The 72,089-nt window shown below is 36.3% G+C and overlaps 1 protein-coding gene across 1 annotated transcript; it reads left to right on the top strand.

Annotated features, from left to right (window-relative positions):
* The first annotated feature begins 25,994 nt into the window (after positions 1-25,994).
* Positions 25,995-60,503, top strand: LOC107560735 (semaphorin-3aa-like). The gene is made up of 17 exons (XM_016244991.1): positions 25,995-26,518; positions 40,768-40,928; positions 42,038-42,100; positions 47,391-47,510; positions 48,096-48,189; positions 48,282-48,401; positions 50,422-50,564; positions 50,705-50,819; positions 51,174-51,243; positions 53,006-53,150; positions 53,445-53,664; positions 54,224-54,315; positions 54,516-54,557; positions 54,644-54,801; positions 56,403-56,470; positions 56,869-57,014; positions 58,115-60,503. Exons 1-17 carry the CDS (start codon positions 26,407-26,409, stop codon positions 58,844-58,846), a joined length of 2,601 nt encoding a protein of 866 aa, XP_016100477.1. The 5' UTR covers positions 25,995-26,406; the 3' UTR covers positions 58,847-60,503.
* Positions 60,504-72,089: the final 11,586 nt, after the last annotated feature.

Genomic DNA, 72,089 nt, shown 5'->3' with positions numbered 1-72,089 from the left:
ATTCACAAATAAGTCGTGTGGCACCTAATTTTTACCGCCACCACCCATGTAGCGTCTGTAGGTGTCATATACATTCCTTGTTTTAAAAGCAGAGGGGAAGTGGAGCTGTCAGCGATGAACTCTATGACCCTAATAACAGAGCTATCAGCTGCCTCTCTGGTCTTTTCTGCAGCTCTGGCTTTAATTGCCCTGGCTGCATTGCTGCTGCTGCAAAGCTGCTTTGTTGTGTGTTTCTCTGTTTTGCTGCAGCGTTCTATAATCAGCCACTGCATTGCTGCATCAGCCTGTTTGCTGCATTAGCAGCATCTCTGTATGTTTGTGTGTGCGGTTTCCTCTGCCTCATATCGTGCACCACATTTATTTGTGCATTCTGAGCTGCAGAGTCTGTCTTTATGATTACATATTCAGCCCTGGATAGTTTTAATGGTGCATTGCAACTTTTTTCTTTGTAGACAGCTTTGTTGATTTAGTTTTAATGCTTCACACAATACTGCACGTGTGATGATGTAAGGACAGTGTAACTGTAAGTTGTCGGATAAGTGTTGCAAAGATGTGCAGTTCTGCATATATTGGCTATTTTTCAATAGTTTGCAAATGCAGTGATTTTTAACATATTACTGTTTTGAGGGTTTTTTTCCACTTTGGGAACACTTTACAATAAGGTGCACTAATATTGTTCAATACATTACATATCATGAACTAGCAATGAGCAGTTATATTTGAATAAAATAAAAAGCATTCATTAAGTATACATTTTAATTAGGTTAGGGTTAGATATATACTACATGTACTGATACATTTTCAATTAATAAATTAATGTTAATATACTATGGACACACTTGAAATAACAATGAACAGTAGTATATCTAAAAAAATAACATAAACTTTGATTAATGTTGTAAAAACAAAAAATATTGTTCATAGTTAGACTGATATCTAAGCCATTCGCTAATGTTAATTATTTTATTGTAACTTATACTTTATTGTTAAGTTTTAAAGTACAACCTTTGCTTATAAAACGCTGGTTTTGTATTGATGCTAAAAGTCTTATATACTTATTATTAAAAATATTTAGTTCCATGTCTGTTAAATTCATAAAATAAAATAAAATAAAAATAGTAAATTATAAGTATTTTATAGTATATAGTATAGTATATAAGTAATATTAGTTAAATAAATAATTATAAAATAAATATTTATATAAAAATTGGGGGTTGAAATAATACTAAATTGTGATAAAAATGAAATAAAATTAAATTGTAATTAAGTGAAAGGGGTACATAAATTCTAGCGAAATAGGCATTAATTAAAAATTATTTGTTTATTAGTTAAATCATTTTTAAAATAAAATAAATATTTATAATATTGTTAAATTCAAAGTAACAATACTAAATTGTGATAAAATAAAATAGAAATAATATAGAAATAATATGTATTTATTAAAAAAAATATTGATTTATTAGTTAAATAAATACTTACAAAAATTAGGGGTTGAGATCAAAGTAACTATACTAAATTGTGATTAAACATTTTAAAAAATGGTGAAGTGAAAGGGGAAAAATTTTATTTATTCTTGTAAAATAGGCACTAATTAAAAGTATTTAATTTATTAGTTAAATAATTAATGATAAAAAATAAATAATTATAAAACATTTGGGGGTTAAATTTAAATTATACTATAAATTACTCATTCCGTTTGAAATTTTGGTCACACCGCCACCCGATATGACAGCATACTTCAGATGGACGTTGCTTACAGTATGTCATAGCGTGCATGTGAAATACAGTTAAACATTTGTTGTTTTTCCCATTGCTTCCCCTTGCTCTGTAATTATTTGGAAACCACAGCCAGGACATAATACAGTTTTATTGAGTCTAAGCCCACACATGCTGGCCTGACTGCAGGTGTGTGAGTGAGTGATGGCAGCAGTTCATTAAGGGGACGGCCAGAAGTGGAGAAAGACCCTCAGGAGACACATACCGAATCTTATGATGGATGGTTGTATCAGTCACAACGGACCACTCACTTTTACTGTCAGAGGCTCCTGTTTTAATAGACCCACTGCAGCATATGATAGGGAGACAGAAAGGCAGAACGGTGTAGGGCGAATTATTCATAGAGAAAAACTCTCAAACCGAACGGCCCCCCAAACCTTGTAGAGGTGTTCAAAAGTCTGAACCGATCATAATGACTCATAAAAGGTGGAGAGAGAATCGAGACAAATGAAGAGGAGGAGAGACAAGGGATTGCAAAGGCCACATAAGAGTTGAGAGCCAGTCAAGCATTGTTGTCGACACAAGATGACATTTCTTAATGAGCTGGTGGGACTGGAGTGCTAAAATCACAGCCTCTTTGCACACATTGAGTTTGTATATAGTGACATTTCATCCCTAACAGACCCTTGAGAAGTCAGTGGAGCAGCACAAATGAGTGTTGTACTGAAGAAAAAGAGAGAAGAGATGCCATGAGTGGAGATTTTTAGATGGTACTGATAAAGGAAACTAGATTTCTATATTTTCAGAAAATAGTGTGAGTTGTGTTTGCCAGTGCCATGCTGCTAGGGTGTTTTTTTTTTTTCAAAGATCTTTTAGCTAATGAAAAATGTAATGCAAATTTTTGGTGACCGTTACTTTGAATTAGTGCTCTGCATTTAACCCATCCAAAGTGCACACACACAGCAGTGAACACACACACACACACACTGTGAACACACACCCGGAGCAGTGGGCAGCCATTTATTCTGCGGCGCCCGGGGAGCAGTTGGGGGTTCGGTGCCTTGCTTAAGGGCAAGGAAAAGAAAAAGAAAAAGAAATCTTTTGTAACATTATAAATGTCTTTACTGTCACTTTTGATCAATTTTATTATTATTGGCTGAATGAAAGAATTAATTTCTTTTAAAGGCACAACTGCAATTTTAGTTGGCATGTATCACTACAGATCAAATTTAAGGTCTGCGAACATCCTGTGACTCAGGCCCCTCTTGGGATATACAGTGGGTACGGAAAGTATTCAGACCCCCTTAAATTTTTCACTCTGTGTTATATTGAGTAGGGACGATGGATAGTGTATCTTTCCATCTCCGTCTGGTTCTCTCTCGCACACACACACACACACCTGCGGTGAGAACCAGCGGAGGATCACATGTCTATCTGACTGTGTGGCAGTAAATTAAAATGAGGAGCAATTTCCTGAGCTCCAATTAGCAGAAAATTGGTCCTGTCTGTTTTCAGCTTCTCCCGCGAGCCCGGTCCAGGGAACAGTGTGTGTGTAACTGTGCCAGAGGAGTGTGAAGACATGGTGAGAGAGAGAGAAGCAAAAACAGCGGGGAAATTGTGGCCAAAATAGATAGCAGAAACAGTGTAGATGCTGCACTGAAAAGAAAGAGATGTGGACTAACCAGCACAATGCTGCACTATAATTAAACTTAATATAATAAAACTTAATTATATAGAAAAAAAGACTGTTCCTTATCACAGCTGTGGCTGGATAGAACAAAACTGCTGAATTTCATGGAACAGTCCTCTTTTATTGCTTTTTGTATCTGGATATGGCACAGTATGAGCAAGTTTAACAATGACAATTCATAAGCAAATGATATTGTAAAATTCATGTATTTCTTTAGTTATTTTTTTTATCATTTGTTTATTTTTTTACATTTAGATTTATATATTATTTAGATAAGGCACAGTATGAGCAAGTCTAACCATGAGAATTCCCAAATGTTATTGTAAAATTATTACTATTATTTTTTTATATATTGTTAGAAATAAACAAATATTTATTATATATTTAAGTTAATTTTGTTATATATCTGTGTATGGAATATATATTGGTACTTTATAGTATATTAGTCTGTATGTAATTCTAATATTTATTTAATGTACTAATTTAGTATCCTAAAATAATATTTAATAATGTTCAATTGTAATGTGTATATATTTGTGTATATATTTACAAAGATGTTAAATTAATTAACATAATTGTTAATAAAATGGTTAATTCTTAAAATATTAATAAAAAATGCAATACATCAAAATTTTTAGAATTGCAGTATTTAATGTGCTATTTTAATATACTAAAATAGTATGTATAATTAATATAGTATTCAATTTTTATATATGTATATATATATATATTTATTTATATTTATAGATATATTGAATTTATTAATACATTTTTATATATTATATAAATCTTAGTTTTACATTTATTATATTTATATTTTATTATATATATTAATTTAATGTAATGTGTGTGTGTGTGTGTGTGTGTGTGTGTGTATATATATATATATATATATATATATATATACATAAATAATATGTATTATATATTATATATATATATTTGTACTTGCACAGATAAAAAAGAACTGCTTGAAAAAAAATCACATTTTAAGTCAATTTTACTGCTACTGCTCTGTACAATATACATATTGTCGAGTAAAATCTTACCTAATTTAAGTAAATTTAACAAAAAATAATTAAATATAATAAGTAACTTCAGCTTGACCAGTAAAAGTTTGAGTAATTTTTACTTAGTCAAAGCTTACTTGGCAATACTTTGATTTAACTCAATATAGCACAGAGACTTCAATACTTGGCACACAATACACAATGACGGTAACATTCTGTGGATCGTTTTTGAGTATGAACGGGTCATTTTGAGTAGAAAATGAACACCAGATGTGACAAAATCGCAAGTTACTAAACCTAACAACAAAAGCAAAGGTAAAACAGTGTAAATACACCTGGAAAATAGCAACAACAACAAAAAAACCTATTAACTATTCATGCCCCAGTGCATGATGGGAACACCAGTATCAGAAAAGTTAAGTAGGTTTTACTTAATTGAATTTATTTATTGTATTATTTATTGTAACGTTGTTATTTACGCTTACATTTTTACAAGCTTGAATAGAGTACTAGTATAGAACTTAGGTTTTGTTTTGTTTTAAACAAATTATTGTCTGAACTAACTTTTTCATGTGGAAATTACATTTGTTTTTCTGTAGTATTTCACCACAGAATAGTTTTTATCAGTGTGGTTCAGTCAGAATTGCAGACACTGAGATAGAAGACAAATTGAATGCTAAGAGAATGATGGAGGGAAAAAAAGCTATTGGGGAAATTGGAAAGCTGTAGTTTTGGCCACTGCAGCATTATGGGTAATGAGCTGCACATGCAGTTTTGTCCCGTATCAATTCGAACCGGAATGAATGGCTCATCAATGACATTGACGTGCCGGCTAATACAGGCTTCAGGGTTTAGGTCATTTTCGGGCTGGTTCTTATCGACGCGTGATCCTAGGTTTTAATGGAACCTGTGAAGCATTAAAGTTCAGTCATGCAAAGGTCGAATGCACAGAGTGACGGAGATTAAACGGACAATTTTCTTCACAGTCAGCACTAAAACAAAGTTGTTATAAGGCTGTAATGGCATGTAAAATGCTAAAATAGTTCACATTATTTTAATCAAAGCTACAAGAAAGCCACTCGGGTCTTTTTTTGTATAGTCTACTCATCGGGCCCTTGAATTTAAGCTCTGACCCTGACTGTTCTCAGCAATCCCGTGCCAGTATTGATCGGATTCAAAGGCATAGTTGTCAACAACACACATTAGTTTGTGTTGTAGGTTAGTCTGGCATGTGAATGGGGGGTTAATGTTATCGGACAGCCTGACTCTGTCAATAAAGCATCAGTGCTGTGACTGACAGCATGCTGTGATTGATTGAACTGGATACCAGTCACGATTGTCATCGCTCTATTATCTTCGCCATCACATGCACTGATAAGCAGCAACCTGTCCTCATGATGCTCCTGTTTGTCTTCATCCTCCCCTCTCTTCCTGGCTCGGTTTCAGAAACGTACCTGTATTCTTTTTTTTGTCTTTGTCTCTTCTCCCCCTTCCTCCATCACAATCTGTCCCTCTTATATGTAGATAAGCTTCGGCTTGTCCAAACGTTGGCTCTTTCAACTCTGTCTTGGGCTGCCATTGGCCCTGTGTGTTGTGATATGCCCCAGGCACAGCAAACATGACACTTTGACCCTCGCTCTCTTGCCCGCGTCCATTAAGGGACTTTGTGTTAAACTGGTGACCCCTGTTCAAACACTGCTGAAGGGCTTGAGGGAAAATGTACTTTCAATATGGCTGCTCTTTTTTGGCTAAAATGGGGAGTATTTGGCTGCTGGGAGCACACACACCTAGACCACTTAGACATGGGTGGGTGTACACAGCAAACTAAGGAAAAAACAAAACTACTTCTGAATAAATAAATTAAGCTTATTCATGTGTAGGCGTTAAACAGAATCTGTGAGTGTCTAGATGGGTCAATGACAAAAAAATCTTTAAAAAAGTCTTAATTAAAACACTGGTTCAAGTTAATTTTAAAAATGTTGGTTTCATATGGTTTTAAATACTTTTATAGCATTTTCAAGAAAGGTTTAAAAATAATAACTAAAATGTCATGGGGTAACATGATGTAAACACAATTTTCCTTACATCACGAATATTTTATATTTTAAGCATAATTTAAGTATATTTTATGTTTTTAAGTATACTTTTTAATATATATATATTTAAATATCATGAATTGCAGTCTCTAATTACTAAACAATTACATAATGTTTTTGAGGATTCGTGCATGATATTTTACAACCTGAATTAATCTTGCTTTGTAAAAAAAAATAATAATAATAATTACTCAAATTAACTGATATTTTATGAGACTTACTGACTTTGTCACAAAGAACTGTCTGTAAGCATTCTCTCTGTGATTATAAATATATGTTTTAAGATATTTTCTGCTTCTACATGTTTTTTGCACAACATGTATTTTATTTTTCAGACAGTATTTTTCAAATATTAATAAGCATTGAAAGTGTTTTATATTAGCCTTTATAAGCAGTTTTATTTTTACATAAAAACAGTAATAAAACATTTCAGGATTTTTAGTTCCTGTACAGTATAAGGACATTTGTATCAGCTTGACATAAAATCAAATGAAAAAAAAAAAAAAATCCAGTCCAGTAAAAAAAAAAGAAATCTAAATTCAAAATGTTTGATTCAGAAATTAAAAAAATGTTTATCATGGAAGACATGTATTGCATTAATTGCATTTTTAATGTATTTTAGAATAAATTTATTGGACATAAAAATGAGCATCTCGTCACTGACCCAAAACATTTTCGTACTGGCCTTGGATGCTATTGTATGTCTTGGCATTTGGTACTATGGAATATCACCTATATGGGTCAGTTAGTACATGACTATACAAATGGTGTCCATTTTTCTTTGGCGGCTATGGGAAGGTCAATTGATCATCCAGTAGACTCCATTCACACAGCCATCCATTGTTAACCTTGGGCTTGAGCCCTTGGGAAAGATGTTTTTGGGGGACACACAGGCTGTATTAGGCCGAACGGGTGGTGAGTTGTTGAGGGTGTATGGACAAGCTGGAGCCGTGGCCCCCAGGACCCCTCTGTATGTCTGAGTGTGATGTATGACTCGCCGTCTACAAGGCTACAGAGAAACTTCAAAGAACAATAGAGTGTTTATGTGAGCGCAGCCTGATTTGGGATTTATTAATGTCAGGCTCTCTGTTTTACTCCACCACACGGGTTTCATCCACTCACACACTCAAGAACACACTTGCATGCTTCATGTGTGCAGCACTCAGAGTCTTTGGTTTGTTACCAAGGTGGATTGCACTGGACGTCAGGCCAGACCACATTCCTAAAGTCATTTCCAATGGAAGAAGGTTAATTGATTAAATTACTCCCTACTGACTCCTTAAGAATTTAATTTGATACTAAACAGAGCAGCATTATTGGTTAATAAGGAAATAGGTGCCAAGGGATTTAGACGTGCTGCTCGGAATTACTGTGAATTTAAAGGATTAGTTCATCCAAAAATAAAAAATCCATTATCATTTACTCTGCCTCATGTGATCTCCAGTGTTGTTATTGTTAAATAAAACCAGAACTGTTAAAAACACTTTCAATAATCGAAATAAAATAAAGTATAAATATTTTATGAAAAATATAAATGAAATTAGAAAAGTTGCCTGAAATAAAATAAGATGAACTGAAATAAAATAAGCATAAGTTGTATTATTAGTAAAATAGAAATAAAAAATTGAAAAAAACACTCATACAGAGCACATATCAAAAATATTAAACCTATACTAAAAATACTTAAACTAAAATTAAAATGAAACCTGAAAATATAAAAATAAAAGCTCATTAAAAACGTTATTAAATACTGTAATAGTACAGAATTAATAGTATAGAAATAACACATTTTGGTGATCCTGAACCCATATGACTCTTTCTTCTGTGGGACAATTTAATTAACTGAAATTCAAATATTTGATTTGCCTGAAATAAAATAAGCTGAACTGAAATAAAATAAGCGCAAGTTGAAGTTCTAAAGTATTAGTAAAACTAAAACTGAATTGAAATGAAATAGAAATATAAAAAAATACACACACACATACAAAGCACATAACAAAATGACTGAACCTATACTAAAAATACTTAAGCTAAATAAAAACTTAAATTTTTAAAAATGTATAAATATAAAAATAAAAAAGAATTATTAAATACTGTAATAGTATAGAAATAATACTAAAATATCACATTTTGGTGATCCTGAACCCATATGACTCTTTCTTCCATGGGACATAAAAGACAACGTTTAAAAGTATGTTCATGCTGCTCTTCTTTCGTGCAGTGAAAGTGGATGGGAACTAAAAGCTGTCAAGTTCATATAAGGAGAAAAAACCATAAAAGCATAAAAAATAACAAAATAATCTGAAACCATAAAATAGAATTGTGTGAGGGACTGAAATTTTACTTATGATTTATAAATATTGCACTAAAAATCTAGCTCGACAGATTTTGTCACCATTCACTTTCATTGTGTGGGAAAGAGCAGCTTGGAATTTCTTTAAATATCTCTTTTTTTGTTCCAGAGAAGTCATACAGGTTTGCTAAGAAATCAGGGTTTGTTAGTGATTGATGACAGAATTTTCATTTTGTCTGATTTATGCCTTTAAAGCCATCTTTTATGTTCATAAAGCCGGTAAAGTCTCAGCTGAGATAACATCAGAATCTCTGGAAAAGTTCATGTTTAGTCTTCTGTGCAAAAATCATTTGGGGGAAAAAAATGCCACTAAGTGTGTAAAATCTCGGATAGCAGTTTGAGATTCCAATAAGCATGTTAACAAGTTGGATACAGTGTAAGGAGCACAAAAAAGCTTTAAGATGTGAGGCGTTTGTAGAGTTGGGGCTACCTCTCCGTGGGTGATCTCTCCACAGCCAGGGTCCACACCTCTGAGGTTAACAGCTACACATCATTAGCTCTACCGCACTGGAACACTGCTATTACTGCCGCGGCGCAGTCTGCTTTTCTTCTGCAACCTCTGGCTCTCAGAACAGTAGCACACAGAGAGAGAGTCAGCAGGAAAGAGACAGTTTGTTGACGGAAAATTAGAAGATTTAGGGGGGAAGAATGTGGGCAAAAGGGACAGAATAACAAAAAGTTCAAGAGGCAATGCAATGTGTATTGTAGACGAAGAAAAAAGGACTCAAGTGGGTTGAGCGAGGGGAAAAAAGTGAGAGTTGACTGGGGGAAAAAGCATCAAGTGGCTTAGCCTGAAAAAGCGGAAGGTGCCAGGAAAGAAAGAATGAGATTTAAGGGAGCAGAGAAGTGGAAAATCTGATGAAACACCTGGAAGCTCTCAGACAGTCATTCAGCTGGAGGTCACAGAGACGGATTACACATTACACTGACTCAGATTACATAGTACACTGATTTCAAATGCTCAATCCAGTGCGCTTTGGGTTTCATTTGAACACGAACAGGTCCTGGTGCTCCGTATGCACTGACACGGTCAGGAAAACCCGGTCAGGCACATTTTGTAAAGTAGGCCGGGACTGGAATAATCCAACACATTACCTTGATAGAGTGTTGCTTGAGTGTATGACAGTTTTACACACATTATGGCCAGAGGGAAGAGGGTTAGCGCAGTCAAACACATTACAGTGATTGAAAGGAAGGGGGTGCGAGTGACATTTCTAAACGCATTATAGCGGAAAGGAGATGGTGTGCCTAAACACTCAACAGTGATGGAGAGGAGGGAGAGAAGAAGGTCAAGTGAGCCTCTGTTTTAACTCAGACAAGTTAGCGCCGCGCCTAGCGACTCTTCTGAGTTTTGACACAGCCTCATCTTGTGCAAACAAACAAGTTATGCGTAGTTGATCGCCGTCTCCTTTAACTCTGAAGTGTCTCTTGTTCTTCCTGTTGGGGGATGTGTGATAGTGCCGAGTCTTTGTGCGAATTTGGAAATGGCAGATAAAAGTGTGCTTGCTAGATTTCACTGGTATTTACACTTTTTGCAGGTATACTGGTAAAAAAAAAAATGCAGCTATGCTTTCTATTCCTGCTATGCAGTACTTCACCATAAATTTCCTAATATCTTGGATAAAATATTATGTTACTACTGGATAAAATATAAAATATTATGTTACTGTATAATACTACACATTTTAAACATGTGGTTCATATTTGAATACTGCATATTTAAAATGTACTTTTTATGTTTTTATATTGGTTTAAACAGATGTTGCCATGTTTCAGGCATTTAAAATGAAAAATATTTAAATGAAACTTTAAAATCAAAATTCTTTTAAGAAATTCTAAGAAAATTAAATTAAGTTAATTAAGTTTAAATTAGTTAAGAAATATTCATGGTGGTTCTTCATTTTTTTACATTCTCCACTTTAAACAAAGAATGTAAAATGCTTTAAACAGCATGTTCCATATTGTTTGTCAGTTTATAGCTTTTTAAAATGTCCTCAATGTCATTTTGTCATCCTGTTTTTTTTAAATATAACTCTTTGAAATATTGAATATAAAATTCTTTGAAACCTTGAAATATGTTCTTTATGTATTGTATATAATTCTAAAGTCTGTAGAAATGGTAATGATAATGTCTGTCGGATTGTCTCATTCACGTATTTTTCAACAACAACAACAACAAAAATATATTATTATTATTATTATTTAATATATGCCATATTTGATCAGATTTTTTATATTATTATTTCAGATTATTTATTTATTTATTTTTGTCTTTTAGGTATGCTGTTAATCCTGTTTCTTTTCATTGTGTAAATTGAAGTTATAATTACTTATAATTGATAAAACTGACATTTACCACAGAACATTTCTGAAAGTTCCTCTAAATGCTTAAACGACTAAATGACTAAATAAATAGATTCACTTTTTAGTTTCATTCATTTAGTTTCAGTTTAATTTCATGTGTTGTTCCGTAACAGGAAAAACCCAAGGCATGCAAAAAATATCCAAGATGGTTTAGCAGAGTGCCCGCCATTCATAATAAAAGCAAGAAGAGTAGGAATTGACCCCCTCTTCTTTTGTGGTAGCATTTGAGTGGTTCTTTTCTTGCCTGTTAGTCAGGTTGACTTTAGATGGTTAATTAAGTCCTCAGCTTGACAGGTTGCCAGACTCGTCCAAGCCTCTTATTGCGGGCTTAGCGCCACAGGACTGCAGTGACGCAAACCCAGACGGATTGGGTCCAGCTGGGACTGGATTAGCCAACGGGTCGGGGGCCTGGAGCTAGTCTTTTCTGGAGGGCCCTGGAGTGTTTTGCCTGCGCAGCTTGAGTTAATCTCCCACCCTCTGAGCAACCTCCCAACAAGACCCCCCTGACTCACCCCAACATGTGGCCAAAGTCTGAATATCGCGGATTATTGCGTGTGTACGTTTATTTGCTTCTGTGACTCATCAAGCATGCAAAAACTCTGATTGTTATTAATGCAATGTGTTGCTACATGCATCAATTCAATCTCTTTAACCACAAGTTTGTTGATACAGTACATATTCTCCTTCAAATGAGTCATATCCCATAATCTCATGTATGTCAGGTTGTCAGGAAGAGATATTGACTTAGGGTGGTCTCCCTAAACAGTGAATTAGACAGACAGGTGTGAATGCGCTTTCTGGAAGAGCATCACATGAGCTATAAATGTATTTTTGACTCGATTGGCTTTATTTGTGATCGCACGCTGACAGAAATGTATAGATGGAGGGCAAGTCTGCTCGTTGCACTACTGTCTGGACAACATATTTCCCTGACAAATGTTGTTTTAGAGTAAATCTTGCATGTATGTCGCAAAGCTGCGATAATCATAAAGGCATTAGCTGAAAAGGTAAAACCTGTCTTCTGCACATGCAACGTTTACAAAAACGTTTTCTTTGGGCAGCTAAACCCTATTTAAGGGATTACATTTGCAAGCCAACAAACGCAAAGGTCTGTCTGCGTTTTTCCAAATCTGACTATTCAAGTTGTAACTTGAGAAACACATCAGGCTTTTTAAGTATGAGGGGAAAATGTTGCGTCATGCAGTTACTTACATTTATTTGTTATAAGAGTACAATTCCTACTATACTCTTAAAATGCTGTCTTGTACCCTGAGGCTTCATACATGTGATTTAATATCATTATAAAGGGTTTACATAAAATTTTACAATAAATGTAAGCTCTAGATGACGTAACCACAATAGCTGGGAATCAAATGCCAGGTTCCCATAACTCTAAAGTGTCTCCTCGGCCAAAACTAACAATGCTAATAGGGATTCTCTGATCTGGGTATGACAGAGGAACCGGGCTCATTCAAAAGCTACCGAAACAACAGTGAATCAGGGGTGAATCTCGCCAAAAACACCACTGGGCCAACAGATAACCACACAAAAACATCAGAGGCAGAGCATGATGGGAGTGCAAACTCATAAAGACACATACAGAGCTTTTATATTGACAGATGTCGCTCCAGATGCTTGTTTGGTTTCGTTGCCCAAGGGCGCTGCTCAGTCTCTGCTCATTCTGTTGAGAGGAAAGGTGTGTTTTATGGCACATTGGGAACCTTGTCGAGTACAATGACAGGTAATGGATGAAAAGCTGGCCCGGATGAGGCATTGTTAGTGACTGAGATGACTTGATGAATGCTGTGTGCTCTTTGAAAGAGGGTGGTGTGATATTTAGACTAAGTGGACAGGTGACTTGAGGTGTGCATTCCTCCAGGTACGGTGAAGGTTGTTAGTCATGGTTCTAACCGCACAGGTTATTGATGTGGCTTTTCCACCATCAGCCCCCATGTCTAACTTTACAATCAGCACAGGAGTCACATCAAAGTCAAGCTTCTTGCTAAAAGCCACATTTTATCCAGTGGTATCATCTTTTGTTATGGTTGCTAAGTCTAGGATTATTATTGTTAACTAATACTAAAACTATAAGAAATATTTTCATTACTTAAAATAAACTTTTCCTGAAATAAAATTAAATTGTATTTCATTTTAATAAAATCAGCTAGTTGTCAAGGCAGCATTTCTCATTTTCATTTAGTTTTAAGTACTAGTAAGTAAAACCAAATAAACTAAAACTAAGAACTAGAACTTAATCTAAGCTATACAGACATATAAGCAAATAAAAACAATAAAAAACACAATAAAATAGTCAAAACTAAAAAATTACAAGGATAACAAAAAATATAAAAATAAAATTTAACTCAATGTTAAAGACTAGTGTATCTAAAGATGTATATCAATGATACTAAAATAACTATTGATACTAAACTCCACTAAAATAACTAAACTATGTTTTCTAAACTGTTTTGGTGATTATTTATTTAATTAATAATCAGTATTATTCCTTGCATACACCAATATATATTGAATGATTCAATATATCATTCAATATATATTATAATATACAATCATTCAATATATATTACCTACCTATACACACACACACATATATATGGTACATATACACACACCTGATACATATACAGTATAACATAAATGGAAAACTTCATGCAATGACAAACAGGTTGTCGGAGTTTTGAACTGATTAATTTAAATGGACAGCTTGTCCTTTTGAGTAACAGAGTAAACAGTAAATGAATCAAATTTACCAATTCTATTGGCATTTTTGCGACTTAAGTCGTTTTAATTCAACAAATCACATAGCCCTATAGTAGTAGCTGCTATGTTCACACACAGCTGTTATCAGTGACTTTATGTCCTGCATGAGTATAGGCAGTGTGTGTGTGTGTGTGTATGTGGATCTGATGAGGTATAATTCACAGTCATTAGCTGATCCTTTAGCTCTGTTCCCACCAGCAGGACAAGGGGTTGTTTTCAAAGTGGAGCACGTCAGTTCTCTGAAGTGTCTCGCTGATGGGAGTGAGAGGATGATATTGTCTGGAAAGGAATGAATTAGACTGATCTTCTGCCAGGGAATTTCTGCTGCGGATACATCCAGAAGAGCCTTGGCCAGCCCATAACTGTTCCGTTAAACAGCGCATATCTGATAATAATGCGAACCATCTTCAATACAGAAGCGTTTATGAGATTAAGGCCGTTTTTGGTCATGATTCTATGACTATGATCATTATATTTGTGTATTTTATTAACTGTCCATCATTATGACAGTAGTGTACTTGTTATATCAGCATGTACATTAATATCTCAATGAAATGCCTTGGCTTGTTCCCAGCCAAGTCTTTATTGCATGAGCCAAAAGTTATTGTCATGAGCGCCAATGCCAACAGTTGAATAGCCATTAGCGTTTCCCTAAAGCAACCACAGAATGCACACTAGACGTCTCTGATGGATGGCATGTCAAAATGGAATGAGGACTGAAAGAAGGCTTATTTATGTACAAAGCCTGCAGACCCAGTAAAATGCATTCCATCTCATTTCAATTACAAATCTCGGTTAACTGAAGAATTCCCACTGAGTAAATCAATGCTGTCTTCATTCTAATCACTTGACCCCTTCTTCTGTGGGGAAATGCCCTAAACATGCTTATTATTATACAATAAAAGATAATGGAGTGTTTCAATTGTGGTAATAAATTACAATATAAAATGTTGGTTAGAGAGCATATCATATAATTTTAACAACATGGATTTTTTTTCTGTTGCATGGATGGTTTTCTTGTGTGAATTAGGGTTTTGAAGCATTAAGACTGAATTGAGAAATCCTTTTGAATTCCAATTTAATAATGGAATTTGAATTGAGGTAGCAAATAGGCTGCTAAATTGCCACTTGATTTTGAATGTAAGTGCAGTGTAAATTAATTTAAAATTTAAAGAACTATTTTAACAATGAAAACAAAAATGTTTGAGTGTTTTGCTTAACAAATCGTTGGTTGGTTGTTTGGATGGATGGATGGATGGATGAATAGATTAGTTTGTATATGAAGAGTTCAGATGCAAAAGCCTCTAAGTGCCATCTGAAATGTTCTTCTAAAATGAGCATTTTTATAAGGCTTCTATATTTATGTTCAGTTATTTCACTTGTATAGAAAAGGACCTAAACATTGCTATTGGAGTAAAATTACTGAACATAAACATAGGAGCCTGATAAAAATGCTTATTTTAGATGAAACTTTCAGATGGCACTTAAAGGCTTTTGTATCTGAACTCTTCATATTTAATTTTTTTTATTTACAATAGCTTTTGTGGATCCGGTTGGAAGAACATGTCAAAATCATTTGGAGCCAGTTCAGTTCAAATTCCCTCTTCTTTAATTTACTTTTGCTTGACCCTGATATGAACACACTCAAGTGAGTTTTCCACACGCTCCCAATGCTGTTTCTACTTAATTTCAAATCAAATCTTGCAAGTTACTGATTTACTGGCTGGAGAAATTTATTTTTCTGAAAGATGAAGTTGTTTGAAATCAGATATGCTGCTGGAATACATTTTCTATCTCTGGCTGTCCCATAAAACGAGCCCGTCTTTGGAAGTTATTGGCTACACAGAATTAAATGAAAGTTTTTTTTGTTTGTTTTTTATTGAGGAGATCTGCATTGTATCTCGTACGCCTGTCAGTTGTGTTCGATGTATGATGAGGTTGAACGACCCTATAAGTGAAGCCTGTTTTTTTGAAAGCTTGATAGTTTCACCGCAGGGGGTTGATGAATGAGAGCAGGACAGTGGCGGTGTGGACAAGCGTGTGCCAGCATTTCATTTGCATGCAGAAACATCCCTTCATTATCCTAAATGGCAAGCGAACAATTTGTCTTTCCCTCCATTATTTCCTGAATAGCTCTTGACTTGCCTTATTCAGTGATGTGTACGTAACCCAATTGCGGCCAGCATTTAACAAAAGCATGTGTGTTCTCCAAAAGCGTGTCCTGCATTATATATGAAGATTTCCTCTGGGTAACATGGAAATGTGTCCATTAGTCTGTTCCAACACAGGTGAAAACTATCACGGACTGTCAATCCTTGAAGAACGTTTTGAAATGGTGCCTCACACAAAAATTCTGTTATGATTTACTCACCGTCATGTCGTTCCAAACCTGTATGACTTCATTTTATGGCTTGGAATTGACACAAACTTCACAAATTGATTCAGTTTGATTTATATGTATTTGAATATATCAGGTACAGTATGTCTTTTTTTTCCTTGTGGAAAAAAAACTCTCTTAACTAATGTAAACTATACACCGAACCCTGTCAGTTGAATGTTACTGTAATACTGAATGTTAAAATTAACCTTCAATGATTTTTTAAAAGATTTTTTTTATAATAATAGCATTTTAATGATATAATAATATTTCTACTCCAATTAGTTTTTGAAATTTAAACATTTAAATGGTGGCTGTCATTAAAAAAAGTTTTCATGATGGATGTATTCAAAAATACATTAAATATTGAAGAACAGGTTAAGTAAAAATATAATGAATATTTAATATAGTGCATATATTTAGCAAAATACTTACCTAACTATCGAACTTTTTTTTTGCAGTTGTAACTGATTGAGCGATTACATGATATGTGAAATATATTTCAGTAAGTTATATTGTATCTTTTAACATTTTCTAACGTTCATTCATGTTTATTTTGTGCTATAACTAGTAGTACAGAGAAAGAGATGATCAGTTTGCATGCTGCTTGAATTCTGAGGGCCCTATTTTAACGATCTAAGTGCATGGTCTGAAGCGCATGGTGCAGGTGCACTTAGGGCATGTCCGAATCCACTTTTGCTAGTTTAACGATGTAAAAAACAGTCAGCGTGCCAGACGCATGGTCCAAAATGTTTGTACCTATTCTCTTAATGAGTCATGGGTGTGTTTTGGGAATAACGTGCAATAAATCAATCAGAGTCTCATCTCCCATTCACTATAAAGACACTGCCTATTTATATGGCAGAATTTGCAAGAGCAAAGACTGAACGCTTCTCCAGAGAGGAAACGGATCTGCTCGTGCACAGACCATCTAAGGGACATGCCAGTTTTCACCAAACCCCCCCTTTTAAAGCCCCATTGACTTTAGACCAGGTTTTAGTTGTTCACTGGCACAATCGTTTTCAGTTGCCTCAAAATACTGTAGCAATGCGCCAACAATGTGCCTGAACACTCCTCGTTTTCAGACCTGCACGCCCATGGGCGAACAGATGGGCGCAAGTGCATTTGCTATTTAAACAACATGGCACTGGACGTGAAAATGATAACTGCATCTGGCTGAAACTAGCAAAAAAATCGCACCTGGCGTCACATTGCACCGGGTGTATGATAGGGCCCTGAGACTGCTACAGTAATGTCATGCCACATTAAAAAAAAAGTGATTAAAGTGCATCAAAACTGAATTTATTGATTGAGTTTCATAATACATTTGGCATAATTTGAAAGCTGAGTCTTCATTTCATATAAAAATTTAGAAAATACAAAACGATTTAATATTGAGATTTATTAGATGGGAGGTGCACTACAAATAATATTTAGTTAAGTTTTGTTCAGACATGAGATGAATCAATAAAAATCAATAGAAGAATCAATATCAGTTCAGAATTGAGAAATCAATGTTGTCAACCCAGCCATACTTCTGTGGAACACAAAAGGAGATATTTTGAGGAATGTTTAAACTGTTTTTGTGCATACAATGAAAGTCAATGGGGTCCAAAACACCCCCATTGGACTCCATTGACTTTCATTATATGGACACTTAAAAACTGACATCAGGTGAGAGACAAGGGAGGCTGTTAACATCTGAAAATGTCCCTGAAGTCATGTTGTGTGTCATTGTCTTGAAAAAACATGTTTCTCACTTTATGAATGCAGCCGCTCGTGCCCACTGCTGGGTCTCTTCACTAGCGGCAAACATCCGGTGACTCATCACAACGGCACATTGCATTAACGCCGCTTTCACAGGAAACATTCAGTGTCTGAGAGAAGCACCTACGTTGAAGAGCATCCGGTTATTTGTGCAATCATCCACCTGCATGCTTCTGTCACAAAGGCCTGTTTTTCCCGGTGGCACTGTCATGTTAATTTGTGGTGTAAGCGTTTCAAGTTCATAGACAATCACATAAGGTTACCGAGGCACAGACTGACTTATTATATTTTTCTTAAACACCAAAACGGTGTATAATAAAGCAAATCGAATTAAGCGCTACATGAAAACACCCCATATAAATGGATTTAACCACAGATCGTCAGGTTTCATTCGAAAGAGGATTACAGTTGCTGTTCTTTCTCTCTTTCTTTTACCCTGATATTTTTTGGCAGCACTTCAGTTCCATATTAAATATGACTCCTCAGCTTGGCTGTAACGTGAGTGCCGGTGGTTAGTTTTTATTCGTTTCACAAGCGTGTAAATGTTTAATAGAGATGCAGGCTGGACTGCAATGTCACTATGACAGTTTTCCCAAGCTGAAGAGCTCTGTGCCTGACAACAAGAGCAGAGATACATGACGCACAGGTCAGATTTATATAATCCTGCAGTGCAATTAGTTTTTTACAAAATTTGATATATAGGGCTGGGTCTGAATTCCACAATATGATTTACCTTTGGCACAAACTAAGTTGGAGAATGAGCAACAGTGTCTGGCAACATCAGCAATATTTTTGAGATGAGGCTTGAAGGCTTGATTTAACAATTTGGTGTCTGTCCAAAGGAAAGGTGCACTCAGTCATTTTTTTCCTTATTAAAAAAGTTGCATCTCTTACTAAATGAATGGGACTTTTTAAATGGGACTTTAAAACAATATTTGAAAGGATATTTATTTGCATGAGAGAAACACAATTTTTATTTTATATTATTTTATTTTAGATATTGTTTATTATATAAATGTGTTTATTTTATTTATAGTAAAATTGTATGGTTTACTATACACACTCATTTTAAAATCATTTTAACGGAGTGTCTATTTACACTAAGTACACTAACTCCGCCCACCAACGTGTGGTTGGGCTGGACAGCATTACAAAAGATGGCTGATCTTTTTTTGTAGTGATATTGTGATTTAGTATATACTCATTTTTAATTATTTGAAATTATCTAATTCGACAATTGGTAAGTAGTATACATAAATTTATTTAAAATCTATGTTTAATTTTATTAGAAATTTATTTCAAACCTGCTGTACCAAAAAAATAATAAATAAATAAATAAATAAAATTTTATATATATATATATATATATATATATATATATATATATATAATTAAATGTACATGGATACATGGTGCAAGGCATTGAAAATAGTAATGAGATGCAACACATTGGCCAAAGATGTCCATCCCTAACTTTCTGAAGAGTTTGCTTACACCTACCTACAGCAGTAATTCGTATGTCTTTGGTTGATTTTTAAACTTTTGTTTTGGTTATGGACAGCCTTTGCATGTAGAGTATATGGCAAACTTCTGTCACCTACTTTTCTTTGAAGAACTCTTAACTTTTGCTTAATGGTAGACTTAGTGAAGCCTACTTAACATTTCAAAACAAGCCTTGTGTATTGGTCCCAATACAGTAATTGACCCCTGTAGCTGAAACTCTCCATTTGATTTGGTTACATTTTAATTTCAGCAGCCATGCAAAGAAGCTAATGCTCTTTCTCTGTCCTTCTTAACCCCAATTCACCTTGACTGGGGGCTGCAGGGGGGGATTTTCTGCCAGCTTAAGCCTTCTGATTGGGTTACACAGATGGAATAATGAGCGCTTTTCTGTTGTCTCAGCCGATCTGGAGTTAAGCTCTGCGGACCAGGCCATTCACTGACGCCACACAACATTTACATGACATTTAAAAAGATCTTTTGCCTCTTGGATTAGTTCAGCTTCCTCACAACCTCGACTAGGCCTTTCCACATCACTAGTGCTTTTTAGGAGCACTCCATCAGACAATGAACTCCTGTGATCCGGAGCGGAGACCTGCACATCCATTCAAAGCCAATTCAGTATCTATCCTGAAACTAGTGTTGCTTGTTCTGACCGGAATACTTCAGCAACAGCTAATGTTGCTGTTTTTAGGAACAAAAGTCTATTAAAGCAAGTAATCAGGCTGTAAATTCATCTTTTCCAACAAAAAAGTACCAAAATGTTCCCATGTGTTTTGGTAGTACTATTTAATGTGTGTGTTCAGTAAGTGACTTACTGAAGTATTTGTCAGACTAATTATAACCAGTAACAACCATTTGCTTTTTGATTCACTAAAAAAACTGGGTCATAAGAATAATTAGTTCAAGTATCAGACTACATTGGTTGTTCTTTTGGTTTTTGATTCATTAAAAAGAACCAGTTGATAAGAGTCATTTGTTCTGGAATCAGACTACACTGGTTGGACAGTATGGTTTTGATTCACTAAGAGTAATTCATTCAGGAATCAGGCTGCGGTGTTTTTGATTCGCTAAAAAGAACTGAAGTAACTTGTTCGGGAATCAGACTATACTGGTTGAAATGTATGGTTTGGATTCACTAAAAATAACTGGTTCATAAGAGTCATTTGTTTGAGAATTGTTTTTGGACTGTATGGTTTTGATTCACTAAGAGTAATTTGTTCAAGAACCAGAGTACACTGGCTGTGTGGTGTGTTTTTGATTCACTAAAAATAACCGGAGTAACTTGTTTGGGAATCAGACTACATTGGTTGCACTGTATGGTTTTGGTTTACTAAAAATGGTTGATAAGAGTCATTTGTTAGAGAATTAGACTACACTACTTTATGGCACTTTAAGGTACTTTTTTTGGATTTAACATATTCTTTTCTCTTTTTTAGCATTAGTATTTTACTTGGTTAACTGACAACCCCAAAAATCCACAATGAATGAGATCCAGGTGTGCAGAGCCTTTCCATTTGCACTTATTTTAACTTGAGATTCTCCCACGCCAAACTACACGCCGATATATCTCAACCTCATCCTGCTGCCTGCCACTCACATTACATCACCTGTAAGACAAGTCCAGGCACTGTCAGACTTTATGAATCAGATGAAAGTTTTTTTCTTCTTCTCTTTCTTCCTCTGTTCTGCTCTGTAAATCACTCCTGAAATCCGAAGACCCCGCTGACGCACCGCTGGAACGGATGCATCTGTGGCAAAGACGCTGCGGGATGCTTCCTCCACGGTGATAGATGGGAAGAAATTACTGATATAAAATATTCTGCATAGTTTCTCAACCCTGACACTCTTTCATTTATGTTTTTATGAGGGTGCCATTTTACCCATACATCATGGTTCATCACTGTTTGTTTACATTCTGTTTACAAACTTTGTCAAAAAGATTTAATATCAAAAGCTTTTATGAGGGGGAGGGTGTCAAGGTGGGGGCAAGTGGAGGGTGGGACGGTGGATTATGAAACTTCCGTTGCCCACTTGGCAAGGACTGTGACCTCTTTTGTGAAATGAAGGCTGACCTCTGACCTCTGCACCTCCGATGAAAGAGGAACCACGCCTTTTCAGAAATGGAAGTGGACAGGAAGTACTAAATGTGCCAAACACACCCTCATGTTCTTAGGAAAATGGACAAATTCAGTGCAGCCTCTGTGTGCTTCGTTATGAAGTTCACAATGATGGAATGAAACCAGCAGAAAAAGTTTTTATTGTCTTACAAGTATATAAAAATCCTTTGCATTTTTGCATCTATTATAGAAATGTCAAAAAGTTTCAAGCATTGAATTCTGAAGCGTAAAATTTAAGCATTGCACGATATCTTTACCTTGGCCCTCTACATCATCAGCGTTCACTCTCTCCCATCACCTCCTGTCTCCTCTGCTGGTGAAACACCTTTCTATTACATCAAGTAATGGAGGACGTGTTTCAAGGGACTTTGCTGTTCCAGCATGAATCTCTGATAAAGTGATTATGCTCTGAGCTCTGTCTCTCTTTATGAAGTGTGATGAAGCCCTCGGGTTGCTTGCTTACTCTCTTGCGAGAGAGGCACTTGTTTTTGGCGCTGTCTGCTGTGGTATTTCCACTTTATAGCTGTCACTACCATGCAAATTCTGTGTCATCCTGTGAAACACTGAGTGATCCAAGAAAGAGTTCTTTTTTGCTGTAATGTTTATATTTACATTTCACCTTATGCGGTTTTATAGAGGAAAAAATAAATGAGTGGGATGTACAGTTTTTATTTTATTTGATCTCTTTTTGAATTATTGTTTATAGGGACCAATTCTCACTATGAACTAGTTGCTTATTAGCATGCCTATTATTAATAACATATTGACTGTTTATTAGTACTTATAAAGCACATATTCTGCATGACCATATTCTACATCCCATCCTACCCAATACCTAAACTTAAAAATTACCTTGCTAACTAGGAATAAACAGCAAATTATGAGTTTATTGAGGCAAAAGTCATAGTTAATGGTTTGTTAAGACTGAGAATTAACTAAACTAAAGTGTGACCGAATTATTTTATTCTATGAATATTGTTTTATTACTCCAATCTATCTATCTGTCTTTCTTTATAACAGCACTCAAATGTTTCACTGTTAGATGCACAGAATTCAAAACTAAAATGGATTAGTATATGCAGTTCATTTTATTTTATTATAATTTATTATATTATTTCATTTCATGTCTGTAATTATTTTTTAAATTTTTTAAACTATTATGTGTTCTTAGAGATAAAATTGATTATGTGCTTATTTTATTTTATTTATTATTTTATTATAATTAATTTCATTTCATGTCTGTAATTATTTTTGGAATTTTTAAAACTATTATGTGATCTTAGAGATAAAATGGATTAGTATGTGCTAATTTTTTTATTTTATTTATTATTTTATTATATTTTATTGTATCTATCTATCTATCTATCTATCTATCTATCTATCTATCTATCTATCTATCTATCTATCTATCTATCTATCTATCTATCTATCTATCTATCTATCTGTCTGTCTGTCTGTCTGTCTGTCTGTCTGCCCTTATAAGAACACTAAAACAGCATTACTTGTGATGTTTGATACACAGAATTCCAGTCTATCAATCTTCAGGCTTGTTGTTCATGAGCAGATGTGATTTGTGTTTTTTACTGCTCTCTCTCTCTCTATTTCTTTCTCTCTTTCACTGGGCCATGTGTTGATTGAGCAGACCAACGCGTCTGAGCTGTCATCACAGCGAGTGGAGGATGTGGGTAGAGTGGAGACTGACTTCTTATGCCACGCAAACATTACACCTCTCCTCTCTCTTTTTCCATCTATCCTTCCTCTCCTCCACTCCCATCATTCTCCTTTCACCTAAACCAAAACTCTTTCAGGAGTCACAGGGGAAGTGCATGTGGTTTACTGATATCTGCTGACTTACTGTACATGATTCGGAGAGACGTCACTGCTGTGTGTTACTCAGGCAGGAAATGTGACCTCTTTAACAGGAAGTTCCTTCTGGTGGAGTGGAACCTTGAACGTGGCTGCCAGTTATCATAATACTCATGATAATGACCTCTAAAGAACACAGTACAGGAAGGAAAAGGCTAGTTGAATGAGAGAGTGAAGGTTTAATTCACGTAAAGAGGTGTTCACATAATTAAAGCAAAAGAAATGGTTTAAAGGCTATATAATTTAAACAATTTTACTAATTGTTTTACAATTATTTTACAGTTTATTTTACTTTTTAGTTTGCGTGTGTGTGTATATATACTGTATATATTGATAAATACATTAAAAACATTTTGTGGTATTTTGATGATCCTAGTTGATCCCGTTTGCATTTCTAAAGTAAATTATCCTTGTTTTAAGGATTTTTAGATATTTTAACTGAAAAATTAGACAAAAATACTAATTCGTTTTTGCATCACCAACCGTCGCTTATATCACCTTCAGTCATTCCTTGGAACAAAGGATGAATACAAGAAGTCACCTAAGTCATTGATTTGTACATGCACATGTGTGCTTCTGCATGTATATACATGCCAGCAATGTGAGCACTTGCCTATATGCCTAGTCGTAAGTGACAGACAGGTAATTATTTACATTTGTTATTTGTACAGTAGATTGCACAAATCATTCCACACCAACAGGTGTCAAAGACCCATTGCATTTGCACTAAAGATTACACAAACACTTAGCAAGCCAACATCCTCAACACAAATGCCGTATTTATCAAAGCCACTCTGACTGACAGGATCCATTCGCTGTGTTTCGAGGAGGCCGCTCCTCTGTGGATCTCATGTTTCAGAGGCTATATTTGCCACTTTGCTACTGACAGGCTTCTGGAAACTAGTTGTCAATGAGCTATCTCGTTTTAGCGCACGGCGAGTCGCAATTCATTAAGACATCATTAGTCAAAGCACCCTGACAAATCCCCTCCACATAGTTGCGGTACAGAAGAGCGACGACCAGAGGAAAACCTCGGCATGCCAGCGGATCTGCTGTGAGTGGATAGAGACCAGGCTGCAGGTGGATGTTTTTAGCCTCCTGATGTCTAAGGAGGAGGAGGTGTAGTGTCTGTCCATCATCTCTGCAGGTCTATGTGGTGTAAACACCTAAAGAGCATGTTTGGTTGTAAAGGTGATGAGACATTGGCACAGACCCTCTCATGAAAGCAGGAAACACTTATATACAGACATGCCAAAGGCATTGAGAGATCTGTCGATTTTTTTTTTCTTTTTTGCGCATTTGCGAGGTTGTGAAATACCTTCACACACTCAGCTGGTGTTTGTGAGGCACTTTTGTCTTTAGCACTCAGGGGTGAAAAATCACACATTAACACCTCTGTCTATCAGAGGCTTTGTTACAACAAGCAGAGAGTGAGTGAGGGGTAAGAAGGCAGGATAGTCTAGCTCGATGTATTACTTTTTAATTTATGTTTTAAGTATTACTAGTAAATCTCATTTGCTTGCCACATATTTTAATAGAAAGGCTGAAGTTGGTTTATGGACACCAAAGAGGAACATTTCTCACAATGACAAAAAGAGAAATACTTTAAAGTAGCAGAGAATTTGTTCTACAGTTTATTTATTTATTTATTATTGCATAAATCATAGATAGATAGATAGATTTTTTTTTTTCTATTTTTATTTTATTTTAGAGAATTTATTAACCTCAATTCCTGAATTTAGATATTTATTTATTTCTCTTTTTTTACTTCTTCCTTTATTTATTTTTTAAAATAATTTTATGGTTAATTTATTATATTAATCATTTTTATTATAGATAGATAGATAGAATTTCTTGTATTTTTATTTTGTTTTATTAATTTTTTAAAATAATAAAAAATAAAGATGTTTTAATATAATATTTTAATATTATTTTTGTTTTAATATTTGTAATGTTATTTAAATATGTAAGTATGCTATTTTAATCAACCCTTTTATACAATTTTCATTATCACTATTTTAATTGTACTCAAACACATAAATCCAGGCTAATGCACAGACAAACACAAATATTCTAGAGGCTCAGAATGTGATGAAATATGGTGGTCTGTCAGAAAGCCAAAAAGGAGAGGAGGGAAGACAATGCACTGTAGGTGCAGCCTATAAGCAATGCAAAAACGAAGGACACAGAGCAGCCAAACCTTTGCAGAAGAGTCTTTCGCATACCTCTCCTTTCAGCTCAGCTCCCTCGTCCTCCCCCTTCAGCTGCTTACCCTCCCTCTCCTCTTCTCCCCTCCCCTCCTGTGCTCCGGTGGATGGTGTACTGCTCTCTCTCTCTCCCTCTCATTCAGGCTGAGCCGTGGACACAAGCAGCAGTCTGTGAGAGTGTGTGTGAGAGCGTGTGTGCGCGAAGCCGTAGCGGAGAGAGAGGGTCTGCCGGATCCCTTACTGAAACTCTACCTCTCCCATAAACACACAATCCCACTCACTGGTCCTCCCCACCAGGGTCCGAGAACGCATCCCTGAGGAGTACACCTTTACCCCCACGACCGGTGAAACGCCCCCCACATGGAGCCATGTGAACCCCCATCTCCTGCTTCACTTGGGATCTGATTTCGGATTGCCTCCTTGGGGAGAAGCTCCAGGCGCTGGATCTTTTGAAGTAAGGAGGGACTCCGAAGATCTCCGCTATCCCAGAGGGAAGCACTTTGCTCTGGGCACTGTGGGCTGCAAGCCCCCCTGGGCTGGAGGCCAGCGCTCCAGCACCATGGATTACCTAGTTGGGATTTTTCTGCTGTTGTGTGGGGTGGCGTTACCTGGAAGAGTTGCACCCCAGCACACCAAAGAGAGCATGCCCAGACTCAAGCTCTCCTACAAGGGTAAGTTTTGCAACCAGTCCCATCACCAACACATACAAGCCTTTTTATCTTTTTTAATTCTCATTACCTGTCTTACACCTATTTACATTCGCAAATTTGACTTTTTTGCCATTATATATATATATTTGGATTCCTTCACTGTCACTCTGCTGTTTCATTTTGACAGTCTCTCTCACTCTCTTGCATGTGATTTAGTCTTGTTTTGCCCTAACAGATTGTTTCCATGTGTCCAAAGTGCATGTATTGGCTCTTCTATATAATTTTTCCAGTTGCACTGTCCTGTAGTTCTAAACTCTGCACTGGTACCCTTTCATACGGCTTGTGAACTCTGAATGAGGTATCGTGGGTAATGACTCTGCATTTGCAGCCAGAAGTCTAATTTCTCATGCCTCCAAATAGATTTTACAGCAATCCTTTAAGGGAATATTGCTGGTTCAATGCATGTTAAGCTCAGTTGACAGTATGCTGATTAGCACGCATATAATTTTGGCTCCTCTGTCATTTTCTTTAAAAAAAAAAGAAAGGAGATTAAAAAAAATGTGCTACAGTGAAGCACTAACGTGAATGGGGCCAATTTTGAAAGTGAACATTTTAAAGTGAAATGTGAAGCGTCTAATTCGATAAGAGCACTAACATTGATTCTCCTGTTAAAACATGTGCTGTAAATCTATTTTTACAGTCATTTTAGGGGTTATGGTGTTCTATTGTCATGGCAACAAAGTTGTCGAAATTAGAAGTAACTACACAGAAAAGGTTAGAAAGTGTTTTTTTTCCACACTGAAATCATGTTAACGTATGTATATGGTTTATGTTTTGTTTCTATACTATTGAAACAGTGAGTGTTTTAACATTTTACAGATGTTTCTCTTTTACTTCCATTGTAAGTGCCTCATTTAACCTAGAATTTTGCCTTTTTAGATGGAAGGGAGGGATAGGTGGGACATTTTAGAGCTAAAAAACTGCTGTCAATTCAACTTGTACTGAAGCCGAAATACCTTTGAGTTTACTAGCTTTGTCACAATAAATGGCATGTGTACACATTCTAGCAAGTATGCATACTTATGCTCGCACACATTGTGTATTAGCATTATTCTCTCATACAGTACTCAACACATTGTATTTGAATGCTTTGATGATGCTGGCCGCTATGCGTGAATGGTGGTAACGAAAACATGTTATTCTCTGGGCTGTGCTATTTTAAAGGAGACAGCGGAGAGATCCAGACTATAGCAGTCTCTTTGTAACCCAGCGCTTTCATCTCTCACGGAAATAAGCGGCAGCATTTTTGGCATATTTTGGGCCGTTTCGCTTTTTAATGTAAGCTTAGCGGGCTTGCTGTGGTTCTTTGTTCAGGAACATGACCAAAAGTATACGCATGTATGTGTGGCGGGGATCTCTCTCTCCCTCATTTGGTAAATATAGCCTTCTGTTCTGTCAGTGAATCTGCGCTTCTGGTGTGTTGATTGTAAGATCTGTGTGTGGCATGGGTTTACCCCACCAGGGTCCATTTACCACCCTCTCATTTCTTTTATAGAGACAGAGAATGGAGGAGGAGTGAAAAAGACAATTAATTTTTGTCTGAGAATGTGTAGTTAGGAAAGAGAGAGCCAGAGAACAGAGAGGATTTAAGAAACCAATTTAATGACTCTGCATTTGCAGCCAGAAGTCTAATTTCTCATGCCTCCAAATAGATTTTACAGCAATCCTTTAAGGGAATATTGCTGGTTCAATGCATGTTAAGCTCAGTTGACAGTATGCTGATTAGCACGCATATAATTTTGGCTCCTCTGTCATTTTCTTTAAAAAAAAAAGAAAGGAGATTAAAAAAAATGTGCTACAGTGAAGCACTAACGTGAATGGGGCCAATTTTGAAAGTGAACATTTTAAAGTGAAACGTGAAGCGTCTAATTCGATAAGAGCACTAACATTGATTCTCCTGTTAAAACATGTGCTGTAAATCTATTTTTACAGTCATTTTAGGGGTTATGGTGTTCTATTGTCATGGCAACAAAGTTGTCGAAATTAGAAGTAACTACACAGAAAAGGTTAGAAAGTGTTTTTTTTCCACACTGAAATCATGTTAACGTATGTATATGGTTTATGTTTTGTTTCTATACTATTGAAACAGTGAGTGTTTTAACATTTTACAGATGTTTCTCTTTTACTTCCATTGTAAGTGCCTCATTTAACCTAGAATTTTGCCTTTTTAGATGGAAGGGAGGGATAGGTGGGACATTTTAGAGCTAAAAAACTGCTGTCAATTCAACTTGTACTGAAGCCGAAATACCTTTGAGTTTACTAGCTTTGTCACAATAAATGGCATGTGTACACATTCTAGCAAGTATGCATACTTATGCTCGCACACATTGTGTATTAGCATTATTCTCTCATACAGTACTCAACACATTGTATTTGAATGCTTTGATGATGCTGGCCGCTATGCGTGAATGGTGGTAACGAAAACATGTTATTCTCTGGGCTGTGCTATTTTAAAGGAGACAGCGGAGAGATCCAGACTATAGCAGTCTCTTTGTAACCCAGCGCTTTCATCTCTCACGGAAATAAGCGGCAGCATTTTTGGCATATTTTGGGCCGTTTCGCTTTTTAATGTAAGCTTAGCGGGCTTGCTGTGGTTCTTTGTTCAGGAACATGACCAAAAGTATACGCATGTATGTGTGGCGGGGATCTCTCTCTCCCTCATTTGGTAAATATAGCCTTCTGTTCTGTCAGTGAATCTGCGCTTCTGGTGTGTTGATTGTAAGATCTGTGTGTGGCATGGGTTTACCCCACCAGGGTCCATTTACCACCCTCTCATTTCTTTTATAGAGACAGAGAATGGAGGAGGAGTGAAAAAGACAATTAATTTTTGTCTGAGAATGTGTAGTTAGGAAAGAGAGAGCCAGAGAACAGAGAGGATTTAAGAAACCAATTGTTGCTCCGAGCATCAGCATCTGTTGTTTAACTTTAAGAGGAAAGGCTGGAGACTTTAATATATAAAAGATGCAGGTCCACCTGTGATCAATCACATGCTTCTCTGAGTTAATGCTGTTGTGCTTGGATGGCCCAAAGCATTGTGGGAAAACAGTCTCACATTGCGTCATCAAAATGCTTTCCAAACTTGTGCCACCTGTGCACTTTATGGATATGTTTTTCTGAGTTTTTTTGTATGTCGTAATGGATTTGGATTAAGTTTGATTGACAAATGTAGTCAGATAAAAACACACACAAGCGGTACTGCTATGCAAAAAATCCGTTGGGGATGTCAAAATGGCTCACATTCTGTACAATAAGATGTTTTCGCATTGGATAAGAACAATTTTTTTTTACTGAATTCTGAATCCTCTTAAACTGAGAACAAACTAGATGTTTCCAACGATTGCGAAAATGCTGTGTGACGTAACACAACCACCGCCAATCAAATGATAATTGGTGTTTGTGTAACACTTGTGTGGAATAGGAATTCGGACAAATGGGATCTCTAGAGCAGGGCAGCTTTCCAGTGCGATGCCACAGATATACATAACTAAGCATGTGATAAAATGCCAAATGTCCTGTCACTCGTTGTTAGATATGAACAAAAAGATTTAATCGCTTGTTACTTTAACGCTTTATGCCTGGTTAGAAAACAGTCTATTGTAGCATTTTATTCAGGTGTGTTAAGACTAATTTGATCACCAGATAATGTCTAAAGAGCAAATAGCACACAGAAATACAAGACTAGTAGCATGCAAATAGTAACGTATAATTTAGAAGTCAGCATTCTACCTCCACAATCTATTGACAGCCTTGTAAAGGAAAAGTTTCCCTTTTTAGTAATTGTTGAGTGAATTTTGAACAAATATTACTAGAAATAATTATTTTTGATGCAGAATTTGTTCGTTAATCTCATTTTCTGTCATAAAATTGTACTGTGTATTTATATAATATTGATATAATATCAAAATATAAACATTTTTGAAATCATGCATTTTTGATGTCATGAAATATTATTTATGTATTATTAATATATATGAAAATATACTGTGTGTAATGTATACATATATATATATATGTGTGTGTGTGTGTGTATGTATATGTATGTATGTTATTAATGTATGTGTGTGTATAATAGTAAAAAAATATATATATTTATTTATTTATGAATATATAGTAAATATATATTTTATATTATGCATGTTATATATATGTGTGTGTGTATGTGTATATATTGTGTATATATATATATATAGAGAGAGAGAGAGAGAGAGAGAGATCATATTTGAAAAATGTTTTGAGAAAAATTTTTGAGAGAAAAATAATCTATATTTAATTATTTATTATAAATATAAAGCTCAGTATCAAGAAAACTTCTTATCAGGCCCCACATACAGTAACTTGTCCTGTACAATAACTTGTTTTCCTATTGGATAATTGTGAGTGAGACATTATATGTGTGTGTGAGACAGAAAATGTGTCTGATGTGTTTTTGGCCAGCAAGATGTGTGAGAATGGAGGCAGGCTTAGATAATTAGACACCTGGCCATGGTGATAGAGCTGTTTGTGTGTGTGTGTGTGTGTGTGTGTAATGGAGAGGCATAGTCCACAGGTGCTTGATGGCTCTTTTGATGCTCTGCAGTATGACAGATCACTGTTCACACCCACACAGTGTCTGAGTGTTAAAACGAGAGAGAGGAAGAGAGGAAAGGATGGAGGAAGAGTGGCAAAGAGGGAGCGGGAGAGGAAGAGAGCGGCTGTTTTAATGAAGGTGGTGGGCAGACAGTAGTTGGCCAGGAGAGGATAGTCGTTAAGTGAAGTGTCATTCATTCTCACTCCCCCTGTGAATGCAGCATAGTAATTAAGCCAAATAAACGCGCAGACATGCTCTCCAGAGACGCACACTCCAACAGGCGCCGAGAAGGGGGACGGCTATCTCTCACACACACACAGATTTATCATGAGTTGCACATAGAGTTTGCAATTCAGTTGTGCCGCCTCCGGGGAGCCCAGTCGGACGATCACAGACAGAGAGATCCATCTTAGTTGTTAAACGATGGCCGAGTGATAGATTTTCATCTTTGTTTCCCCTCCCTGTAATTATACCAGCGCTATGTCTTCTCTTTACTCCCCTCATACGCTTTAAACTACCATCTGTGAAAATTGCTCTTGTCAGAGCTATCGGCGGCCCGTTCATCTGTCAGTACGTTGTGGGATAGGCCTTCACATGCTTGTCAGATTGCCTTTCGGATCTCAAACTTGTGGTTACGAGGTTGTGAATTCACACTGTAGGATTAGCAGCGGGTTACAGGGTCCATGTGTGCCCAAAACCCCACGTAAATACCATCTGAGATGCCAGATTAGGGTGGAGGTGGTCGGTGCATATGAAGACACTGCCCCCTGCAGGTGGCAAAATGCGGACACACGCCCCTGATAGGGAGGTCCCTTTGTGAAAAAGGCCATCCCGCTGTCACACGCTGGTAAAATGGTGCATCGGGGACTTTAAAGTGCTTGTGAAACAACCTGATAATTACTCACTACAGCGTAATTACCAGGCTTCCCATTTCATTACCCTGCCCCATGGCCTCCTGGGATTGATTGGGATGGGCGACACTGGGACGACGAGAGACTGCGAGTCGTCGGAATTCAGCCTAAATCTTCCGAAATAGACACTCCGCGCCCGACCGCACTGGACGCAGACTGGAGGCATCCTATAATAGCGGGCTGTTCGCTGGCTGCCGGGTGAAGTGCAAGCTGGCGTCTGGCCAGGATTTGGGGTGGATGGGAATGATTATATGGAGAGGCTGGGAATGATGTTGGTTTCTCTCACGGCCTCATCTGCATCCGTCTCTTGCCTGTCTGTTTTCCCCCTCTTCACCAGAAGTAGATCTCTCTCTCTCTTTTTATTTGTCTCTCTCTCGCTCTCTATCTCTGTCTTTTTCTCTGTCTAATTTTCACATAATAAAGCTACTTTTAAAATATAGTTTGTCAAGCTACAAGCTACTTTAGTACTTTTTAATATAATATAATAAATGTTTTTATTCTCCCACATTTTAGTTAAATTTATTTAGTCACCACAATATAACTATATTAAAACAAGGGAATTAATTAGTAGTCATGTGACCCAAGTTTATGTAAATATTAACTAAAATGAGGGTACAAATTAATCAAATGTGGCCACAAATTAATAAGTTGTGGGAATTATTTCTTAATTTGTGGCCACAATATCTATTTTTTTCTTCTGCATGTCATGGACGGGGCTCCATAATCAACAGTTGAATTTAACTTTTGATTGTTTTTTTTTTTACTTTTTTAAGCACCTATCTATATTTTAACTGACAGTTATTAATACTAAAATACTCTTTTGTGAATTATTTATTTATTTATTTACTGAAACATCTGAATGAACTGATTCACTAAAAACATCTGGATTTCCCAAAGCTTCATTATAAGATAAAGACCGAACACGTTTGATAGTGTATATTGTTTATAGTGTTCTTGTTGTTCACTGCTTCTTGGAAAAGTAGCTTGTTACTGGTAAAGCTTCTGTCTCTATCTATGATTCTGTGTGTGTTTATTTTATATTTCATGTCCTTCCTCTCATTCACTCTCTCACTCTATTTTGCTCTCTTCTGTCTGGAGTGCAGTAAGGAACTTGAAGGTCACCTGAAGTCTTTCTGTCGCATGAATTATTTACTCTGTGGCTGTGGAAGGGCTTCGTCCTTATTGACCTTTTAATGTATCACATCCTGTTGTGCTTAGTCTTCTGTTGACCCTATTAGATGTTAGACTCCTTTAATGACCCTCAGAAACCACTTGGTTCGGGGATTTGCACATTTAGCTTCCTCTTCATAACACATTGTTATTAATAAGCAGAGTGTTTTATTATTCAGATGCAGTGTGTGTTGTTTACACCTGTGTGTCATATGTTGTGTATTAGGTTACTGACTAGATATTGAGTGCAGTGTGTTGGGAAGTGGTGCACCTGTTATTGAATTTCAATGGTGTCCTTAGACAAACGTTTCCAGACGAGTCAGATTTCGTACGACTTAAGTGGCTATGTGTATTAGTTTGTGTGTGTGTGTGTGCTTGTTTGCTTGTCAGGGCTCTAGACAAAAAAAAGGGGGAAAAAAGGTTAACAAATTCCAGCATCAATCAGTATTTACTTAGGAGCTTTTAACCTTAAAGTGTAATTTTTTATTTTATTAGGGTTTATTTTTATTATTGCATTAATATTTCTTTAAACGTGTAGTTTTACTAGTTGAACACTATCTGTACCAGCTTGATGCTGTCATATTTATTTGTTATACATTTGTACGTGTTGTCATGTAAAAATATTGGCAAATCTATATACTAAACAATCCTAATGTTTAGTAGACTATATCACAGGTTTATGAAACGGTTTATCGTACCAAAAAAATTACTTGCAGTTAAGTGAGAGACTCAGTATGAACTCAGTAACGTCTCTGAATGATTCACTGACCAAGAGAGTCTGATTCAAATGAACATATGAGAAAGTTTGAAGCTCTTGGTTTAAAAAAAAAAAAGACTTTAATTACAAAGAACTGGTTCATAAGAGTCATTTGTTCATGAATGGAGTCTGGAGCCCTGCTTGTGAAGGGCATATTTCTGTCAGTTCAAGTCAATATAGACGACTCAGTCATCAGAAAGAACCTAAAAAAAGGAGTGTTTTTTATCATCAAAAAAAAATAATTACACACATCACTTATAAGAGAACTAGAAGTGAATAAATGTAAAAAATGTATATGTAGCTCTCTTTCAGCTTTCACTCTTGTAAACCTCCTCTCTTGGCTGTTTGTTTTAATGTCACATTATCTCTGGCTGTCAGTCTCGCTCTCTGTACATGCGCTGTGTTTTGTGTGTCATCTGGAGCTGTGGAGAGCGGATTGTGCTTTCTCTGCACGGTCTGTGGACGGGGGCCAGTTTTAAACAGACTCTGCGGTTCACCCGTCATGTCGCGAGCAGATTCAGGGGTAATTAAACGGTTACACATACTCTCCCCTCTCTCTGTGGATCAGGGCAACACAGGAATCTCATGCGGTCGCGCACAAATATTGTGTTGCATTCTGCAACAAAGGACATCAGCGAGAGCTCTGGTTTTTAGTGGCGTGCACAGACAGACTTTCAGGCTTAGAGTGCAACAGAAGAAAGTGCATAGATGCAACCACTGACAACATGACATTTATATTTTTGGCACAGATGCTTATGTTTTAAGCTCAAAAGTCATTCAGTTTAATTAGGCCTCTTGTATTGTGAAAGAGTTTATTTTTATAAATTAAAACCGCTGTATTTTATTTAAAAGAAACTGCAAAGAGATCATTTTAAAAGGATAGTTCAGAGAAAATGTTGAATTCTTGTGATTATTTTCTTAGCTTTATGTTGCTCCAATCCTGTATGATTTAGTTTTTCTTTTGTGAAAGATATTTTGAATAGTTTGCAATGCAATTAAAATTGATAAATTAAATCATTCAAGATTCGCAAATAGCAAAAATGCACCATAAAATTGTTATAAGGTTATCCATTTGGAACTTACACTTTATTCCAAGTCTATATGTACTGTACTATATGCAGTCAAACAAAAACTTTGTGTGATAAACAAACCAAGATGTAATGGGCTGTTAAACACTGTGACTGAATCATTGAGTCAGTGAATGAATGAATCATTCAGACTGTTTTGGTGAATCAGATAAATGAGTGTAAAATGAGTGAATTGCAAAGAATTTGACTCAGAAGTAAAATTAGACATCACTACTTTCTTATGAACTTTCATAAGCAAGCCAATGTTTATTTGTGAATAAAGACTCATACAAACTGTTCTGTGTCTTCATTAACCTTCAGAATTTTGGGTAGAAGTACTTTTTTTGTGTACTTTTAAGATATTTTTTTGTCTTTGTCAAGATTGACATTCCCAGTCCTCATTTACATGGAAAAGAGTTGCCAGGAAATTCTTTTAAAAATTCATACAGTACATGAGGTTGAGTAAATAATGACACAATGTTCATTTTTGGTTAAATTATTCCTTTAAGCTAAACAAATTCATCTTTATAACCGCCACATGCATCTTGCAAAAAAAGCAGACATCAGTCTTTTCCTCACCGTTTGGCTTTGTGAATGGAAATTTGAGCCAGTTGGCCGTGACATAAATCAGTTCATACAGAGGCGTCTTTTATTAAAACTAATGTGCATAAAGAAATTTGAGACAGTGATTAAGTTTCCTGTTGTTGTTGGTGTCAGTGGAATTAAATGTCATCCCGCACTCAGCTGTCAATCCAACAGACGGATCCAGCACGGTTACTGGGGAAACTTACCAAAACCTGCGGCCGTTTGCATGCGAGAGCAAGTCAAAGCGAAACTACGGGCTTATTCATATCCCAGAGCTTGAAGCAATATGCGAAACAGCGTGTTAAGCAAATCTCTGTTTCTAAAATCTAAGTTCTCTCAAGCACAAAACCGACAAGAAAGAACCACACACTTAGCCCATTGAGAGAACAGAGAGAAGGAGGACTTTTGCCAAAACTGTGTCACGTTCGACGACGTGTGTTTTGAAGCACGCCATTGTTCTGGCTTAAATAAACAGGTAGCGCCCAAAACCATCTGCAGCACTCTTTCACTTTTTATTCCTTCTTTCCTCACTTCCCTCACTCTCCTGGGGCGGCTGGTAGCCCGAGGCAGAGCTAAAGCACAGTGGCAGCAGCATGCACACACATTTCCCCATCTCTCAAACACACACACACAGATACATAACTGTACACCCTCACCAAAATCCAAAACTGCTTTTTGTCCTTTGTGTATTATTAGTTTTGCACTCATTTTCACTTCCTAAACACTGGTCTGTTCACTCTTAAGTCATGTGGGTTGTGTTGGACACACTGCTTTTACATTTTTGTCCTTTAATCGACTTTTATTTTAGGCATGTGTCACCTAATTGGTCAACTAATTGATTAGTGAGGTTGAGGTTGTTTTATATTTGTATATTTTTATAATTTATATTTACATTTTTCTACATATATTTCCTGAGTTGTAAGTTTTTATATTTAATCTTTATACATTTTTGTTTCATATTTTATTTTAATTAAAAAAGGAATATGTATATATATATATATATATATATATATATGAAGAGTTTATTTGCAAAAAAAAAAATTTTTTTTGTTTTTATTGTGTTTTATTGTGTTAGTTAGCTGTATTTTTTGGTTATTTTTTATCTAATCAAAATAAACTGTTTCTCCAACTGCAGTTTGATTGAGATTAATTTGGAATGCACAATGAAAAACATGATTTTTTTAGTTATCTGCTTTTGCAAATGAACTTTTCATATAAATATATATATATATATTCATTTTTCCCCTTTATTTTAAACCCGTTTTAACCAAGCCCTTGTTGTTGTTGTTATTGTTTTTGCATTTAAGACATTAAAATGTGCATTATAAGTAGTAATAAACAGCCAATAATGCTAGTAATATGCATGCTAATAAGTGTTTAATTTTCAGTCCTAAGTTTAGAACTTTCAATTGTGCATTTGTAGTTTTGTTTAGTATTGGTTTTTAGTTTTCATGTACCAACTATTGGAAACAGAGGTTTATGGATGAAAACGTTGCAGTGTATAAATCAAGTGTATGAGAGGCTTTTCTATGATATATGTAGAGTTGACAGCACAGTTCTCAGTCTGCAGGACAGAGAGAGACTGAGAAAGAGCGAGAGACATTTGTTAATCTTCCTTTTTTAAATCTCACACTCCATTTACTCTAAGCTCCTATCCAGGTTGATGTATCTCCGGGTAAAGTGTGTGTGTTTGTGTGATCACGGATCATATGACGGCAACCTTTTGTGATGGTCTTGCCAAGGCATTTTTAAGAAAAAAAGTGCCTGGTCTTCAGAGTTCAAGCACCAGTCACTCACTTTGAGCAGGGGAATAGTGAAACTGCCAGACGTGGCCGTCAGATCTTGAGCCAGAATGGCAGGAGAGTGAGGCTTTGGAGAAGTTCACCTAACGGCAGTAATACAGACACTGGCAGAGAAAAAAGAGGCTAAGAATAAGAATGTTTGGCACATGGAGCGATGCAAAGACTAGATGAGTGAGAATAATAAAGTCAGGGGAGTGAAAAAAGAAAAGAAAGATGAGATGAAGTCTCTTTCCAGGATGTCCTCTTATGTTCTCTCAGGCCTCCCCTGAAGTCTGGTAAGAAGGAATCAGTGTGGCTTTCTTTTATTTCCTGAATACAATCTACTTTTGACTATTAATATTTCTTATTAAATGTGTTAGCCAGTAGCAGCACCGGGCAGATATTCCTTTAGATTCTTTAATGGTGGTTCTTCTACTCAAGAACCTTGATTTACTGTATAGGCTTCTTGAGTTGATTATATGGTTCTTCATGATATAATGTTCTTCATGTTCTTCGTATCAGTTGAATGGGTTCTGGGTTCTTTAAAGCACCAGTATATAGATAGATTTCTGAATATGCAGTGCTTTGTATCTTACCAAAGTTTGCTTGTCATTAATTAAACAGTTCTCTGGGATGCTTGATTTTGATTAGTCAGTTATGACATTCTGCTGTCAAATATTTTTGTACACGGTTTAGCGAACTTTATTATACATTTTTGACCCCAAGAATCAATTTCTTAATTTGATATCTTGATAGTTATTTGTTTTGCAACCTTTCATAAGTTTGGGGTTGGTAAAATATTTTATGTTTTCCAAAGAAGTCTCTTTTGCTCACCAAGGCTGCATTTGATTGATTAAAAAACTGTAAAAACAGTAATGTTGTGAAATATTATTACAATTGAAAATAGCTGTTTTCTATTTTAATACATTTTAACATTTAATTCATTGCTTGTGATGGAAAAGCTACATTTTCAGCATCATTACTCCAGTCGTCAGTGTCACATGATCCTTCAGAAATCATTTTAATATGCTAATATGTTGTGCAAATATTTCTTATTATTATCAATGTTGAAAACATTTTTTTCAGGTTTCTTTGAAGAATAGAAAGTTCAAACAAAGATCATGTATTTTAAATAGACTCATACTATCATTTTTGATCACTTGAAGTATTTCTTTTCTTTATTTCTTTTCTTTCAAAAAAACAACAACTTTTAAACAGTAGTGCAAGTTAACCAATAAAATTTGTCTATATAGAAGTGCTGATATAGATCTTTTCCCCATGTGATATTGTTTAAATAAACCCATTCAAGGTGACAAACGACCCTTCTGTGTGTATCTTCTTACATAAAAGAAAACTTGCTCAATATTCTGACTCAGCCGGAGTCTGTCAGACAGGCCTGGCATCTGTTTATATATCTGGATATTGCTTGCGATCGCTTAATGAAACTCTCGTGTTAGAAGCAGGAACGGACAGACTGATACATGCCCGTTCTGCATTCGGTCCTGCGGGAACGCTGTTCTACGTTTGATATGCAGCGTTATTGACACAGGCAAAGGAAGGGTGGTCTGTTTCTCCTTAACGCTTTCCCTTGCTCGCACTCTCACTCTCCCACAACCACACAGATGTCCAGAATCTTAGCGGCGAGAAACGCAGATGGCTACTATAGGAGAGGATTGATCTGGGCTCTGGAGAGGAGCTGCAGTCTTTGCGTGTCACTGTTGATTATGATTCGTGTGCGTGTTACAGAAACGTTGCAGAGATGCTGACCTCACCCTCTCACATGAGCAGATGTTCTGGCCGGTGGCTCCTGCAAGCTCTTTTCCATCTCTTCCTTATCATTCTCACTTCATCTCCTCTTCACTTTTCTTTCCCTTCAGCCTTCTCTTACTTTTATCCAACCTTGTTTCCTTGCTCACTGAGAGAGGGACAAATTTGGCAGATTTTGCGCCTCAGGTCATTATATTTTCACAGTGTCTGGTTGAACAGATAGTTTCTTTGGCTGTATCTGCCATAACAACAGCAGTTTTTGCTTGATTAGCTATTCCTTTGACCCGAGTTACTAGGATTCCAAATAAAGCGGTACTAATTTTGTCTTGTGCAATCTAACAAACTGCGTGTGGTCGCTTCACGGGTGTATTGCAAGTAATTTACTCAGAATTATTGTGCAAATAAGTTTAAAGGAGGCTTTTAGTGCTGGTGTTGAAAGATGTACTCAGCGAACTACATTAGTAGATCAGATTCTTGTATTATGATGTTGCAGTGTTTTTATACACACAAATGCTAAATCAGGCCCTCTGGCTTTATATAGACTATGCAATGTATATGTAAGTGCCAAAGTGCAATAAGAACTATTAAATAAGCTGTATACACCAACATGTTTAAGACCTGTTCTGATACTACCTCAAACCCAGTACACATACACACACACACAATTTTGGTTATTCAGCCATGTGTTAAGATAAATGATTATGTGGGTCAGCTGGTCATACACTTGATTTGGTCCTTGTGATTCGATCATGCAGTGTTTTCCTCAGCAATTTTCATGCTATGGTTGAAAAGATACAGTTGTGGTCCACTAACCACCAAGGTGGTTTTAAAGAAATTGTAACTAAACACATGATTAGTGTTGTTTTTCAAAGATGCAGAAAGTGCAACAAATAACTTTCAAAATAGGTGTCTGAAAACATTTAAATAAATATATATTTTTTAAAATATTTTAGTTTATTGTCATTTATATATAAAACAAATATGTATTATATTAAGTTTATATTTTAAAATGTATTATTTAAAATTATTTAAATTTATTTAAAAATTTAAAATGTAAATAAATAAATATTATATAAAAATATGTAACAATATCAGCAATGTATTATTTAAAATTATTTTAAACATAAGTAAATGAATGAATGAATATTATATGAAGGTACAGTGCCGTGAAAAGGTTTTTGCCCCCGTCCTGTTTTTTTTATTTTTTGCATATTTGTCTCACTTAAAAGATTCTTTTCACACCACTGTATATAGCGTTATCAGCAATAAATTATGGGACCTACTTATTAAGTTTTCTGCTAACCTGAAACAAAAAAATTATTTCAACTGTTATTTTGAAATATTTATAATTTAAATAAATAGATGCATATTTAAATTTGTAATTATAAATAAATAAACATAAAAAATAAATAACATTAATAACAATAAATAAAATACCTTTTGGTACCTACCTGTATGTATGTATGTATAAATAACATTTATGAGCATACTTGTTGGACTTTCTTCTAACCTGACACGAGCTTCTTTCTGTTTACTGTTTTATAAAGCAAATTAGCAAATGAGTTCTAAGTTATGTATGGCTTCTTTTTTTGTTCTGTCCTTCAGAAATGCTGGAATCCAGTAATCTAGTGACTTTCACTGGCTTGGCAAACAGTTCAGGCTACGACACGTTCCTGATGGATGAGGAGAGAGGAAGATTACTTGTTGGAGCAGAGGATCACGTCTTCTCTTTTGACCTGGTCAACATCAACAGAGACGTCAAACAGGTGCTTGCCTTAACATTAGCGTAGATGAATGTATGTTCCTGGTCTTATTATGAGCGATTCATATTGCATGCTATTTGAAGAGTCTTCATATTCAAATTAACTAGTCAAAATCTTCCTCGAACACCATGTCACTTAGGCCGCACAGGGTGTTAATCGTGATTAAAATGATTTTGATAAATCATGATAAATTGAATTTTTTTTAAAGCAAACTTGCATTCAGCTTGATATAGAAACTCAATTTTTCATGATCAAATCAAACTGCGCCCTTCCATTTTTCAAGCTGAATATCCTGCTTACCTTGGAAACATGTCACATTTTAGCAGTAAAATATGTTGTGAATGGTAATTCATGCTGTTTCCCTCTGTCTGCATTTAGCAAGAATGATCGGTGAGGGATTTTATGAAGTGTGTCGGAGAAACCCAGGATCATCAGAGACGTCCATCTCACTCTTATTAGCTGCACAACCCAGATCTGCAATCACTTTCTCCTTCTTTCCATCTGCCCATTTGATCTCAGCCTGCCTCCCTCTGTTTTTCATTCCCTGATCATATCTGCAGCGTAATGCTTCGCTTTCTATCTCTCTCAATCGCTCTTTCTTTCTTTCTTTCTCTCTCTGGATTCCATTACTTTGGTTTCCTCTTTCTTTTTCATGCTTTTATTCTTTCTTTGTCCTGGAGGCTGCAGACCATTTGCTTTATATTCGATCCTCGTAAGGGTTAAAGCTGGCTTTTATTGAACACACACAGAAATCATGCAATGCCATCGTTTAAAGATAAGAACTTGGCCAATTATCGCAATTAAGCAAATTACTTTCGCAGACAGAATACCTTAGCAGGTCTTAGAGGAAGATAACACAGAATAAAAAAACGCTTTGTAGGCCTATGTATGTGTGTGTGTATGTATCTCGTGCTCCCTGGATAAGAGGAATGGTAGTTTGTATCCTCTGTCTTCATCGTCGTCACAGATGGAGGTGACAGAAGGACGGCAGGCAGCAGTCGTTGATTATTTTACAGCCAGGTTTCATGCCGAGAGCCTTAGTCAGTCATTTGCAGTTCACTGTGTTCGCTCCGCACACATTCTCACACCTTCTCTCTTTCCTTGTTTTATAGATCGCCTGGCCTGCCACACCTTCCAAACGCGATGAATGCAAGTGGGCTGGAAAAGACCTTGGGGTAAGTGTGGGGCGACAAGCAAACTTCCTTTGAAATCAGAAGTGCATCAAACTATATTGATCTTTTGGGTATATTTAGGGTATGTGACTCACTTCAGAAATATTCAAATTTACACTACCATTTAAAAGTTTTTTTTTTTTGAAAGAAAGAAAGAAAGAAAGAAAGAAAGAAAGGAATACTTTTATTCAGCAATTGATCAGAAGTGACAATAAGGACTTTTCACTGTTTAAAAAAATCAGTTTCAAGTAAATGCTGTTAGATGCTTTAGAACTTTGTTCATAAAATAATCTTGATAAAAATGTATTATGGTTTTCACACAAATATTAAGCAACTCTTTTTAACATTGATAATATTATAAATGTTTCTTGAGCACCAAATCATCAACCAGAATGATTTATCAAGGTTAATATAACCCCGAAGACTGACTAGTAATGACTGCTGAAAATGTAGCTTTGCGATGACAGAAATAAATTACATTTTAAAATATATTAAAATAGAGAACAGTTCTGTTAAGTTGTGATAATACTTTATAATATTAATGGTTTTACTGTATTTTTTTTAATTAAATGTAGTCTTGGTGAGAGACTTTTTCAACTGACCACAATGTATAAATAATGGAAAAAATATTTCCCTGAATTTACCAAAAGCAGCAGACAAATTGGCTGAAAAGTTTGCAGATTTCATCTAGGCCCACTGTAAAAAACGATTTTTTCCAAAGGTTTTTTAGGGACGTTTTACAAAAACTATTTTTATTTGTACAAAAAGTGCTATACATTTTTTCTACTTCAAAATGTAATGTTTAATTCAATGAGTTACTCGCCATTTCTATGTAATTGTTTGTCAGATTTACTACACTCTTAAAAATGAAGGTGCTTCACGATGCCATAGAAGAGCCTTTTTATCTAAATGGTTCCATAAAGAACCTTTAACATCTGAAGAACCGTGCTGTTTCACAAAAGGTTCTTTGTGGCGAAAGAAGGTTCTTTAGATTATAAAAAGGTAAGAAAGAGATTGTTCTTTAAAGAACCTTTGACTGAATGGTTCTTTGTAGAACCAAAAATTAGTGTGTAGCGATTTTTATGGAAGCCCGTTTCTGCCACTGAATAAAAAATTAAAAAAGGTCATTTGGTCACAATTCAAAAAGGTTACAATTCTGACTTTTTTCGCAATTGCAAGTTTACATCTCGCAATTCTGACTTTTTTTATCAGAATTGCAAGTTTATATCTCACATTTGTGACTTTTTTTATAACGCAATAGTGAGTTTAAATTCTGCTATTCTGACTTTATAACTCACAATTGTGAGTTTATCACAAAATTCTGAGAAGAAAAGTCAGATTTGTGAGATAAAGATATATATTTAATTTAATTTTTTATTCATTGGTGGAAATGGGCTTCCATAGATTTCAAAGAGAAAATTGTATTCATTTTTTTTGTGTAGCTATAACCAATACACTGATCTGAAAAAACTATCAAGAGTTTTTTCATCTCTAAAGCACCATTAACATGGTTCTTGATGGTTTTCTAAAGCACCATGGACATGAAAAATGATTCATGATAAGAAAAGGGTTCATTAAAGAACCTTTACTATATGTGTATGTGTGTATGTTGCGTGTGCATTTTGGGTTGATTGATCACGGTTGCATTTAGCAAAGGAGTTTTGCTGGTGCACACGCTCTTCTGTTCCTCTCGAGAGTTTATATTATGTGTTTGGATCCAGCAACCCTTGGCCCTTCTGTAAAACAGAAATGGTTTATTTATCAACCCGGCTCTCACTCGCTCTGTACGTGTGTGTGTGTTGTATCTGATGGTAATTTCACGGCTGGGTTCCCGCTGAGATGGGGGGCAGAAGGGGAGCAGGATTATTACAGATAACTCACCAGACCTACTTCTGAGACATACACCCTTAAATAAAGTCACCTGATATTGCAATGAGGTGCATGAATCACATGTTTACCACATGCATCCTGAAAGAAGCATAGCTTTTGGCACTGGGTGTGAAGGGTTTATCTGGCGTTACATACACACAAATTCACCAGCTCAGAATAATGGTGTTTGCGTGCTGTGAAAATGTTTGTTCTGGAGACAGAGTTGTTGAAAGCTGCTAGCGAGCGGGCGTGAATGCTTGATTAGGGTATTACCAGCGCATTTCCCTCTCTGCAACCATAAATCTCTTCATTCTCACATTTGGCTTGGCCAGCCGAGGCAAAAACAAGTCCAGAACGACAGCTGGTACAACTGCCTCGCTGCTCGTCGAAACTCTGGGTGATTCATGTGAGATGAGGGTTAAATATCTCAGCAGCACCCTTCATAGCTGTTCATTCAAGTCGCAGTACTATATATTTACAATAAATACATCATTTACAAAGAATTAGTGAGATTCACTTCACTTCATAAATACTTATGATAGTGAAACACTGTATAAAAATGCTGAGTGTGGGTCAGTATACTCCTGGCTGCTAGTTGCTGTAGTTGACAACTGTGTACTGTGTAACAACGTTATGCAGTGAATCACAAATATTAGCTGTGTAAATGGTCTTAAATATATCTTATGTATGTTTATGAATCAACTGTAATAGTGTGATGTCCACATATTGGCACTTTTGAATCATTATAGTTCCATAAATATTTTTACTTCCTCAGCATTCTTTGTGAAATATGTATTTATTTATTTAATATTTTATTTATTATTCATTTTATAAAGGATCTAGGTTTATTTGCTATTTGCTGATTTACTAATTTGCTTTTACTTTTTGTCACATTAAGTCACTTGTTTTTTTTTGTTTAGTTTTTTAAAATATCCTTAAATGTAGTTACTTTGTCATTTCATACTTAAATCTGTGAAATCTACTCAGGGGTTGAGTCATCTTTATTAAATCATATTATGAATTATGAATAAATTAGTGCTGTCAAATCGATTAATTGTGATTAATTGTATCCACAATAAAAGCTTGTGTTTACATATAATATATGTGTGTGCTGTGTATATATATATATATATATATGTATATAAATTTTTAAATATAAATATTTAAGAAATATTTACATATATAAATATGAAAATGTATATAAACACAAACACATATATATATTCAAGGTTTTATTTTGTATGCGATTAATCACAATTAATCGATTTGACTGCACTAGAATAAATGTGAAGTATTCTTATTCAAATTAAAGTAAGTCACTGAATTTATCATATTTTTTCATGTAACAGTTCAACCCATGACACTGGCTGCGAGAAGATTAATTAAAAGGAGAAAAGGTCCAAAGGGAACACAAATCACTGTGATGAAGCTGTTTTCATCAGTTAATGACACATTACAGCATTACTATTTTAAAATCATCTGTTCTGTTATCAAGAAATTAAAATTGCACTGATGTTACAGTGAAGTTCTGAATATTTTAATTTCTGTTAAATAATCATGTACAACCCTGGTAATATATTTTAAATTTGCCAGATTGATGCAGGCTAATCTACAGTAGCTGCACTTTTTTAAAAACTGTGCATTAGATTTGACATTGACAACCCCTATACTGTTATTATCTTTTCATGACTTCACTCATGTGTGAATGAAATTAGTCACTACTGTGTTGTTAGTATTGTACGTAATTAGAGATGTTTCTAAATCGTAATCCCCAACACTCTTCGCTTATCTTATCTGAAAGGGTATCATATATCTCTCACGCTTACGAAGGCACACTCACTTTTCTGCTTCGCAGCTTTGGCTGCTTCTTTATGGACCTTGAAGATAAAACAGCAGGGTTATATGTGTCTAATTACAAAATAGTTACACTGTAATTACAGTACACCACCCAGTTATTACAACTTGAGGTTTGTATACATAGTAAACTTCGAGTGCCAGTTCAGCCACCTCTCTCTCACGTGAACATCACACTTGGCTCTATCGGCGCAGGCGAGGGCCTTAAAAACAATACCGGCCATGGGAAACTTAAAACATTCCGCTTGGTGCAGTAAGGGATGAATTTTATAGCGCACGTGGAATGATTATGTTAGAAATACACACATCTCCTTTAGTTTGGAAAAGCCATTACATTGACACACTAAAGTGCCTTTGTGTGGGTTGACCAAGATGGGTCACACATATGTGTGAAGCAGCGATCTGATTGGCTGCCGTATGGCAGTTGCAGGTGATTGAGGTCACTGGATTTGTAAGAAAACTGAACATGTTGGCAGAAAATCTGAGCCTTATACAAGCATTTATTATCTGCTTTGAATAGCTTGTTCAAACTGAACTGAACTGGATGTAATCGAGGGAAACAGGCCTGCATTTATCTATTCTTCTGTTTGGCGTTCTTCACACACATGTGTGTGTATGTGTCTTTTTGTGGTGAAAACACACAGAGATGGCAACACCCTTTCCTGTGCTCTTAAATGACAACTCTCATTCAGACGGCACACATCGGGCCGAGACCATCAGTGTTTACACAGATGGACCTGCTTTATTTTCTCAATAGCTGTGGAAAGGTGTGTGCGTGCGCATAGGTGTGTGTTTGTTCATGCAGTGTGTTTATAACATGTCGGTTTATTATTGTTGAACCTGGTCCTCACATATCTTGCAAATGAAAGAGAGTTAAAGAGCATTCATTCACATGAAACAATTCACTCATCGGCTCTCGCCAACTCATTCAGATGGCCTTAAGACATGTGCTATACATTTACCTTTCATCAAAACCAGACACACACACTTTCAGCGCTAATGAGAGTTGGCTGACAGGATATTGAGATGGATAAAACAGGTGGGATCGTCATCACTCAACCGGCGGGAACTCAAAGGCTTTTTAATGACACTAAAAGCTTAAATATTAGGCTTACATAGATTTTAAATGTCTAATTTACCTATTTATTGCAGATCTTGTGTCAATTTAGATGTTCTCAAAATGTATGTGCAGTATTTCATCATGAATCATAAATGTAAAATAACTGCATTAGAGGAGTTATACAGAACCAGAGAGTCTGAAAGTGAGAAATTATGATATTTACAAACTATTTTCACATTTTTAGAAGAAAATGTGTGTGGTTCTTGCTTAGGCAAAAGTAAGTTGATAAGGTGTTCTGGGTGGTTGCTTAATGTTCCATAGCCAAGTTCTGATCACTAAATCTGTGTTTTTTTATTGTATTATTATTATTATTATTATTAAATACAAATATTTAATAATTAATTTTATTATTAAAAATATAATAAATACAATTTTATTTACAATATATTTTTAATAGGCATGTTTTATATTATCTTGGTTAACAGATAAGTTTTATGTTGTCTTTTTCAGAAAGAATGCTCAAACTTTGTGCGTGTGCTGCAGCCGTATAACCAGACGCATATTTACATATGTGGCACCGGAGCTTTCCATCCTATCTGTTCTTACCTGGAGATAGGCAAGCGAGCAGAGGTACACAACACACTCGATATTAATAATTGATCAAATTAATTCTCTTAGTCCAGTTCAATCTCAGGAAAGCAATGGCACTAAAACATACTCACGCGCTCATGCGCATACATACAATATCGCCAAGGCACATTCACCAAAACATTTATAAAGTAATGAAAAGGAAATGAATGGTGGCTATCTGCTGCTAATGTCTACCCTGTTAACAATTTTGGCCCAGTGAAGTAGAAAATGAGAGCGTCACAAAGCACGAGTGTGTTATTTAGAAGTGCCTCAACTGTGGGAAATGAGATGGCCTTTACATGGTGGAAAAATGTCAGTGAATTTCAAGATTTGATTAATCATGGCCTGAGCGCACTGAACATAATAAAAGATAAATTGAGTGCTGTTTTTTTTTCTGTGAGTTTGGAGATCCAAATCTAAAGTAGGTTTCTATTAATGTTTTTCTTCAAAAACAGCATCTTTTTGACTACTTTTTGAATATTGAGAGACTCACTGGCACCTTTTTGACATTCACCTCTCCATTACCTCATCTGTTTACTATTCATGCCTTGCTGTGGTTGGTTAATTCATTATCCTTTTGCTCAGGACAACATCTTCAGACTGGATGCCAACTACTTTGAGAACGGACGTGGGAAAAGTCCGTATGATCCAAAGATGCAGTCCTCATCTCTCCTGATTGGTGAGTTAGTCAGAGATGGTGTTGTTTTGGTTTTAAAGATTTAGAATCAGTGTTAACTGATTGGAGATTTCATGCTCTTATTTATTTGTCAGATGGCGAACTGTATTCTGGAATATCAGCAGACTTCATGGGACGAGACTTTGCCATTTTCCGAACACTTGGGTCACATCATCCAATCAGAACTGAGCAGCATGATTCTAGATGGCTGAATGGTAAAAATGCTGTATTCTGAACACCTTAGGGCTGGTTATTGAATATATACACGTTTACATTGAGATAGAAATGCACACCATGATATGAATCAAGTGACTCTTTGAGTAAATCACTGAATCATTCTTTCACCAGATTCATTCAATGAGTGAGTCTTTATGGGTAACTGAATTATTAATTTAACTCATTTTTTAAACAATTCTGATTTATTTAGGAATGAATCAAGTGACTGTCTTTGTGAGCAGGTGATTAAATCATTCAGTCAAATGGATCAAGTGACTGTCTTTATGAGGGATTTGCTGAATCATTTATTCAACGGATTTGTCAAAAATGCTGATTCATTCAGGAATTAATCAAGTGACTGTCTTTATGTGGGGGTCACTTAATCATTCAATAAAATTGTTAAAAATGCTGATTCATTCAAGAACAAATTAAGTATTTGTCTTTATGAGCGAGTCACTGAGTCATTTATTCAACCAATTTGTCAGAAAGACTGATTTGTTCAGGAATGAGCATTGATTGGATCATTCATTCAACTAGTTTGTTCAAAAATGCTGATTAATTCAGGAACATATCAAGTGACTGTCTATGAGCGAGTCACAGATTAATTTATTTTACTGATTTTTTCAAAACCGCTGAGTTATTCATTAATGTGTATTGTTTGGAGAGGCACAACAGTTAATTCTACTTCTACCTCATACTGTGATATGAGATATTAGTCATGCTGCCCACTCCTAGTTGAAATATTGTCTCCGTCTGTATTTTTAAGGAGTTCAGAAAGACCCTTTGTATAGACATATGCTTGCATAAGTGTCTGTCCATGTGTTTTATAGACCCTTTATGATTTTCATCCTAGCACTCAATTTCTATCCTTAGCTGCCTGGTGAAATCATCACACAGTATATGTTACTTTGCTAAGCATGCGTCTGCCAAGAGCAAATGTGTGAAATGTACATTTATGGGTTTTCTTTTGTGTGCACAAGTTTATGTCCCTTCACATTAATGTGTATGTGCCCGTATCTGTGTGAGAGAAAGAAAGAGCCTCTTTGTGAATGTCTGCAGGAGAGATTAGCTCAGCCGGGGTGTTGAGTGTTTCCTCTAACATCCCGCCTGCATTTTTGCAGATTTATGGAACACAAAAGGTCAATATCAAGATAGGAGAGTCAGTCAGTGTTTTCCCATGAAGTTAATCCTGTCTCAGCTGTTCCTGTGAGTGGCTCTCGTTTCAGTCCTCACACAGGGTCAGAGTCCATGCCATCAATACCCTCCTATGTGAAGAAATGTGCTTTTGAAAACGCTCATCTCACCTTAATCCTCGTCGTCTGTTACCACGGATACATCGGACGATAGTTCTATTTTGCCCGCTCTGAAAGCTGTCTCGCACAAAAGAGTCAGTGTCGTTTGGAGGATTAGTCACATGGATATTCTATCAAGCCTTATCAATAGAAGGCCTCTCGCTATCTTCAGACAATGAAGCCGATGGCTGTTGATGGTTATTCTTCCCGCACTTCAAAGAGTATCAGCCTTTACAGAGCAAACATTCGAAAGTTTGGCTGGAACAAGTTTAATGTCTTTGGGAAACAGTCGGTGTATTGAATGACATGGGCGACACTGTTTCATTGCCGTCTCCATGGACACATACACACTCACAGTGCATGAACGGATCTCACTTTGGTAAATGTTCGTTCCGCTGTTTAAGCTTCATATCATGTTGGGTCTGTTGGGCCGTAATGCAGCACTGCATGTTGCTTTAAGCGTGTGCCGCCCACGTGGGTGGGGGGCGTGTTACATTTTGTTTCTGCAAGAGAGAGCGGTCACGGCTGGGTAAGAGTGATCCCCCTGTAACTGGCAATACTGAGGTCTCAGCTCATTTTGGAACAGCTAAAAGGGATTCAATGAAGTGTGCGGTCATTTCTGTGGGTTTGAACTTCCCAAAATGCTGATTTTAAACAACTCAATTTCTTCTGTATCTTCTTTCAGTCTTATGGAAATTGAAGTTCTGATGCGTTATGTGTATTCCAGAGCCCAGGTTTCTAGGAATACACCTGATCCCAGAGAGCGATAATCCTGAAGATGACAAGATCTTCCTGTTCTTCAAAGAGAACGCCATGGATGGTGAACATACAGGCAAAGCTACTATCTCCAGGATAGGACAACTGTGTAAGGTATCATCACATACAGAAACATAAATCATGCACATTTTCCAGTGCATTTGGACACACAGTATTAACATAATAATGTCAGTATTCAAAGCTTTATGTGGTTTTTAAAGAAGATGTGACTAATCTGCTTGCATTTTCTCCAGAATGACATGGGTGGACATAGGAGTCTCGTGAACAAATGGACAACCTTTTTGAAAGCCAAGCTGACTTGCTCAGTTCCCGGCCTCAGTGGAATAGACACACATTTTGATGAACTGCGTAAGAAATTTCTATGAACGTTTAGTCTGAACATACAGTGGGGCAAAAATGTATTTAGTCAGCCACCAATTGTGCGAACAGTTATTTTTAATATAAAGTCAGAAATGCATCTTTAAAGAAATCTTGTGGGAAATGCATGAAATAGTTAAGTCCACAGCATCCATGGTATACTGTCACCACTGGAAACTATTTCTACTCATCCCTCAAGCTGTAAAAAACATGGAAGTTTATGGGGCAAACTTGCAACAGTTGGCCCATAAACTTCCATTGAAACATTCCAGATGTCAATAGAGTTTAAGGTGTATTTATCCACTTTTAATAATAACTCCAAATGTTTCTTTATTTCACTGCCAGAGGATGTGTTTCTGATGAGTGCTAAAGACCCAAAGAATCCAGTGATCTATGCTGTGTTTACTACATCCAGGTAATACAGACATACTTAAAAAACATACAATTAAGCATATTAAACATTTTAAGAGAAGTTGCAGAGGACTCTTTCCTTTCCTTTCTTTGTTTTTTTACTGTTCTCCTTTCTTTTCTTTGTGTGTCCTTCCTTATTCCTTACTACCTTCTTTCCTTTCCTTCCCTTCCCTTCCCTTCCCTTCCCTTCCCTTCCCTTCCCTTGCCTCACCTTCCTTTTCTTTTCCTTTCCTTTCTTTGCTTTTTTTTACTGTTATTCTTTATTTTCTTCCTGTGTCCTTCCTTATTTTTTTGTTTTTCCATACTATTCCTTTCCTTTCCCATATTCTTTTTATCCTTCCTTCCTTCCTTAATTTCTATATTATTTTCCTTACCTTTCCTTTTTTATGCCTTCTTTTCTTTTCTTCCTTTATCCTATCCTTTCTTCCTTCTTTCTCTTCTCTTTTATGAGATGGCAGTGATTTTGTGATGTGTGATATGTTTGGCCCTTTAGAAGCTTTGCGGTGCAGTAATCTGGTTAGACTCAGACAGGCGCTTCACATCGCTGCACTCTGGATGGGAATTTCCTCCTTATCCTGGTCTCTGCCCTCTCTTACCTGTTTCCCCATTCAGCTTCGGCTCAGCACAGCTCAGAGGAAATATGATTAAGGTGGTAACCTGAATCTCACTCCCCAGCCAGACACCCTCTTCTCTGAGCCTGCTGGCGAGGAGCAGAGGGTTGGGGAGGGGTGAAGGCAGTAACAAAAGCAGATAAACGATGTTCAAAAGAAGAAAAGACTTTTAAGATGAAGGATGAGCACACTGTGTGTGTACGGAGGTGTGCGTGCATGTAAACACGAGATGAGGAAGAGGACAAACATATCATGATTAATCACTGTCAAAAAGCGAGAGGCGAAAGCGGCGGTCGTCCAAACCCGCACATCCTGTTCATGTGTTCCCACCTCACTGATTTCTTAATGTATGCAAGGAACACAACACTTGAAAATTCAATTACGGGCTTTAAAGAATTAGACTGCTTTAATTGGTTTTCTAAGTGCCCTGTTTCTGAGATGAACAGAAGTGCATTCTAGGGACTTGCATTTAATATTGCCACTTAATGAGGCCTGAACACTGGGGTGATGGATCAGTATTTTATCTCGTGCTTTATCTGGGTAAGTGTGTTGGAGTGTGTAAGCACATGTATGTGTGTGTGCATTTTTATGTCTGGGACCCTGACTGAGTGATGGGGAATTAGTTTATTCATGTGCCCTGTGGTTAATTGATTTTCTCGCTAATTAACATTTTACAAATGCAATGGGCTGATCACCACAGTGTGTTTGTTCTCATGGCTGTTTAGGGGGAATAAGTGCTTGGATACACACATATACACAGCAATACAAATGCTAATTTTATACAGCACATGAAATCAAAATCAACCCTATTAACTTTCTTAACACACGTTTCTGCTCTTTTTGTTTGTGATACATTTGTGCATATATTAAATTTGTCTTCATGATCTTTCATCAAAATGTAAAAACTCAGATGACGTTGCCAAGCCCTCTTATTTTTCATTTATTTTGATAAAGACTTTTCAATCTATTTTGTCAAATCCTGATCCAAAAAAATCCACACATTTGTCCTGCCCAAAATTCTTGTTAAATTAAAATAATTGAAATGGATCATTTACTTTTGATATATACACTTCAAGAAAAAATGTACACAAAATGTCAAAATATTTTGTGTTCTATCAATGATTTAGCCTCCGTTCTCCCATCTTCTATCCTCAGTAATATCTTCCGTGGATCGGCTATATGCATGTATAGTATGGCAGACATCCGAAGGGTATTTCTAGGTCCATATGCCCACAGGGATGGGCCAAACTACCAGTGGGTTCCCTTTCAGGGCAGAGTGCCATACCCCCGTCCTGGCACAGTGAGTACTGGCCAATATATCTGGCATTATCACAAAACTGACAAACTACAGCTTCATATATGTGCACTTTTGTTAAAATACTTCATTGCATTATTTTTCCAACAGGTAATATACTGTTCTTTTTTGAACTAACTGTTTGCTTGCACATTTAGAACTAAATTTGTCTAAAAATCATCCTCCCATACTAAAATAACTAAAACCACACTACATTATTCAGAGTGTGACATTGAAACTTGAACTTGTGCATCAATGAGATTTTTTTAACCCTAATATCCCCTCCTTTACCCACCATAGTGTCCCAGCAAAACGTTCGGAGGCTTTGACTCAACTAAAGACCTTCCTGATGATGTAATTACATTTGCACGCTTGCACCCAGCCATGAATAACCCTGTGCAGCCCATGGGTGGGAAGCCCATTGTGGTGCGCACGAACGTGGAGTACCAGTTCACTCAGCTGGTGGTAGATCGTGTGGAAGCTGAGGACGGCCAGTACGATGTCATGTTCATCGGCACAGGTTGGTAAAACCAACCAGCACGTCAATACAGAAATATAACTGCTGTATAAAGCCAAGAAATCACTCCACTTTTACACTTCTTAAAGCAGCTGTTCACAACCTTTTTGACTTATTCTCCACAAATATGTTTGAAGGCTCTATGACTTTTCCAGTTGCTTGTGATTTACAGGATAAGGATATGGATTTTTTACTTGAGTTTTCTAGTTCTACATATATCTATTTCCACATATATCACATTTATATAGGAATTCGGGTTCATCAATTAAATTTTTTATTTTTATTTTTTTGTAGTTGTCCTTCACACAAAGAAAAAAAAAGAAATGTTTACAGAAAGATTGCTTGGAAACCAAAAATGGTTTTAAAAAACCCTTTTAGAATTATTTTGAAGAGTTTCACACAAAAATTAAAAACTGTCATTTTTTATCCACTTTCATGTAATTTCAACTCATATTATTTACTAATTTATTTTATTGGTGCATGAGAAAAAAAATTACTGTTACAATAACTAAGAAATATTGTACAAATTATGAATATTAAAACAATTCTAATCTTAAATCAGATTTAGGAACTGTGCTGAAGGTGGTGACCATTCCCAGGGAAAGCTGGCATGATCTGGAGGAAGTGGTGCTGGAAGAGATGACGGTGTTCAGGGTATGAGTGCCAACTGTTCATTACCCAGAGAGCTGTGCGTTTCTGCTTGCTATTGGAATCGAAATCCTCCAACTATAATTTTCACCTTAGTACATTTAATTGCTCCCCCATAAATCTGTCTGCACGGCCACAGTATGTCATCAAAAAAAATCCTCGGATCTTAAAATGAGATTAAACTTCTGTTCTGTTTTCCCTTCTAGGAGCCAACACCTATTACTGCCATGGAGCTCTCCACTAAACAAGTACGTCTGCTTGATATTACTCTTCACCAGCCATTAGCAGAGAGCAAACCATGTCCTAATTGACTTATATGTTCATCTGTCAACAGCAACAGCTGTATCTCGGGTCAGATTTAGGGATTTCCCAGATGCCCCTACACCGCTGTGAGGTCTACGGGAAGGCCTGTGCCGAGTGCTGCCTGGCAAGAGATCCGTATTGTGCCTGGGACGGGACAGAGTGCTCTCGATATTTTCCGACTGCTAAGAGGTAAGTACATATTTGATGAGGATTATTTTATTCTTTAACATTGTGGTAGATTTATTTTGTAATATGGATCAAATTACATATTCTTAAAGGGACAGTTCACCCACAAATAAAAGTTCTGGCATTATTTACTCAGCCTCATGTTGTTCCAAACCTATATGGCTTTCTTTTCTTCTGTGAAACATGAAAGAAAATATTTAAATAACCGTTTTTATCCAGTGGAGTTATTTTGGACCCCATTGACTTTCATTGTATGGACAAAAAAGCATTTTTCAAAATATTTAGGAGAGTAAACGACAAAACTATTTTGGGTGAACTATTCCTTTAAGTCAATTACATATTAACACAAATTATGGCACCATATTCACTGTTCAGGTGTTTAGTGCACTACAAATTCTGCATCTCAACACACATGCGTCGACAAGCACAAACACCTGGATCCAAGTATTTCAGGCTGCTTTTAAACACGCTATAAACACATGCTCACAACATGCCACGTACCCACTGTTAACGCACACACACACTCTGCATGCTTTGCCAGCTACACCTTCACAGAGGAAGAAGAGGGCCATGGCTTTGGTCTTGACAGACCCTTATGGTCCACACACTAGGATGGTCCACACCACTCCAAATATTTTCAGTGTTCCTAAAATGCAAAACAGACGTCCTTACCGCACCTCCTGCACGTGCCGAGACAGCCAGAGTCGAGGAATGTGTGTGTGTGTGCACGCCTTAGCGAAACATGTTAGAGAAATGAGAAGACACAGAGAGCTATGCACTGAAATACAAGAACAGAACAGGAAAAGAAAATGACAGATCATGAAAAATGACAAAGAGGGTGTTTCAAACACGAGAATCTCAGCAAGTTTTCATATTTCACTTATCGTTCCCTAAGATCTACTGCAGCTAAACCTCATTCTTTACACCAGATCCTGAATGCTTTCAGTCAGGCACAGGAAATCTTCTCAGTCTTTCAGTGCATTTGTGAATGGATAAGAGTGCCGGCCTTGGCAAAGTCCCTGGCCCATGTTAGCATTTAAGAGGTGAAGCTGCTCTCTTAAAATGGAACAAAACTCTTCTGATAGAGACTGAAAGACCCTTTTAGCTGAGAATGACTTGCAGAGCTGTTATTACAAGATATTTGAAGGTTGTGAGGTTTGGAATTCAATAATGAACATCATGAAAGATCTCTCCATGAATCATGTTTTTGAATTAAAACTAGGGCACCAACACATTAAGCACATTCTTTCCTGCGTACACCTAAAAGTGTGATGTGAACCACAGAACCACATGGAATTATTTCCCTTTCTGGCTTTATGTGGACAAACAGTTTCTCCGCATTGGATGAGTCAGTGTTGCTGTGTTGGGCAAAGTTGAAAGTGCCGCAGAGGTTTAATTATTGTTGTATAAAGCTAAAGTATTTTACCATATAAATCTCACATCATCCTTAAATCTGTATGACAATATGGTACAATGTAGTTGTTTGATTGAACCAACAGTGCCCTCTAGTGGCCTGAGAGAAGTAGTGTTGCAAATACTAAACTAAATACTAGGGTGCAAAGATCTACATTACATGTGTCTAATCCAATCTTTTTATTTAACAGGAGAACGAGGCGTCAGGACATCAGAAATGGGGATCCTCTTTCCCAGTGCTCTGATCTGAACCACAATGGTAAGGATATGTATTTATTTCTGATCAGACATAATGAATTAGTTGCCTAAACCAACATGAGGACATACACAGTTGTTTCAAGTCACCTCATTTCAAGAAAAAAATAGATCTATAATACAGCATGGACCATTCATTACATCTCTTCTGTAATAATAATGTAATAATGTTTTGAATATTGTGCAATTGTGATCTACTAAAATTTGCACCTCAAAAGCAACGTCCTGTAACTAAATGTTAATACAGACAATCAATAACACATTAGAATTAAATCAGCATGCCTGAACATTTGAGAAGGACTGATGCATTATAATCTTTCACTTGTGTAGGCGCCACTGATACACCGTTCTATTTCAGTACTGAACATTACCTCCTTGTGTGTGTTTGTGTGTGTGTGTTAGATGATCTGGAAGGATACAGCAGTGTGGAGGAGAGAAGTGTGTATGGCGTAGAGAACAGCAGCATGTTTCTGGAATGCAGCCCGAAGTCTCAGAGAGCTCTAATCTACTGGCAGCTACAGAGACCCAATGATGAGCGTAAACATGAGGTACACACACACAAACTTATAAATAACATAGGTCAGCAAAACATGCACTTAAATGACATGCTGTCATTGTGATCAAAATCCATGCAGGACTGCAAAGAATATAAATGACAAAATGTATTTGAACCGTTTTCTCAGTTTTCTTGATGTGGTCAGTTACCAGATTCTTCACACATTAGATCAGTTGTCAGTCTTAACGGTTTTAACAGTCTAACACTGTTTTGAATTCATTTAAATATTACTGATATTCTGTTTAATCTGTCCAAAGTAGCAGTCATTTTTTATGAATGCAGAAAGAGCATTTTTAATTTTCATATTACAAATGTAATTTCTGTGTCATAAGCTTTGCCAAACATGCATGGAATCGCATCAGTATTCCATTGTTTGGCCAAACAGGTACAGTAGCACCACCCTAAACTCACACTATTGGTTATACAATAACAAGGATGCATTAAATTGATCAAAAGTTAATGATTTTTAAATTGAAATTTTTTTTTTCAAATAAAGTTTCTTTACAATTCTGAAACAAATGATCATAATTATTTATAAATTAAAATAAATTTATTGTACACAAAATGGAATTTTAAACAAAAATCATACAAATATTTTAATGTTTATTTTTATAAATACACTGAGATATTATAATAGTTATAGTTAAATAGATACATTTTTAATAGCAAAAAATATGACAGACTTCAGCTTTATTGTAATCAGCACTAAGTAAAATGTTGCTTTTTTACAAAAAAGAAGGGGAATGTTATTACTACTAAATTAGGGTATTTTAAGGTATTTTATTGAACAGGATATGACATAATGACCCCCTTACCACCCACCATTACATACACCAGCTGTGTTTTTTTTTCAGATATGATCAGGCAAGAAATTGTGCTAAAGTAACACCTCACCCCAGACGGTCATTATGTTAATGTAATAATGGTCAGATTTCAGCCTTCCCGCTGTGTAAGAAAATCCCCCAACTGTGCTGTAGTTTTCCTTGCGCCCCAGATGTAACATCAGCAGTTACGTTCTGGTCTGGGACCGTTTTTGAGGTCAAAATCTATGAAAAAGTGTTAATAAACTCAATCTGTTTTTCTCCATGTCAGATTGTGATTGATGAAAGGCTGAGTCTTACAGGCCAGGGTCTGCTGATCCGAAGTCTAACCCAGGCCGATTCGGGAGTGTACCACTGCCACGCCATCGAGCACGGCTTCATCCAGCCCCTGCGGCGTATTAATCTTCAGGTCATCCCATCTCAGCGCGTGGGCGAGCTGCTGCTCCGAGCAGGCGCCAACGATAAGGATCCTTCCCCTAAACACAAACTCTGGTACCGGGATTTCATGAGCCTGCTGGAGCACCCAGACCTCAACAGTGTGGATGAGTTCTGCGAGCGCGTTTGGAAGCGAGAGAAGAAGCCAAAGGGAAAGAAAACCCCCAAAGTCAACCCCATAGCTAGCGTCGGGACAAAAACAGATAAGACCTCTCAAAGGACGGCTCAGAGTTTGCAGAACCCAACGCAGAGGGTGCAAAACACACCAAAAGTGCCGAACAACCCAACTGCTCAGATTCTCCCAAAGTCCACAGGTTTGCAAAGAAGTCAAATCCCGGGAAGTACAGTGAGCACGGAGAGCCAAAGCATCAAACCAGACACTCAAAGCATGCAGAAGATACAAAGTGCTCCTGAGAACCAAAGAGCACAATCTAACCAGGGAAAAAGAGGTACCCAGACCCCACAAAGAGGACCTCCTAACACAGCCAAATGGAAACAGCTTCAGGAGAACAAGAGGGGGCGCAACCGCAGGACCCACGAACAGCAGAGACCACCGCGCAGCGTGTGAGATACACTCACGCACACTCAACAGACACTTGTAAACATCTGCATCAGTCACTCATACAACAGACAAGCGTGCATAATCGATAGCACAAAACTCAAAAACGGTGAATCCTGCTCACGTCTCTTGTTCACCGGGGAAAGCACATTGACTTTGTCATTGTGATGTGACAGCAAAGACCTTTTACACTCCTAGTGTTACAGATCCGACGTCATACACGTGATGTTTTCATCAGAGGATGTGCGGCGGTCATTTGCCAAAAATCCTTTGCGATACGATGGGATAGTGCCAATGGAAAAAGAAGAAGAACTCTTTTGTCGAAATGACAACATATGAAAAAAAGACATGGTGGAGTGAATTGGGCACCTGGAAAACTGGAAGCCAGTTGCTTAGATTTGTAAAGACTGTAATATATAAGCAAGCATTGTACTGTACATAGAACAACAGTAAGTAATTATGGACACAATTGGTCAAAGGTGAAATTAAGGCATGCCTTAGTAACAGCTTGTCTAACCTCTGATCCTCAGATCAGTTTTGATGTTCGTGTTAATTATGTTTCAGATAATCAAGTGGGCCTGACTGACTAAAAACAGTCAATAACTGTGGTGACCATTTCTGCCAAAATGTAGGTTTCAAATACAACGTGCATGAGTTGAATGAATAAGCTCTTCCAAGCCAGTCGCATAGTTGAACTATCTGCCGATTACAGCCGTCTAGATGATCGTTTTAAATGTCGGTTGCGTAAAAATGATAGAACGTCTTTTGAAAGATGTTTTTAGATATTTCCATAATGTCTGTAGTGTATTTCTAAATTATTATTACTCATATTTCATACGTTCGCGTCTTTGATTTGCTAAATCAGTCTATGTTAGGCTGAATGCTGAGTGACTCTAGTATATGTACATATATATATACAGCAGAACACCACTTGATTATTTATTGCTGGTTATTGTTTATTGTTCAAAGGGTTGCATTTATTTTTGATATTATTTTTTCTATTCAGTTGTAAATGTGTCTGATGGGCCATGATTCACATAGGCGGACCAATTATTTGTTTTAGGCTCAGATTCTTGTTGAGTGTTTGCAGATCTGTATTCTTTTAATTCAGTTTTACATGCTTTCTAAATTTCGGCCGTTCTTTCTTTTTTCTGTCTTATAGCTTATCTTTAGGTCTTGTTTTAACTTCATCGTGCAAAACTAACGAGAAATATTAAATCATCTCCAATGATTAGCTGTGAATCTCCCTAAAAAAAATGTGTGGGTTAGGACAGATTAGATGCCGTGGAGAACACATTGCATGTGAATTCTGCCTTTGTGCATCTTTATTTTTTATTGTCATTGTGTCATGCGAGAGGTCATTTCTGTGCCATGCAAGATGTACGAGATGTGAATATTTTTGCCATTTGCATCTAGACATACCCTGTCCCTTTCTATGTATTATAGGTCTATAGTCTTTTCACACATACAGGTTTCCCCCCACTGGTCGGCAAAATTTTCATTTCAATGCAATACTGAGGTATTTCCACCAGATGGCGCTCCCGTCCACTCCCTGACCCAGATGGAGTTGATTTGGAGCTGGATGGTGCAACAAGGGAGGAGAAGGGAGCTGTCAGTTATGTAAAATTGGTGTTTCTGGCATGCATTTGGTTGTCTAAATAAATATTTCCTCTATAATTTCAGGGTGGTCGTGGGTGGATTATTTGTATATATTCTTTGATGTGTTTTTGGCAGCATTTGGAGGACACATGTAGTCTATCTGTGAATGTTGTTGACTCTCATATTGTGTTTGGTGACAGGTGAAGTTATCACATCATGTAGTTTACAGTCTCATTTTTTTTTTTAAATAGTCGCAATAAGTAGTTAACTTTTGGGGCATTGGCAAGTTTTCAAAACCTGAGCTTGGAGGCATGCAACACAGGGGAACTGGTGTGTATTGTGATACAAATCTGATATTGTTGCAGCAAATTCCAGCTGCTGTTAATTTCAGCTACACATTTGTTAGTTATTTAGTCAGATGTTTTCCTAAAATACCTGTTGCCTGATGGAAGCTTGATTAGTCCAAGCTGGACTTGACCTTTGCAGAGTGTCTCAGATATGCCCATGGGAAAGGGACTGAAAATGAAATAAATATAACCAATGCATGCCAACATGACTAACTAATATTTCATTCCAAAAAAGATCTAGTGTGTGTGTGTGTCTTGAACGGGCATTTACTGAAGGTTCTTTTGGCACATAAACTAATATCTAAATATATTTATTTTTTTATTTAGTCATTTAGCAGACGCTTTTATCCAAAGCGACTTACAAATGAGGACAACAGAAGCAATCAATTATAGTATTAAAACAACTAAAAACACATCCAAAACTAAAAGCTAAAACTTTATAAATACTATTTATAGACATTTTAAAAATAAAGAAATTAAATAAAAATGACAAATGCATACAACAAAATTTCAAAACTTAACATTTAAATGAAAAACAAAACATAAAGCTAAAAACAATTCAAAATATTAAAGAACAAAAGGTATGAGTATAATAATGATTCTAACATAACACTAAGCCAAACACCAAAAAAACAACTACATATGTGTATGTACAACCACACACACACACACACACACACACACGCTGATCCTTTAACAATGCATTGGCTCAAAAAACGCACACATTTTGGACAAATGTGCCACAAATACTGCCTAAACAAAATACTGTTTTGTGAACTTTATTTACTGTACCAATATTTTAAATTGGCCTTTGAACTTGGCAAAAAAAAGTGTTACCTTGCCAAAGCACTGACAGATCTAATGGCGTTGTTGAGCGCTCCAAATGCAAACTTTGCATGCAACAATCAGGCAGCAATTGACAGCACTCTGATCTAGTGGCAGACAGGCATCGTCAGATTGACAGTACTCTAGCTCAGGGGTTTTCAACCTTTTAGGACATGCGCACCCCTATGCTCGCCTATATGCCTAGAAATGGCCCTGCACACACACACACACACACACACACACACACACATCATATATATATATATATATATATATATACACATATATAAAATGACAAATGCATACAACAAAATTTCAAAACTTAACATTTAAATGAAAAACAAAACATAAAGCTAAAAACAATTCAAAATATTAAAGAACAAAAGGTATGAGTATAATAATGATTCTAACATAACACTAAGCCAAACACCAAAAAAACAACTACATATGTGTATGTACAACCACACACACACACACACACACACACACGCTGATCCTTTAACAATGCATTGGCGCAAAAACCGCACACATTTTGGACAAATGTGCCACAAATACTGCCTAAACAAAATACTGTTTTGTGAACTTTATTTACTGTACCAATATTTTAAATTGGCCTTTGAACTTAGCTTTATTGCATGGCGAAAAAAAGTGTTACCTTGCCAAAGCACTGACAGAGCCCACTGATCTAATGGCATTGTTGAGCTCTCCAAATGCAAACTTTGCATGCAACAATCAGGCAGCAATTGACAGCACTCTGATCTAGTGGCAGACAGGCATCTTCAGATTGACAGTACTCTAGCTCAGGGGTTTTCAACCTTTTAGGACATGCGCATCCCTATGCTCGCCTATGCCTAGAAATGGCCCTGCACACACACACACACACATCATATATATATACACATTTATAAATTCAATATATAATTTAATTTCCATTTAGTTTGTTGAAGTAGTCAAATAACTCAAATTAAATAAAACTAAAACTTAATAAAAGACCTATACAGACATAATACATTCAGACATAATTTAACTCAAATTAAAATAAATAACAAATACAAATAATAAAAATCAAATGACAGTAGTTTATCAGTAATCCTAAAAAATAACACTGCCAAACACACATGCTAAAAAACAACAACTTACTGACACATAGTAAGAAATGGTTATAAAAACTGAAACAGAAGTGAAACAAGTAGTAGGAAAGAGGAGAAATAAAAAGCTATACTTATTATATATAAATATATAATCTTTAAAAATAAAATTTGTGGATTATTTGCCAATATTTTCTAAAATATTATGCTATTGTAGAACTGCGTGGGATTCGAGACTCTTTAATGAACCATTTTATGAAGCAATTGATTCAAAGATTCAGAAAGCTTCATTTCTATCATCCAAATCAAACTTTCTGCGACCAAAACAGCTCCCTAACCCCTATATAATATGCTAAATTATATCAGACGTCTGCCTTTTTCTAGTGTGATGGCGTTTGTTTGGATACAGCCGGAAGCTCGGCCCTCTCGATGCCATATTAGGAGAAGTAGGCGGAGCAGAAGAAACTGCGCGCGAACGTCATTTGTTCTGGAGCTCCTCGCGACGCGCTAGTTTTAAATATACAGAAGCTGAACGAATGAAACTGATATTTTCTGCGAATAAAGGCTAATATTTCGGCCTGTTGTCAAAAAATGCTGACATAAAGCTTGACTTTACAAGACGTTAAATATAGCGGACTACTTTTAAGACACTTTGTGGAGCTTGACAGCCGCAGTTACAAGAAACCGCCACCTTGTCGTTCGCGTTTAGAGTGCCGCGTGAAGGTGAGTGACCAGAACAGAAATGTCACTCTTTTACCCAGTTCTTAAATGTTGTTCTTGTATGTTTAGTTTAGTTTGACTGTCTCATTTAGAGGAAATATTTATCTTTTGCTCATTGTGTGTTAGAAATTGTGACTGTTGTGAAATAACAAAAAAACATAACACCTACAAACTTATTTTTTTTGTCTTGACAATTTGGCTTGTAAAACACAAATAACGCAACCAGCCAACATTTAAATATGGAATCAATGTGGAGGCATGAGGTGATTTTTGTGTGTGTCAATACCCATGAGCTTAAGAAAATTGGTAAGGATCTGACATAATCTATGACTGTTTACAGAATTAGCAAATACTATATTTATAGCCTACTTACTCTATATTTTAAGTGTGGAATTATTCCAAACAAATACTAAACAGTCGTAAATAGGTATTTAGTTGCATATATGAATGAATGATTCATTACTAAATTTATCGCATTTTTTTTTTAAGCTTCCTTTTCATCCACATTCTGTAATGTAGCTATTTAAGGTCGCACTGCGTGCTTATTACCACTAGATGGCGTGCAATCTCTCTTTTTTTTTCATTGTCAATGAATCAGAGATGGATTTGGTTAAAATGTGTGCTGTAAGATGCTGTGCACAACATATAGCTCTATATTATTTATGTACTTCAAAATCTCTATGACAACGAGAGAATTATTTCTTTAATGCTCCAAACTCAATCAAAATATTAAGCACTGTTCCTTTATTCTGTGCCCAGGTTTGACCTGAAATGAGTGTGCACATGTAAGTGTTTGTGACTCACGGAAGAGCAACAGAAATGAAGCTGCCCTCGACACATCCATCATCTCCCCCACATCAAAAGTGTCCTCAGAAAACAAGTGTGTCATTCTGTATCCTGGAGATCTGTCTGTGTGTGTGTGTGTGTGTGTGTGTGCGTGTGTGTGTGTGTGTGTCATAAGTACACTTATGAGAGCACAAGGCATGTGTGCGTAAGTGTTTGCCATGAATCAGAGGTCTCTTCACATTGTCCGACTCACACACATACACCATGGCCCTAAGGATTCTGGGTAGAAAGGAGATTCAGGTCAGAGCCAAGGCAAAAAATCTCTCTTGCTCTCTGTAAATGGAATTACTAGAATTACTATTGTACAGTTTGTAATGGATTTACTGCTGTACAATACATTTTTCTGATTAATTATTTGCACACATATGCAGTTGTCTGAATCAGTGTTGTTGTTGTAAACTAAAACTGTTTGAAAAAAATGTCAGTAATTAAAATAAAACTGAAGTAATATATAAATAATAGATAACATTTTTTTTAACTTAATTAAAAATTAGGATTGCTGCCTTTGAAACTAACTGAAATAAGTTTAAGTACTAAAATGACTAAAACTGAAATAAAAATGAACACTTTCTTGAAGCCTTTATATATAATTATTATAAAAATATTTTAATGCATTAATAATGCCTTGTAATTCACTTATAACGGATAGTATGATATCATGAATAATTGTAATCACAGTTATAATGCATTATAATCCTTAACTATTCATTGTTAGACTCTTACAAAGTATAATGCATTAAAACACACAACAAACAGATCATTTCAGATTGTAAGAATCTGCAAATATTATAATGCATTTTAACTTTGTTTATAATTTTATGAAACAATATTATTGCAAATACATAATAATGAATACTTATATAATGCATTGTGCATTTGATATACAAGGTTTCAAGTAAAGTGTTACCATTTTCCTTTTTCAGTTTTAGTTTTAGTCATTTTAATGCCTGAACATACTTATTTCAGTTAGTTTCCAAGGTAACATTTATCATTTAACTTCCCTTTTTAATTTAAAACTGATATTATATTTTATTTCATCTTTATTTTATTTACCAAAACAATTGGAATAGTTTTAGTTTAATTAATAATAATAATAATAATTAATAAACTAAAACTAATAAATTATCAAAAGCACATAACAAAATTAAACTTAATATAAAAATAATAAATTATCAAAATAGTAATACATTCTATAATAGCATACAGGTGCATCTCGATAAATTAGAATGTCGTGGAAAAGTTCATTTATTTCAGTAATTCAACTCAAATTGTGAAACTCGTGTATTAAATAAATTCGGTGCACACAGACTGAAGTAGTTTAAGTCTTTGGTTCTTTTAATTGTGATGATTTTGGCTCACATTTAACAAAAACCCACCAATTCACAATCTCAACAAATTAGAATATATACTAAAATAACAAGTAGTGCCTTAATTACAATCCCTCAGGGGGACAGGAATGAAAAGTAACTATTGAAATGACTCTAGTGGCCCGATAATTGGCAATAGTCAGAACGGCAGCTGTGAAGTGTTTCTGACACTTATGCTGTATTTTTATTTTTACTACATAATAGAAGAGACTCCCAATTGCCTTGGTTGAAAACAGTACATTTATATTTAGCATCACGGCACAAGTGATGAAGTCAGCAGTCAGTCACCCAGCACAACCCCCCTTAGCCCCTAATCTCAGGCTCATTATGGAGTTAAAATGAGCTCTGCCCTTGATGAGAATGGTACACTTCACCACACCTAATGAATTTCCCTCATTCCCTTCCTCCCTCCCCCTCCTTCCTCCCTTCACTCGCTCTTTCCGTCCCTTCCTTCCTCCGTATATCCTTCTCTATCGCTCTCGTTTCGAGTTTCGAGTTTCGAGGCATAACCCTTGGAGCATGATAGAGGCAATCTCACCTACAATTTGCATTTATTAGAATATGATGCTTTTCTGCATTTTCTAAACAGCTTGAATAATTTCCATTTCATAATTTTCTTAATCCCATTTGTTACAACCCTTTGGTCGCACTTGGGTTTTCATTTTCTAGTAATCCAAGTCTCAAAGAAAATTAAACTTCATTTACTCAGCCTCATGTTTGAGATATGACTGTCTTTATTCTCTGTTAATAAAAAGATAAATTTTAAGGAATATTAATGCTGCTGTTTTCCATACAGTGAAAGTATATAATAACCAGGGACTGTCAAACTGCAAATTGGACAAACTGCACATGAAAAGTAGCCAGTATTGTGATCTATATTCCAACATGCATGAACCAGACCAAAATTAGTCATTATTCACTAAAAATCTAAATGATGCTCGTTCATATTCAAAACTGTTTTGGAATATTCTTCAAAACGTCTCCTTTTGTGTTCCACAGAAGAAAGAAAGAAAGTCATACAGGTTTGGAAATACATGAGGGTGAGTAAATTACAATTATTAGATGATCTTCTTTGAAACAGGTGAAAACTTCTACAGAAAGTGAGCAGAATAGCACTAGCAGACATGAACATCAGCTTCTCAGAAACAACCTGAAGATCCCATTAAAAGAGAAAGCGACAGTGTGTCTTTCACAAACAATTGACTTTAACCTTTATCTGACTCTGGACTGAACGAAATGCCCACCCCACCAGTGTCCCTCCCTGCTCACACACAAGGAGCAAGAGATACTCTGAGCCTTGTTATGTAACGGTTTGGCAAAGTTTTGTTGTTAAACTTAACCTTAAGCCTAGAGAGGTTAAACTGTCATTGATAATGTATTTTAGCAATGTCAACTGAATATTAAATTACGGATAAATAAATAAAACAGGTGACAGTTCTTGCAGACAAATGTTTAATAACATGGCAATATTGCATTTACAGATGTTCAGATGTTTTTTAACAGCAAAACAACAGCAGCTCATGCCTGTGTCGTTGTTGCAAGGTAAGCCTTTTATAGCAATATTCACCATAAAAAAAACAGTAACTTGAAGTAATTGGGTGAAGTATATCATTCAGTCATAGTTACCCAGGGAAGAAAAATGTGTTTGTTTGTAATTCCTATTTGTTTTACATTACTGTAATACATTTGTAAATTAAAAATCAGCATAAATTGAGGCAAATTAATGAGTAATGAGGCAAAATGTTAATGAAAGATATGGCACAATTTTAATGGTTCTGCAATACGCTTATTTTTTTATGCAAAATTTAATGAACTGTTTCTTCCTTTTGTTTATATATATATATATATATATATATAAAATATTTTTTATGTGTTTAGCGTTTCATTTTTAGTTAAATTAGTCTGAGACCACCGGTGAAAACATATATTTTACTATAATTTTAAAGGAATTACTAATAATATGATCAGCGTACCAATTTGAGTCTAATGACCTACATACTGTATATTGCAGTATTAAATTTTTCTTTATTACTATTCATTTTACTATAATGTTTCTTCACTCTAATAAACTTTATTTCCTTCTTCAAATTATATTTAGATTCCCAGATTTTCTGTAGCCTTGACCTTAGTACTTGCACATGTGCTTGTAAGTGCATGTTCCCGTGTCTTATTCTGTGAGTGTGTCTTATCCCAGACCCATGATTGGCCGGTGGCTCCTAAGAAAGCTGATTAGAGGTGTGTGTGAATTAAAGGGGGTGTGCTTTCTGCCAAAGCAGATGCAGGGCGCAGCCAGAGAGGTGAGAGACACCTTCCCTTTAAGAGTGTATTTTTAGCCAGCCAGTTATTAGTGCTCATTGGGAGGGAAAACGGGGTGTTAAGGGAGGAATTAAGCACATGCAGACTGTCTAAGAAGGATGTGGAGATCAGGACGACTAATATACCACAAATGAAACATTGTCCCTAGAGAACGAAGTGCACAAGGAGCTGTCCACTCACGAGTACTACAGCCAACAACAGACAGACAGCTTGTAGTGCAGGTATGTGACCCTTTGCTCTCTTCTGCATCCAGTTTTAAATCTCTTTGTCAGTTCTTTCTCACTTCCTCTTGCCACATGTGTGATTGTTGTTTCTGTATGTGTTCGTGACTATATACACTTGTACAGTCACTTCTGAATCATATTCTCGACAGAAATCGTATTATGTTTACAGGTAGAAATTATTATCAAAACTACCACACTGTCCTGATTTGAAGACTAGTCATGATTCATATAAAGCTCACAGCTTGTGTGTAACTTTTAATAATGTTTTATCTCCCTTACATTCATCTGAAGGGTCATGCCAGCCATATTTTCTGTATTGAAGCCCATATTCAACTTTAATGAGCAACGCACTGTGTGTGTGATTAGGTTTCAGGCTTCAGTTACACTTCTCTGCTTCTCTGAGCGCTGTAAGTCACCCATAAACACCGGCATACATACATGTCGCACAGCAACACACGCACACACTCACTGGCATATTGTAAAGCATTATTAATGTGTACAATGTGTATATGAGTGTGTTGAATTGTATTCATTAGAGAGACAGGCTGCTACAGGAAGTCAGGTGAGCATTTGTGGATATAGAATATACAGTACCGCTCAAAAGTTTGATTACATTTTTAACATTTATAATGTTACAAAACATTCTATTACAAAAAAAAAAGCTCTTCCTTTGAACTTTCTATTCATCAAATAATCCTGGGGAAAAAATGTGTCACAGTTTCCACTAATCCAGCAAAACTGTTTTCAACATTGATAATAATTAGAAATGTTTATTGAGCACCAAATCAGCATATTAGAATGATTTCTGAAGGGTCATGTGACACTGAAGACTGGAGTAATGACTGCTGAAAATTCATCTTTGCCATCACAGGAATAAATTACACTTGAATTAAAATAGAAAACAGTTATTTTAAATTGAAATAATATTTCACAATCTTACTGCTTTTTGTGCAGCCCATAAATGCAGCCATGGTGAGCATAAGATACTTCTTTCAAAAAAATACTTGAAACTTGCCCCCAAACTTTTGAATGGCACGGTAAAAACAGTTTGACCAGGTTTCATAGCTATATTTACAATGGTGTGTTGGTGACATTGTATATATGTGTGTGTACTTCCGCTTCAGAGCATTAATGTCATTAGTGTTCGCTCCAGTGGTCAGCCCTGTGTGGGGAAGGCTGTCTGTTCTGGGCCGCGGTTCATCACTGTAGATGAGAGGGAGGAAAAGTGGGAATAAGAGCAGGACAACCCCCTAACAACAATAATAGTAATCTTTGACTCTCCTGTCATTGTATTTATCCTGATTGTGGTGCCACTGCCAACAGCAGATAGTCATGATAGAGAGCTTAACTTACTGCTAATGCCGTTTGATCTGGTTAATTGATGTGTGGAGATGGTTAGAGCATCTGTGGATCTTGATAAGAGTCCATCTCCTCGATATAGCCCAGGGACAACAGCTGGTCACGCAAGGACGAATTCCCCCTGGAGCTGTGGACTGGGCTGAATAAGCCTCCACTGTCACATCACACAGCCGTCACTCTGATGTTAAACAGGGTGGAGAGGATAACACGTAATAGTTAAAAGGAAGCCGGAAACTGCATTAGAGGAATCTGAGATCCTTATAGGTATGAAATGCATGGAGTAGCATGACTGCCTGGTGTCTGAGCCTTGAATGAAAAGGCCAGATCTTGCAGAAGTGTGTGCAGTAGACATGAAAGAGTGATACCAGTGTTGTTTTTGGTAACTAAAGTAAAAAACTAAAGTTTTTTTCATTTCTGGCAACTAATTGAAATAAAATAAGTTGAAGTACTAAAATTACTAAAATCAAAATGTGTTAAAACTTAAATTTAAATAAAAACTGAAAATATAAAAATAAAAGGAAAGGAAAAGGAAAGGACGTGACGTGTGAATTTGTGCACTGCATTTAAACCATCCAAGTGCACACACACAGCAGTGAGTAGTGAAACACGCACACACACACACACACACACACCATGAACACACACCCGGAGCAGTGGGCAGCCAATGCTTCAGCACCCAGGGAGCAGTTGGGGGTTCGGTGCCTTGCCCCCCCCCCCCCTACAATCCCTGCCGAACCTGAGACTCGAACCTGCGACCTTCGGGTTACAAGTCCGAAGCTAATTCAAAATATGAATACATTTACATATAATAATAGTATATAAATAAATACTAAAATAACACATACATTCAATGATTAAGCGTGTTGATTGGTGTAACCCTGTAAATGGACAAATCATGGATCAGATTTTTACAGTAAGCATTCATTTTCTTTGCCTAATTGGTTTCCGGTATGGAGCTGTTGCACTGTTAAAACCATAGCTAAAAATAAAGCGGATGCTCAGTCATGCCCCTGCTGTGTTTGGTTCCAACCCTGCTGTTACACACCTGTCTGTAATTTTCAAGAGATCCGGAAGACTTTAATTAGCTGGTTCAGGATTTTCCCTGTGGCCTTTTTTGCCATTTTTATTGATGAAACACTATAGAAAGCACTTAAAATGATTGGGAGAAGAGGGGCCAGCAGGATCAGGAAATCACTACTGCTCAAAATGTCAGATGCATGTGTGCTAACAGCTAGGCTATGGTTCAGACATTTTTTTTTAGATAAAGCACCTCTGGTTTTAGTTTCAGAAGTGATTCTAGCATTATCACATCTCCATATTAGATTATGCAATGAAAATGGACACTTCCTGTAAAATCGGATCAGTTTTGGTCTATTCACGGGGTTCTAAGTTCAGAATGACTCACTAAATGTGTTTTTGCATTTAATTTGGCAACTGTTTAAGAATTTTAGGAAATGTATTCAGCCCTGGATAACAAATTTTATCCCATATGTTTTGTTCAGAACTGGCTCAGTGATGTGTTGATCTGGTGAGAGTGATCCTGCAGTCAGCTTTATCTCTGCACAAAAGTGGGAATCAATAAAGGTTGCTAATGGAGACAGGATTTTCTTCCGTCACTCCTCAAGGCTGCTCAGACATTGTTATATTAAGTTGCATGTCTGAGGCTTTATGGGTTTCAATTCATAGAACATGCTATTGTTGTAGCAAAATGAAAATCCTACAGCCTTCAGACCTACCCTCTGCAATGTTGTTTCTCTGTGAAACCAACAGGTTTTGTGTCCTCTAACATTTGATTTTGAGGACAAACGGCACTGTCGAGACATACAGCCCTGTAAAGCGGGCAATGTGTCCCTGCAAATTCTCCCTCTGACTCTGTAGAAGTCATTGGTGACAAACTCCTTCAGTGTCTCCTTCTGTCTCCAGGCCCTTGGCATAGCTGTGAGCCAAGGACATATTGATGACTTATGGACATATTGATGCAGTGACTCATGATTCCTATTCAGCAGAAGATCTGTGAGCAGGATGACTGAGTCTGTGAATGAATGTGTTTGTGAATGTGTGATCTATGCAGTGGTTGGATGACTAAACCTTACGGCAAGTAATTCACTCTTATGCACGAAAGCAGACAACTAGAGAAAGGTACAGCACTGTTTCGGTTTTATTTTACAGTTTTAACCATTATATTATTTCTCAAAGCAGCTTGAAAAGGGTGCAAATATCACCAAAGTAACAGAGCAGGGAGCTAAGAATAAATTCGAGTACTAAGAGCTGAGGGAACACTTATAATAATGCTACAATATCAAATACAGTGCTGATAATGTGGAAGTGAGAGTAGCCTAAAGTAAGAACTAATCATTTTTAGACCATAAAATGTTACCCCCTGGTGTTCTGCTCTGATTGGTTACACTGTGTTCAGCTGCAGAGTTTGTAGTTTTAATATATTGTAGATTTTTTCACTTCAAAACAACTCATGAAACTGCTTATACATTTTAGTTTGGAGCCACCGTAAAAGAAAACATAAATTTTTGGACTTTTTACTCAAAACTTTAAAGAATAGTTTT

Source organism: Sinocyclocheilus grahami, unplaced genomic scaffold, assembly GCF_001515645.1.
Source record: "Sinocyclocheilus grahami isolate Dianchi unplaced genomic scaffold, SAMN03320097.WGS_v1.1 scaffold740.1, whole genome shotgun sequence".
In the NCBI taxonomy this organism is placed as follows: Eukaryota; Metazoa; Chordata; class Actinopteri; order Cypriniformes; family Cyprinidae; genus Sinocyclocheilus; species Sinocyclocheilus grahami.
The sequence above is the reverse complement of the archived record's forward strand: the minus strand, read 5'-3'. Positions and strand labels throughout refer to the sequence as shown.

Bases quoted from the DNA above. Each gene is read 5' to 3' on its own strand.
- LOC107560735 (XM_016244991.1), top strand. From the start codon at position 26,407: ATGGATTACCTAGTTGGGATTTTTCTGCTGTTGTGTGGGGTGGCGTTA. The intron at 47,511-48,095 runs GTACACAACACA...CCTTTTGCTCAG, and splicing joins AGATAGGCAAGCGAGCAGAG to GACAACATCTTCAGACTGGA. The intron at 53,665-54,223 runs GTTGGTAAAACC...ATCTTAAATCAG, and splicing joins TGTCATGTTCATCGGCACAG to ATTTAGGAACTGTGCTGAAG.